The sequence below is a fragment of the Canis lupus genome, chromosome 21, assembly GCF_011100685.1.
Source record: "Canis lupus familiaris isolate Mischka breed German Shepherd chromosome 21, alternate assembly UU_Cfam_GSD_1.0, whole genome shotgun sequence".
In the NCBI taxonomy this organism is placed as follows: domain Eukaryota; kingdom Metazoa; phylum Chordata; class Mammalia; order Carnivora; family Canidae; genus Canis; species Canis lupus.
The window spans coordinates 323556-395644 of record NC_049242.1 but is presented as its reverse complement, the minus strand read 5'-3'; positions in this window follow the sequence as shown (position 1 = coordinate 395644).

The following is a 72089-nucleotide window of genomic DNA, read 5'->3' as shown; positions in this document are numbered from 1 at the left end:
ATAGAACTTGTGACTGCAAGTTTGAAAATAGCAGAAAACATATTTTTGTTTCTCTAATGTCTCTGTGAATATTTGTTTTATGAAACAAAAGGACCTAGCCCTGCTGCAAAAGACCAGATCAAAATATGGACTTCTCAGTGAAGCCTCTTTTCAGTCTTTATTTAATGGAGACCAGCTAAGGTTAAAGAGAGGCATAGGAGCAAAAGAACAAGAAAACAATGCAAGGGCGCCTGGTTGGGTGTCTACCTTTGGCTCAGGTTATGATCCTGGGGTCACGGGAAAGTTCCACATCAGGCTCCTCCTCAGCCTGCTTCTCCCTCTGCCTATGTCTTTTCCTCCGTTTGTATGTGTATCATGAATAAATAAATAAAATCTTTTTTTAAGAAAACAATGCAAACTTACATGTTATAGCTAGAGAAGAACTTATGGGTGGAGATGTTGATACATGGATTTGACAGAAAACAAATATTTCTGGAACTTACTAGATTTTTGTAGAAATTATATTGCCAAAGAAACCATGAACTTAGTCTGAAAAAGTTTGACTGATCAAGTCATAAACTTTGGGCTTCCAAAGTTGCCTCAGAGATGAATATCCATGGCACCTGGGTGGTTCAGTCAGTTTAGTGTTTGCCTTTGGCTCAGGTCATAATCCCAGGGTCCTGGATTGAGATCCATGTCAGGCTTCCAGCTCATCATGGAACCTACTTCTTCCTCTCCCTCTGCCTGCCCCTCCCGCTGCTTGTGCTCTCTCTCTGTCAAATAAATAAACAATCTCAAAAAAAAGATGAATATCCCTCAAGAAAGCATAATCCCTAGTAGCATTTTCAGATGTGACATGGAAGTAATAAACAAGACCCTATCCCTTTCACTGAATCAAACCAATAATTATGGAAATAAATGAATGAGATAGTTCTCCCCAGAAAGCAGAACTAATATTTAATTGAAGAACTTACTCCACAGTCAGGGCAAGGGTCCTTACATGCCTGCCACAGGATGAGTCTATCATTATTTTTAGTACCTACTCTCCCTCCCGTCTTTCCCTTTTATTTTTCATAGGAATTTCCCCCCAGTGAATCTCTGACATGCATTATTTCACCTTGACATCCTCTTCCTGGAGAAATGTATTATACTCACTGTCCCACTGGCAAAGGGGACTCCATCCCATGTAGAATGTGGGGCATGGAAAACCCTTGGCACAAAGTAGAAAAGGTAGTAGGTCAATGGCTAAAACTTACACCAGTGTTGATCTGGTAAAATGCTCTGATATATGGGAATGCCACTGATGGTGAGATTATTCAGGCATTTCAAAAGTATGGCTGGAACAATGTCTAAAGGGACAGGAGAGTTGGCTGGCTTTTCATACGTTGTACTCATGCTTAGCAGAGGGATAACAAAAAATGACAACACTTTAAAAACTGTAAGAGAACTGGAAGGTTTCTTGGCCCTTAGGTCATGCAATAGAAATTTGAGCACAGCTAAGAACAATCTCAGACCTTAATACAATTGTAGAGTGCTAGAGAATTTTAAATTCTCAGTCTAGAAAACTATGTTATACTAAGATCAGGGCTCTTGTTGAAAAAATATGGGACCACTGAAATACAAGTTCACATGTTTATTCAGTTTTGCCTTAGGGCTATGTTTGGCTATAATATACTACCATGTGACCATGTGTCCAGAACTACCGACTATTAGCAGAGTTTTGTTGAAATTAAATCATAAGAATTAATTGGGTCTGGCAACAGTCCATCATAAAAATGAAATGAAATAGTGTTTCCATTTCATGGTGGTCCACAGGAGGACTTTGTATTTCTCGTCTTGACAACTATAGGCTATTCAGTTTTAGTCACCTTGATCTGATAAGGACATGCACTCTTGCCAGGGAGCACAATAAAGATTCTCCTGAAGTACAAGCTATGACTGCACTTTGGTTTCCTTGTGTATAGGGATCACCAGATGAGAAAAATAATCACTATTTTGGTAGAAGTAATTTTCTTTGATCAGCATGAGAAGGTAGGGATGCTTATATATAATGGCGGTACAGAATAATGCAAGTAGGGTCCAGATAATCCAGTTGCACATGTCTTGGTTCTTCCACATCAACTATAACTACTTATGTCAATTGTAACTCTCATACTAATTGCCATTGTAACACATGCAGCAACCCCTGCCTAAGAAGCGTAAGGATCCAGACCACTCAAGAAGAAAGGTTTGGATCATACCATCTGGTAAATTCCTAGGACCTAAGACCCAATCCCCCTTGGTAATTGACATTGTAAAAAAAATTAGGATGAATAATAATGGAGGAGGGGCAAGATGGTACCTGTGTGGCCCTAAGACCAACTGCAGCAATGGGTGCTGTAACTTATCTCACTAACTTCACTCTTTTAAACTTCCCCTCAGGTGAGAAGGAACTTCTGAACACGTGTAGGGGTGTGGATCTTTGAAGTACATGGGGTGGGCTGTAGAAGCCAGTGATCTCTAAGATCTCCAAAAAGGCCTACAGCAAGGACAGTTGTTGGATGGTGGTCTCCATTTGCCATACTTTTGGATCTTCTGCACTGTTAAAATTGAGTCACATGTTCCCCAGGGATTATTCCAGCCAATGATTGAGAATTCCCAGGGATTTTCCCAGCCAATGATTGAGAATGTCAAGGAGACAACAATTAAGCCGTTCCCACCTGATGCAGAACTTCTATGATGGGCAGTCTTTATTCTCAGGCTCCCAAGATCCTAGAACAGCACTGCATCTGAGGCTCCTCCTACCCAATCCTCCATTTTTCATGATCTTCTTTCATAGGTATCTGGAAGGCTTCTTCGCTATTCCTGCTACATCCTCACCTCTTTTTCACACGTATTTCCTTTGATGAATTTTTTGAATGTCTAATTTCATCTTGATGTTTGCTTCCCAGAGAACCAAATCTATGAGAGTTTCTGAGAAAATGAAGGAATATCAATTGAGTTTTCACCTTAAAAGCCAGTCTCCCCCTTGACATCATGAACCTTGATTCTGAGGCTGATTCATTTTGCAATTTTCAGTGCAAATACAATCTCTTGAAACCTTCCATAACTCTCTCAAGTAGAGTTACATGCTTCTTCTGGGCTCTTGGTGTGTGTTCTAGCTTTCTCTGTGACCGTACCTATAGTAGCACTCTAGCAAATGTGGAAAATAGTTGGTATAAAGATAAAATAACTACCGCTAACATTTTTAACATATTCCCCTAGTCTACAGTTTAATGTATTTTTCTAGTTTTTAAACTTTCCATATATGAATTTGCACATAAATTCTAAACAAAAATTTTTCATCTAACATATTTAGTTTTATACCACAGTTTTCACTTAACATTAGATAATGAACATATTGCTATTAAATTTTGTGTTCAAAATTTCTGTGAATTTATTGAAGAATTTGTAATTACTGTCTTCGAGAAGAGGGGAGTAACATTGAAGGGAACAAGAGCAATTATAATGGAGAAGGGAAGTAATTTTAAGACTATTTCACAAGTTGGAAAATAGGTAAGGATTGGAGGGAGGCAAGCAGGTATGTTCTGCCACTTTAGTAGGCAAGACCTGGAAGGAGATGGCCATGCCATGTACCTAGAGCTACTGGACTATATGATTTACCATTCCTGGCCCTGGCAAATATTGGTCTTGGCAACAATTCCTCATTCAAATATATAGTCCTGAACAAAGACCCTCTGGCCTTTTAGTTACTGTGGGCCTTGACAATGAAGATGTGCATGATGGCCATAACAAATGAGAGGCTAGAGGTCCTTTTTCTACCTTGCAAGAACCAGGCACTTGTTAGGATTATATGGTCTTGGGATATTCAATTAAGATGGAAATTGAGTTTTTTGTCAAGTTAATTATTTGACAAGGTCGGATTTAATTTTATTAAAAGAAAGAAAAGGGACCTATCTTGCACACTTATATTTAAAGACGAGGATTTATACCAACTCTAATCTTAATCCCTAAACCAGTCCCTTACTTCCTAGTAAAGTCCCACTTTAGAGACTCCTGCTACAATCAATCTGTTCTTATACTCTGAACGTTTACTCTTATTCCTACAGTTTTGTAAGTTATATTTATCTTATCTGTTCCACAATCCTTCACAACTAAAGTTATATGGTGGGGTTAAGATTTTAATTATTAAACAAAATATAAGATGCCTAAATGGCATATATATTTATATATGAATGTGTGTATATATATATATATATATATATATACGTATTATATAATGTGTGTATATATATGTATTATATACATATATATATACACAATTCTTTTTTGGGCATTTTATACATTTATTTATTTATTTATTTATTTATTTATTTAAATAATTTTTATTGGTGTTCAATTTACCAACATACAGAATAAAACCCAGTGCTCATCCCGTCAAGTGTCCCCCTCAGTGCCTGTCACCCACTCACCCCCACCCCCGCCCTCCTCCCCTTCCACCACCCCTAGGTCGTTTCCCAGAGTTAGGAGTCTTTATGTTCTGTCTCCCTTTCTGATATTTCCCACACATTTCTTCTCCCTTCCCTTATATTCCCTTTCACTATTATTTATAATCCCCAAATGAATGAGAACATACACTGTTTGTCCTTCTCCGATTGACTTATTTCACTCAGCATAATACCCTCCAGTTCCAACCACGTTGAAGCAAATGGTGGGTATTTGTCATTTCTAATGGCTGAGTAATATTCCATTGTATACATAGACCACATCTTCTTTATCCATTCATCTTTCGATGGACACTGAGGCTCCTTCCACAGTTTGGCTATTGTGGACATTGCTGCTATACATTGGGGTGCAGGTGTCCCGGCGTTTCATTGCATCTGATTCCTTGGGGTAAATCCCCAACAATGCAATTGCTGGGTCGAAGGGCAGGTCTATTTTTAACTCTTTGAGGATCGTCCACACAGTTTTTCAGAGTGGCTACACCAGTTCACATTCCCACCAACAGTGTAAGAGGGTTCCCTTTTCTCCACAACCTCTCCAACATTTGTTGTTTCCTGCCTTGTTAATTTTCCCCATTCTCAGTGGTGTGAGGTGGTATCTCATTGTGGTTTTGATTTGTATTCCCCTGATGGCAAGTGATGCAGAGCATTTTCTCATGTGCGTGTTGGCCATGACTATGTCTTCCTCTGTGAGATTTCTGTTCATGTCTTTTGCCCATTTCATGATTGGATTGTTTGTTTCTTTGCTGTTGAGTTTAATAAGTTCTTTCTAGATCTTGGAAACTAGCCCTTTATCTGATATGCCATTTGCAAATATCTTCTCCCATTCTGTAGATTGTCTTTTAGTTTTGTTGACTGTATCCTTTGCTGTGCAAAAGCTTTTTATCTTGATGAAGTCCCAATAGTTCATTTTTGCTTTTGGTTCTTTTGCTTTCGTGGATGTATCTTGCAAGAAGTTACTGTGGCCGAGTTCAAAAAGGGTGTTGCCTGTGTTCTCCTCTAGGATTTTGATGGAATCTTGCCTCACATTTAGATCTTTCATCCATTTTGAGTTTATCTTTGTGTATGGTGAAAGAGAGTGGTCTAGTTTCATTCTTCTGCATGTGGATGTCCAATTTTCCCAGCACCATTTATTGAAGAGGCTGTCTTTCTTCCAATGGATAGTCTTTCCTCCTTTATCGAATATTAGTTGGCCATAAAGTTCAGAGTCCACTTCTGGATTCTCTATTCTGTTCCATTGATCTATGTGTCTGTTTTTGTGCCAGTACCACACTGTCTTGATGACCACAGCTTTGTAGTACAACCTGAAATCTGGCATTGTGATGCCCCCAGATATGGTTTCCTTTTTTAAAATTCCCCTGGCTATTCAGGGTCTTTTCTGATTCCACACAAATCTTAAAATAATTTGTTCTAACTCTCTGAAGAAAGTCCATGGTATTTTGATAGGGATTGCATCAAACGTGTAAATTGCCCTGGGTAACATTGACATTTTCACAGTATTCTGCCAATCCAAGAGCATGGAATATTTTTCCATCTCTTTGTGTCTTCCTCAATTTCTTTCAGAAGTGTTCTATAGTTTTTAGGGTATAGATCCTTTACCTCTCTGGTGAGGTTTATTCCTAGGTATTTTATGCTTTTGGGTGCAATTGTAAATGGGATTGACTCCTCAATTTCTCTTTCTTCAGTCTCATTGTTAGTGTATAGAAATGCCACTTACTTCTGGGCATTGATTTTGTATCCTGCCACGCTACCAAATTGCTGTATGAGTTCTAGCAATCTTGGGGTGGAGGCTTTTAGGTTTTCTATGTAGAGTATCATGTCATCGGCGAAGAGGGAGAGTTTGACTTTTTCTTTGCCAATTTGAATGCCTTTAATGTCTTTTTGTTGTCTGATTGCTGAGGCTAGGACTTCCAGTACTATGTTGAACAGCAGTGGTGAGAGTGGACATCCCTGTCTTGTTCCTGATCTAAGGGGAAAGGCTCCCAGTGCTTCCCCATTGAAAATGATATTTGCTGTGGGCTTTTCATAGATGGTTTTTAAGATGTCGAGGAAAGTTCCCTCTATCCCTACACTCTGAAGAGTTTTGATCAGGAATGGATGTTGTACTTCGTCAAATGCTTTCTCTGCATCTATTGAGAGGATCATATGGTTCTTGGTTTTTCTCTTGCTGATATGATGAATCACATTGATTGTTTTACAAGTGTTGAACGAGCCTTGTGTCCCGGGGATAAATCCTACTTGGTCATGGTGAATAATTTTCTTAATGTGCTGTTGGATCCTATTGGCTAGTATCTTGTTGAGAATTTTTGATCCATGTTCATCAGGGATATTGGTCTGTAATTCTCCTTTTTGGTGGGGTCTTTGTCTGGTTTTGGAATTAAGGTGATGCTGGCCTCATAGAACGAATTTGGAAGTACTCCATCTCTTTCTATCTTTCCAAACAGCTTTAGGAGAATAGGTATGATTTCTTCTTTAAACGTTTGATAGAATTCCCCTGGGAAGCCATCTGGCCCTGGACTCTTGTGTCTTGGGAGGTTTTTGATGACTGCTTCAATTTCCTCCCTGGTTATTGGCCTGTTCAGGTTTTCTATTTCTTCCTGTTCCAGTTTTGGTAGTTTGTGGCTTTCCAGGAATGCGTCCATTTCTTCTAGATTGCCTAATTTATTGGCGTATAGCTGTTCATAATATGCTTTTAAAATCGTTTGTATTTCCTTGGTAGTGATCACTCCTTTGTCATTCATGATTTTATTAATTTGAGTCTCCTCTCTCTTCTTTTTAATAAGGTTGGCTAATGGTTTATCTATCTTATTAATTCCTTCAAAGAACCAACTCCTGGTTCTGTTGATCTGTTCCACAGTTCTTCTGGTCTCGATTTCGTTGAGTTCTGCTCGAATTTTAATTAACTCTCTTCTTCTGCTGGGCGTGGGGTCAATCTGCTGTTTTTTCTCTAGCTCCTTTATGTGTAAGGTTATTTGATTTCTTTCCAGTTTTTGAGTGGATGCTTGTATTGCGATGTATTTCCCCCTTAGGACTGCTTTTGCTGCATCCCAAAGATTTTGAACGGTTGTATCTTCATTCTCATTAGTTTCCATGAATCTTTTTAATTCTTCCTTAATTTCCTGGTTGACCTTTCTTCTTTTAGCAGGATGGTCCTTAACCTCCACGTGTTTGAGGTCCTTCCAAAATTCTTGTTGTGATTTAGTTCTAATTTCAAGGCATTATGGTCTGAGAATATGCAGGGGATGATCCCAATCTTTTGGTATCAGTTCAGACTCGATTTGTGACCCGGTATGTGGTCTATCCTGGAGAAAGTTCCATGTGCACTTGAGAAGAATGTGTATTCAGTTGAGTTTGGATGTAAAGTTCTGTAGATATCTGTGAAATCCATCTGGTCCAGTGTATCATTTAAAGCTCTCGTTTCTTTGGAGATGTTGTGCTTACAAGACCTATCGAGGGTAGAAAGAGCTAGATTGAAGTCACCAATATAAGTGTATTATTATCTAAGTATTTCTTCACTTTGGTTATTAATTAATTGGTATATTTGGCAGCTCCCAGATTCGGGGCTTATATATTGAGCATTGTTAACTCCTCTTATTGGATATATCCTTTAAGTATGAGATAGTGTCCCTCTTCATCTCTCACTACAGTCTTCGGGGTAAATTTTAGTTTATCTGATATAAGGATGGCTACTCCTGCTTTCTTTTGAGGACCATTTGAGTGGTAAATGGTTCTCCAACCTTTTATTTTCAGGTTGTAGTTGTCCTTCTGTCTAAAATGAGTCTCTTGTAGACAGCAAGTAGATGGGTCCTGCTTTTTTATCCAGTCTGAAACCCTGCGCCTTTTGATGGGGTCATTAAGCCCGTTCACTTTCAGAGTTACTATTGACAGATATTAGTGTCATCATGATATCTATTCAGTCCTTGTTTATGTGGATTGTTGCACTGAACTTCTTAAAGGGGAATTTTAAGAGTTCCCCTTAAAATTTCTTGCAGAGCTGGTTTGGAGGTCACATATTCTTTCAATTCCTGCCTGTCTTGGAAGCTCTTTATCTCTCCTTCCATTTTGAATGAGAGCTTTGCTGGATAAAGTATTCTTGGTTGTATGTTCTTCTCATTTAGGACCCTGAATATATCCTGCCAGCCCTTTCTGGCCTGCCAGGTCTCTGTGGAGAGGTCTGCTGTTACCCTAATACTCCTCCCCATAAAAGTCAGGGATTTCTTGTCTCTTGCTGCTTTAAGGATCTTCTCTTTATCTTTGGAATTTGCAAGCTTCACTATTAAATGTTGAAGTGTTGAACGGTTTTTATTGATTTTACGGGGGGTGGGGGAATCTGTCTATTTCCTGGATCTGAATGCCTGTTTCCTTTCCCAGATTAGGAAAGTTTTCAGCTATGATTTGTTCAAATACATATTCTGGCCCTCTGGCTCTTTTCGGCGCTCTTGGGAACCCCAATTAAACGTAGGTTTTTCTTCCTCAGGCCATCGTTATTTCCCTTAATCTGTCTTCATGGTCTTTTAATTGTCTGTCTCTTTTTTCCTCAGTTTCCCTCTTTGCTGTCAACTTGTCTTCTATGTCATGCACTCGTTCTTCCACCGTGTTAACCCTCGTCATTAGGACTTCTAGTTTGGATTGCATCTCATTCAATTGATTTTTAATTTCTGCCGGATTGGATCTAAATTCTGCAGTCATGAAGTCTCTTGAGTCCTGTATGCTTTTTTCTAGAGCCACCAGTAGCTGTATAATAGTGCTTCTGAATTGGCTTTCTGACATTGAATTGTAATCCAGATTTTGTAACTCTGTGGGAGAGAGGACTGTTTCTGATTCTTTCTTTTGAAGTGAGGTTTTCCTTCTAGTCATTCTGCTCAGTGCAGAGTGCCCAAAAACAAGTTGTATTGGGAAAAAGAAAAAAAGAGAGAGAGAGAAGGAAAGAAAAGAGAAAAAGAAAAAAGAAAAAAGGAAGAAAAAAGGAAAAAAAGAATAAAAAGAGAAAGCAAAGAAAGAAAGGCGAAAAAAGTGTGGAGTAAGCAAACAGAAATCTAAAAGAAAAAAAAAAACATGGGGGAGTATCTTCTATTTCTGTATACCTTAAGTCCCTTGACTTCCCCTGGAACTGGTTCGTCTAGCTGGTCTTCTGGGGGAGGGGCCTGCTGTGCTGATTTTCAGGTGTTAGCACTTCGGGGAGCTGCTGTGCCCCTGCCTGGTGCAGGGCTCAGTGGGGGTTGTTTACCCCGTGAGGCCCCAGGAGCAACAGCCCTAGTGGCGGGGCCAACTCTGGAAACCTGGATTCAGCCCCCGCAGGAACTCCGGAGCTCTCGGTCTGCAGGGCCTGGAGGCTCCGGGCGGGGCCGCTGATCTGCTCAGCTGGGGCAGGAGCGTCCTCGCTGTCCTGGGCCCTCCCGGCCTCTGCCTGTCCCGGGGGAGGCCGGATCCTGGGCTGTGTCCCGGCGCCCTGTGCCCCGGGGCCTGTGGGGCTGGATTCGCGCTCCCGCCCCGCAGCCCCCTCCGCGGAGCCGCCCCCGGGGCCCCCCTGAGGTACTCCCGCCCCGCAGCCCCCTCCGCGGAGCATCCTCCAAGTACCCCCCAGCTGCTCCCGCCCCGCAGCCCCCTCCGTGGAGCCGCCCCCGAGCCCCCCGAGCTGCTCCCGCCCCGCAGCCCCCTCCGCGGAGCCGCCCCCGAGCCCCCCGAGCTGCTCCGGGTCCCCCGTGCGCGCTGCAGCCCTTAGGGAGCTCGGGGCGCTCTCCCGGGGCGCAGGTGCCTGTTAGTGTCCCCGGAGCCCGAGGGCATCCCCGCCCTCCTGGGTCCTGCTCCACCTCCCCGCGAGCCCCTTTCCCCCGGGAAGGTCGGTGCAGCTCCTGCTCCTCCGGGACGGGGCTCTCCTGTCCTGGGGACACTCGCCCCGGCCTCAGCCCGGCTCCTCGCGGGCCCCTCCCCCTTGGAGGCCTTTTGTGTCTTTATTTCTTTTCCCCGTCTTCCTACCTTGATGGAAGCGTGAACTTTACTCACTGTAGCATTCCAGCTGGTCTCTCTTTAAATCCAGGCCGAATTCATAGATTTTCAGGATAATTTGAAGGTTTTCTAGGTAATTTGGTGGAGACAGGTGATTTGGGGACCCTACTCTTCCGCCATCTTGCCCCTCCTCCTATACACACATTTCTTTTGAATCCATTAGATTTCCTTGAATTATGTGTGTTGGGTGGAGGTAGTGGTGGGAAGGAGAGATTAAGCTATTTATTCTCCTCTTGGCATTAATCTATTTCCAGAGTGCTTTTCATTTCATCTATGCTAAGAATCACTGTCCAAAGCAGTGGCTTATTGGAGTTACATAAAATGATTGGAGAACCTGAGGTGAACAGTTATCCTAAAAATATACTTGCAGCAGCACATACAGTCCTGATTAATCTGTGCATTGGGAGAGCACAAAGGTGCTCTGATCCCTCTGATCCCCTGGGAAGCCACCTGGCCCTGGACTTTTGTGTATTGGGAGGTTTTTGATGACTGCTTCAATTTCCTCCCTGGTTATTGGCTTGTTCAGGCTTGCTGTGTCTTCCTGTTCTAGTTTTGGTAATTTGTGGTTTTCCAGAAATGCATTCATTGCTCCTAAATTGCCTAATTTGTTGGCATATAGCTACCTAAAATACATTTTATAAGGGAGGCTTGTATTGCAATGTATTTCCCTCTTAGGATGGCTTTGCTGTATCCCAAAGAATTTGAATGGTTGTATCTTCATTTTCATTAGTTCCCACGAATCTTTTTAATTTTTCTCTAATTTCCTGGTTGACCCATTCATCTTTTAGCAGGATGCTCTTTAACCTCCATGTGTTTCAGTTTCTTCCAAATTTCTTCTTGTGATTGAGTTCAAGTTTCAAACCATTTTGTTCTGAAAATATACAGGGGACAATTCCAATCTTTTGGTATTTGTTGGGACCTGATTTGTGACCGAATATATGGTCTATTCTGGAGAAAGTTCCATGTGCACTTAAGAAGAATGTATATTCAGTTGCGTTCAGATGCAAGTTCTGTGTATGTCTGTGAAATCCATCTGGTCCAGTGTATCATTTAAAGCTTTTATTTCTTTGGTTTTGCTGTGCTTAGAATATCTGTCATTTGCAGAAAGTGTCAGGTTTAAGTCTCTTACTAATTGTATATTATTATCTACATATGTCTTTACTTTGTTTATTAATTGATTGCTATCCTTGGCAGCTTAGGAGCATAAATATTCATGATTGTTAGGTCGTCTTGTTGGATAGACCCTTTAAGTATGATATAGTGTCCCTCTTCATCTCTTACTACAGTCCTTGGGATAAACTTTAATTTTTCTAGTATGAGGATTGCTACCCCAGCTTTCTTTTGACGACCATTTGAATGGTAAATGGTTCTCCACCCTTTCATTTTCAGCCTGGAGGTGTCCTTAGGTCTAAAATGAGTGCCTTGTAGACAGAAAATAGATGGGTCTTGCCTTTTTATCCAGTCTGAAACCCTGCATCTTTTGATCTTAGCCCATTCATGTTCAGAGTTACTATTCAAAGATATGGATTTAGTGTCATCGTAATACCTATTCAATCCCTGTTTCTGTGGATTATTTCTTGGGATTCATCTTTCTTTTACAAAGTCCCCCTTAATATTTCTTGCAGAGCTGAATTGGTGGTTACATATTCTTTCAGTTTCTGCCTATCTTGGAAGCTCTTTATCTCTCCTTCTATTCTGAATGAGAGCCTTGCTGGATAGAGTATTCTTGGCTGCATGTTCTTCTCATTTAGTGCCTTGAATATATCCTGCCAGCCCTTTCTGGACTGCCAGGTCTCTGTGGAGAGGTGTGCTGTTAATCTAATATTTCTCCCCATATAAGTTAGGGATCTCTTGTTTCTTGCTGCTTTAACAATTTTCTATTTATCTTTGGAATTTGCAAGTTTCACTATTAAATGTCAAGGTGTTGGATGGTTCTTATTGATTTTTTTTTTGATGGAGGGACTATCTCCTGGATCTAAATGCCTGTTTCCCTCCCCAAATTTGGGAAGCTCTCAGCTATGATTTGTTCAGGTATACTTTCTGGCCCTCTGGCCCTCTCAGCATTTTCTGTAATTCCAGTTATATGTAGATTCTTCCTTCTAAGGCTGTCATTTTTTTCCCTTTCCTCATGGTCTCTTAATTGTTTTTCTCTTTTTCCTCAGCTTCCTTCCTTGATATCAACTTGTCTGCTATGTTGCTCACTCTTTCTTCCACCTCATTTACCCTAGCTGTTAGGACCTCCAGTTTGGATTGCATCTCATTTAACTGATTTTTAATTTCAGCCTCATTAGATCTAAATTCTGCAGTCTTGAAGTCTCTAGAGTTTTTTATGTTTTTTTCCAGGGCCACCAATAGCTTTATAATTGTGTTTCTGAACTGGCTTTCTGACATTGAATTGTAATCCATAGTCTGTTAATCTGTGGCAGAGAGTACTGTGTCTGCTTCTTTCTTTTCTAGTGAACTGTTCCTTCTAGTCATTTTGCTCAATGCAAAATGGCTATGTGAGTGGGCTGAATCAAGAATATCAACCACGATCTAAGTAAATTTTACCTTAAATGATTCAGCCGAGGTAAGAGACCAGAAAATGAAAACAAGATCAGAACAAAATAAAACAAAAGGACCACTAAGGTGAAAAACAAATTTTAAAATAAAGTTATAAAAAATAAAAGGCCAAGAATCCCAAAGAAGGAGAAAAAAAAAAGAAGAAAAAAAAAAGCAAAAGTAAAGAGGAAAAAAAGAAAAAAAGAAGAAAAAAAAAGGATGGGGACTGGGAGATGGTGGTCATGAAGAATTTGAGGTGGAGGGAAAATGTAATCTACCTGAGGGGTCCTAGAGGGTGGTCCTCTTAGTTCTGAATGTATTTAGTTCCGTATGTTAGAAGGTGCTCAGTCCCAAATTTATATAAACCAACTATACTTGTAGAAAGCCCAAACATTGACCACCAAAACATAAACAAGATAAAAGAGGGGGGCAGAGTGGCAAGGAAGAGAGAATATAATCTCACAGAGTGAACCAGCACGGTATTCCACTTGGTTCTGGTTGCATGCTGGTTATGTTTTAGAAGGTAGTAAGTTCCACCATTGTAGAACAAAGCCAGGCAGAGAAAACAAAAAACACAAAACCATATCTAGTATATCTCCCAAAATTAAGTTGAGTATGATGAAGGGATCCTAGATGTGAAAAATATATCTAAGACATGTAATTGTAGAAATATGGAAGTCAAAACGGAAGAAATTTAAAAATGAAGAGGTGGCAAAATATTATAGTTAAGGTGGGAAATGACAAAAAATATTGGAAGTTTTTAGTCTGATATAAAAACGAGTTGTACTGGGAAAGGGAAAAAAGGGGGGGGACCCTCTAGTTCTATGTAGTATTTTCCCTTAGTTCTGGAGCTCTACAGCACTGCTTAGTCAAGAACTTGCTCTTCCCCTGTCCTTCCAGCTAGTCTTCTGGGGGAGGGTCGACTGTACTGATTCTCAGGTGTGTGTACCTGGAAGAGATGCCCAGCCTCCCGCCAGGTACCGGGCTCAGTGGGAGCTTTTGACCCTGTGAGGCTTCTGTCCCCTGACAGCCCCGCCCCTCCCAAGCACAGGGTGACACAAGGAGGAACAACACTGGCGGCGGCCAGGTCTCCAGACCGAGAGTCAGATCCCTGCAGTAACTAACCACGGGCTCCCAGTCTGCACTGGCTTGGATGCTTCCAGGCCATGGCTCCAGAAGGCAGCAGGGCTCAGACCCCTCTGCCCGGAGCCCCTGCCTGACCTATGAGCTTCTCCCCGAGGCCCCGCCAAGTGAGCGCTCCAGCCCTTTACTGAATCAGCTAGAGGTGTGCGATGCAGACTCCCCCGGGTGTACTTCCTTTGTTAGTGACCCGGGAAACTGGAGGCTTCACTGCCCATCCTGCAATTCTGCCCAATTTCCCTGCTAAGCACTTTCTGTCCAGGAAGAATCCGGTGCAGATATTTAAAGTGCCTGCTTCTCTGAGGCTGGCCTTTCCTGTCCCGGAGGCTCCAGCTGCCTGGCCTTAGCCTGGCTCCTCGCAGGGCCCCTCCCCGACTTGATTCTTTTTTATTTTATTTTTCTCCGGCTTCCTACCTTGCTAGAAGTGAAAACCCTTCTCTCTGTAGTGTTCCAGTTGTTCTCTCTTTAAATCTGAGGTCAAATTCAAAGGTGTTCAGGATGTTTTGAAAGTTATGTAGTAAGTTGGTGGGGCCAGGTGAGGTGAGGACCCTACTCTTCCACTATCTTCAGGCACATCTGACTCCTCTGATCTAAGAGAGTACAGTTCTCTGTCCTCTGGGAACACTGAACACACCATCTCTAAGACTTTGTCAAACTAAAGACCATAGGACATTCAGTTTATTTGTCCAGTAAGAGAGGCATTAGAGAGAGATGCAAAGAATAAGGGTTGTAGTTAGGTGAATCTAGGCAGAATACCTACCCAGTGATGAAATCTTGGACTTGTTTCTGATGTACCCTCAGCTTCTGTATCTCTATTTGTAAAATAGGAATCATCATATTTATCTTGCAAGACCAAATACTTGGAGAAGTGAAAGAGACACAAAGATAATATGCTAAGCACAGTGGATAGTATATAGATAATTAATATTACTCAAATTAAGGAGTAAGTAGAGAAAATAATAATAGTAATAATAACATTTTGAAATTTGACTATATTTTAGATAATGTGGTGAGCACTTTAGAGTTCACATAAATTTAATGAAATAAGTGATATCATTGCATTGATTTTACAGATTAGGAATCTGAGGCACAGAGAAGTTAAGTAAATTTCCTGGCATATGATAGCTGATAAGGCTTCAAACCCAGGGTATTCTGCTCTAGAACTTATGTTATTAAATACCATGCCAGATAGTAATAGCTTCTTTCAAAAAAAAAAAGTAGAATGGGGTTAAATTATCTAAATCCCTTGGGGTATGTGACTGGCTCGGATGGTAGAGCATGCGATTCTTAGTCATGAGTTCAAACCCCACATTAGGTATAGAGATTGCTTAAATAAATAAATTTTTTTAAAAATCTAAGGATCTGAGACCCATAGAAACACTTCATTTGTCCTGATCTTAAATTTGCCCTTCAATGAAAGCTCTTCCTTTGAAGCTCAAAGGAAATAATGATATGCACTTTAGCTTTGGAATCATAAGACCTGTGAACATTTTTCCAATTTTGGCACTTACTGTAAGTCATTTAACATGTTTGAGTTTCATTATATACATATATATGAATGGGAATAATTAATATCTTGTTAAGAGGTATTGAGGAAATAGATGTGAAAGCACCTTATAAATGTAAATACCTCATGAGTGTTAGTGGCCATTAATAAAAGAATATAATTATACATTGTTTAAAAAATTAAAAATTGAAATAGGAATTACACTAATTTTTCTATTCTATTCTAAATGCAAATTATTTTAGTATGCATATTATTAAATATTAAATTATTTAGTATGTATATTTCCATGTATAACATACAATAAATTAAAAATATTTTTATATCTAAATTTCTAGAACCATCTTACTATTATAAAATTCACATGGATGAAAACAAAGAATGATGCCACACAGTAATGCATTTTCTTTATTTTTATAGGATGTTTCATATGAGAGGATGAGAAACAACAGGTATCCAATATTCTGAAGGATGTCATTATGGAGTTGCCTAGGTGACTCACTAGGATGTCTTATCACATTATGCCTCGTATGCTTTTGGAGTAAGTAAAAAAAGAAAGATGTGAAACAAGGAGTTTAAGTCTTTTGAAAAGTGATGATTGCATAATCATCATCACTATAATCAAGAATATGGGAAGATATATTCATCATTTGTTCATTCATTCAGTAATGTCAGATATATCCTGCCTGTTGCACTGTACTAAATGTTAAAGGTGTATCTAGAAATATTTAAAAAATAGAAATATTCAATCTGGCCAAAAATATAAGACATATACATATTAGATAAATAACATTATAGAAGGGTATATCATTAGCAAAGTGGTACAGATAGTAAGTACAAAGAGAGTTCACAGAAGGGAGTAATCAATGTGAGAAAGACAGCCTGGGAAATCGTACAGGAGTGACAACAGAGACTGAAGGTTAGAAATGTCTATGGATTTGGAGAACCCATGAAGTTTTCTTCAAAAACATGATGGGTTATCTGTAAGGAACATTAAGCCAAGTGATGAACAAATGGAGTTTTGTTCTGCTATGGAGAGCTTTGAATGTAGACTAAGGAGTTTGAAATATATTCTGTGGGCAGGGGAGTAATTTTGGCAGAAGTATGGGAGAAAAATAGTTTTCTGTCCACTCAGAAAGCAGCTCTTCAGTTGGTGGGAAGAGAACTCTTCAGCTTTCTGGAGGGTCTAGACCCCAAACATAAAACTTACAAAAAGAGTTCACTTTTAAGTATCAGAAAAACAACCAGCATTAGCTTTAAATGCATGAACACATGTCTTTGCTTGTTTGTTTTTCATATTAAAAAGGGGGCTATGAGTAGCAGCAGCAGCAGTAGTAGTTGTCAGGGCTGGTACGTAGGTGAAATGATGCCACCAGGACTCTGTCCCTTCTGTCTTCCTGTTACACGATTCTAACCATGACGATTTTGTCCTTTTGATGACAAAGTAGTAGCCATATCTCTACAGAAGCTGTATGAAGGAGAAAAGCAAATGAAATGGGTAAAAACACGTGTAACAAGAATCTGCCACTTGAAAATTTTCTTCCTGGAAATCTTCCACATTTATTACCTGCTCACATTAACTGGCCAGAATGAGGTCACAAGGTAAGACCTAATTGCAAGGTCAGCTAGAAAGCTACCATTTTAGCTGGACAAAGTGCTGCCACAGCAAAATTTGAAGGTTGTTTACAGGTAAGAAGAATGATTATAAATGTATAAATATTTATATATAATATGTGAGTACCTTTTTCATTGGATATTTGAATCAAAAAGCTGTGGTGGAGATATTAAATATTTTAATATATTTTTTTAAAGTGTGTCTGCCTTATTTGGCAACTCTTGGATAAATAAATGAAAAGAAGTCAGAACAAGTTTTTCCCCAGTTTCATTAGTTAAACTGTTTTGTGAATATTCCTTCTAGATTCTGATATTACCATTATCAGTCTAGCTTTTCTATTTTATCCTGTGTTTTTCTGGGAATTCAAAAGCTATATTATGAGGAAGTTTGGAAAAGTTGCACTAAGAGATGACAGCCAGATGCCATTTTAAATCCATGTTTCATAATTTCTTAGGTTTTAATTCCAAGTCTTTATAAAGTCTTTGATCTAAACAGAATTTATTATTTTAAAATTCATGTATGGGTATTTGTTTTATATATTTACATTTATTTATTTATAAAATTCAATTACCATATGATGTATTATTATTTTAAGAGATAGAGTTCAACGATTCATCAGTTGAATATAACACCCAGTGTTCATTACATCATGTGCCTTCCTTAATGCCCATCACCCAAATTACCCCACCCCCTCACCTATCTCCCTACCAGGAACCCTCAGTTTGTTTCCTGTAGTAAAGAGTCTCTTATGGTTCGTCTCACTCTCTGATACTGTCTTATTTTATTTTTCCCTCCCTTCCCCTATGATGCTGTTTTATTTCTTAAATTCCACATATGAGGAAACTCATAATTGTCTTCCTCTGATTGACTTATTTCACTCAGTATAATATCCTCCAGTTCCATCCATGTCAGTGCAAATACCAAGGTTTCATTTTTTGATGGCTGAGTAGTATTTTACATGTCACATTTTCTTTATCCATACATCTGTTGAGGGACATCTGGGTTCTTTCCATATTTTGGCTACTGTGGACATTGCTACTAAACATTGGGGTGCAGGTGCCCCTTCAAATCACTATGTGTGTAATCCTTTGAATAAATACCTAGTAGTGTAATTCCTGGATCATAGGGTAGATCTACTTTTTGAGGAACCTCCATACTGTTTTCCAGAGTGGCTACACCAGTTGCATTCCCACCAACAGTGTAAGAGGGTTCCCCTGTCTCCTCATCCTAGCCAACATCTTTTGTTTCCTGAGTTGTTTATTTTAGCCATTATGACAGGCTTGAGGCAGTGTCTCATTGTGGTTTTGATTTGTATGTCCCTGATGACAAGTAATATGGGGCATTTTCTCATGTGTCGGTTGACCATTTGCATGTCTTTTTTTGAGAAATGTCTGTTCATGTCTTTTACCCATTTATGATTGCGTTTTTGGTTTTTGGATGTTGAGCTTAATAAATTCTAGAAAGATTTTGGGTACTAGCTTTTATCTGATAAGACATTTACAAATATTTCTCCCATTCTATAGGTTGCCTTTAAGTTTTGTTGACTGTTTCATTTGCTGTGCAGAAGCTTTTTATCTTGATGAAGTCCCAAAAATTCATTTTGGTTTTGTTTCCCTTGCCTTTGGAGACATGTCTAGCAAGAAGTTGCTGTGGCTGAGGTCAAAAAAGTTGCTGTATGTGTTGTCTACTAGGATTTTGGTGGATTCCTGTCACCTTTAGGTCTTTCATCCATTTTAAGTTTATCTTTGTGTATGGTGTAAGACAAGGATCCGGTTTCATTCTTCTGCATGTGGCTGTTCAATTTTCCCACCACTATTTGTTGAGGACACTGTCGTTTTTCATTGGATATTATTTCCTACTTTGTCAAACATGAGTTGACCATCGAGATGAGGGTCATTCTTGGGTTCTCTATCCTGCTCCATTGATCTCTGTCTTGTTCTGCCAGTGCCACACTGTCTTGCTGATCACAGCTGTATAATACAGCTTGAATCCAGATTGTGATGCCACCAGCTTTGATTTTCTTTCAACATTACTTTGGCTATTTGGGGTCTTTTCTGGTTCCATGCAAATTTTAGGATTGTTTGTTATAGCCCTGTGAAAATGTTGATGGCATTTTGATAGAGGTTGCATTAGGGATCCCTAATCCCTAATGCCACTGATGGCTCAGTGGTTTAGCACCTGCCTTTGGCCCAGGGCATGATCCTGGAGTCCCAGGATCGAGTCCCACATCAGGCTCCCTGCATGTAGCCTTCTTCTCCCTCTGCCCCCACCCCCTTTGTGTGTGTGTGTGTCTCGTCAATAAATAAATAATATTTGAAAAAAAAGAGATTGTATTGAATGTTTAAATTGCCCTGGGTAGCATTGACATTTTAACAATATTTGTTCTTCCAATCCATGAGCATGGAGCATTTTCCCATTTCTTTGTTACTTCAATTTCTTTCATGTGTGTTATATAGATTTCAAAGTAGAGATCCTTTACTTTGGTTAGGTTTATTCCTAGGTATCTTATGGTTTTGGGTACACTTGTAAATGGGATTGATTCCTTAATTTGTCTTTCTTCAGGCTCATTGCTATTGTACAGAAATGCAACTGATTTCTGTGCATTGATTTTATATCCTGTCATGGTGCTGAATTTCTGTAGGAGTTCTAGCAATCTTGGGGTGGAGTTTTTTGTTTTTTCCACATAAAGTATTATTTCATCTTCAAAGAGTGAAAATTTGACTTCTTCTTTGCCAATTTGGATGCCTATTTCTTTTTGTTGTCTGATTGCTGAGGTAGAAATTCTAGTACGACGTGGATGGAACTGGAGGGTATTATGCTGAGTGAAATAAGTCAATTGGAGAAGGACAAACATTATATAGTCTCATTCATTTGGGGAATATAAAAAATAGTGAAAGGGAATAAAGGGGAAAGGAGAAAAAATATGTGGGAAATATCAGAAAGGGAGACAGAACATGAAAGACTCCTAACTCTGGGAAACGAACTAGGGGAGGTGGAAAGGGAGGTGGGCGGGGGTGGGGGTAACTGGGCGGTGGGCACTGAGGTGGGCACTTGATGGGCTGAGCGCTGGGTGTTCTGTATGTTGACAAATTAAACACCAATAAAAAATAAATTTATTTAAAAAAAGAAATAGTGAAATTTTGAGAAGAGCCCAAATGTCCATTGACTAATGAAAGAATAAAGAAAATGTGGTCTATAAAAAAAAAGGAAATTCTAGTACTTTGTTGAACAGCAGTGGTGACAGTGGACATCCTTGTTGTGTTCCTGATTTTAGGGGGAAGTTCTCAGCTTTTATCCACTGAAAATGATATTTGCTGTGAGCTTTTCATATATGGCTTTTAAGATACTGAGGTATGTTTCCTCTATCTCTACACTGTGGAGAGTTTTAATCAAGAAAGGATGCTGTATTTGTCAAATGCTTTTTTCTGAATCCATTGAGGAATCATATGGTTCTTCTCCTTTCTTTTATTAATGTAGTATATCACATTGATTTGTGGATGTTGAACCACCCTTGCAGCCCAGGAATAAATCTCCTTCAGCTGTGGTGAATAATCCTTTTAGTGCACTGTTGGATTCTATTGGTTAAAAACTTTCATCTCTCACTAGTCATATTATGCCTCTATTATATCCCTGTGGAAATATTACAGCTTCTGATTAGTCGATAGTTCATCACCACATGAGCACTTGGGCAGCTGGACACTGCTGGGGAAGATCACACAACAGGCCTACCATTGCCACATTACAGGATATAGCTCTCCTGTCCTATCTAGGCCTTCAAGACTGCCAATAGTTTACTAAAGTTACCTCATTCTTTCATTTTTAACTATTTCAAACATTTTTCATTTTTCAGACTTCCAACACTTCTTTTTTTAAATATTTTTAAGGTTTATTTATTTATTTGAAAGAAAGAGAGAGAGAGAGAGAAAACCACCATATGGTGCAGAGAAGCAGAGGGAGAGAGAATCTCAAGCAGACTCCACACGCTCTACAGAGCCTGATGTGGGGCTCGATCTCACAACCCTGAGATCATGACCTGAACTGAAACCAACAAGTGGATATTTAACCAACTGTGCCACCCAAGCACCCCGACCTCCAACACTTCTTACCAATACTTCTCATTTTCCATAAAAGACTCTATCTTCCACCTTGCAAAAAAAAGAGAAACTTTCATTCAGTAAGTCCTTCAGTTGTATACCATCAAGTCTATACTGACTTCACCAATTCCATACTAATGGAAAAGGAGACAATATTAATGTCTCTTATTAAGAGACTAATATCTATCAGTAAGATCCATTTTTAAAAAGATTTTATTTATTCATGAGAGACACAGAGAGAGAGGCAGAGACATAGGAAGAGGGAAGAGAATCAGGCTGCATGCAAAGCGCCCAATGTGGGACTTGATCCTGGGACTCCATGTTCATGTCCTGAACCAAAGGCAGATGTTCAACTACTGAGCCACCCAAGCATCCCAATAAGATCCATTTTTTAATCTTTGTTCTTAATCATGTATTCTTTATCTAGTCAACTTCTCTCTACATACTGGCCTTTTGCATCGACATTTCAATATGGATTAATCACTCATTTCAGTAACAAACTACTTCTCTTAACTCCCCATCCCCCTCCAGCAATTGAAATCTTTCCGTTTTCTACTGTTATTTCTATTTGTGTGTTTCTCTTCTTTCCCACTTCCTCCACAATCAGTCAACTCCAATTTCATCAACTCCCACATCTTCATGGGAACTTCTTTTCTGAGCTTGAAACAACTTCCTTGTATTAATTAATAGAATACTGTTTCTGCTTTTATCTTACTTAACCTCAACTTCATTTGACAGTGTTAATCATATCTTCCTTTTGGAAAAATTTTCCTGATTTCCATGACACTCATTCTCCTAGTATTCCTCTCTCTTGCCAGAACATTCTGTCTCAGTTCGGCTTTTTCTCTCTACTTTCTCTGGTCATCCCTTAAGCACATAGATTCTCCCCAGCAGTTTTCTTTAGGGCCTTCTATTTTCTCACACTTTACTCCTGAGTTATACAGGAAAGCAGCTCAACCTGTTCCAAATTAAACTCTTATTTCATCTACCCTCCTTCTACTCAGTGATTCCTATCTCAATAAATGAAAAAATTCTGACAAATTTTTACTCTAAAATATCTTGTAAATCTATTCATTTATATCCACCCATCCTGTTTTAATCACTGTTTTCTCATTATCTGGACTACTGTGACAACCTCATGTGTGATCTCTCTTTGGTCATTCATGCCCATCTGCATCTATGCTCCACTCAGAAGCCAGAATGATCTCCCTAAGTGTAAATTTGATCATGTAACTTGCCTGCTTAAAAATTCTTCAATGACTTCTCATTTTCCCCTGGAATCATGTTAAAATTTTTCAACATGGTTTATTAGACTCTGTATGTCCTTGTTAATATTTACCTCTTGTCTCTTCTCAAAAAAAGGAAGTTCTCCCCTTAGTCTTGTTGCTCCAGGTAGAATGCACCATGTATCATATTTTGTCCTCAGATCTTCAAATGTACTTATCCATTAGTATGACACAATCTTCACCACTTACCCTCTCCTCCTCGTTTCACTTAGATACTTTTTATCCTCCAACTCTCCATGTATAGGTTATGTGGTTGGGAACATTTTTTCTGACAAGCCCTCCTCACCTCACCTATTTCCACCAGTGTAGATTAGGGCCCTTTTTAATGTATATCTTTTTATCAGCTCTTTCCTTTTATTAAAATTCACTACACACACACAAACACATATAACTGTACATATAGTTTTTATAGTTTTTTTTTAGTTTTTATAGTTTTTATTGGGCATTTGCATATGTACACCACGTTTTAGATCCCAATAAATATATCAGAGCTTCTCAAAGTTTCCTATAGTAATCTAGAGGTCCAGGATTCCTGGCCAGAGCTAGTTTTCCCCGACTGAATTTACAACCTTAGGTAGCTTAGATGTTGCCAGAATATTGCTATCATTTCACTAATACCCTGGGAGGACCTTTCCCCAACTTTGAGCTCAGCTCTGAGTCAAGTCGAATAGCCTCCACTCCCTGGACAGAGATTTTTTCAGAGATCTGAAAGTTTAGATAAAATATTTTTGTTTTAAGATTTTATTTATTTATTTGAGAGAGAGAGAGAAAAAATGACTGGGGGCAGGCAGAGGCAGAAGGCTTAATCCCAGGATGCTGGGATCATAACCTGAGCCAAAGTTGGACACCCAACTGACTGAGCCACCTAGGCTCCCCTTGTTTGGAAAAAATATTAACAGCATTCTAAGGAGGTAATTTTCATGATAAACAGTCAGATATTTTCATCATCTATAATGGTGTTAGCTTTTGTTTACCATGCCACTAAACTGGGGAGAAAGTGTGAATAGGAATAGCCCTAAATTAAAATGTCATAGACACCACTGTCTTAACCAATGTTCAGTAGATTCTCTTAGATAGACAATTTTCATTTCATTCATTCAATATGGTTGTCAGATTTCTTTTTTTACTTATTTTATTTTTTTAATTAGGTAAAATATCTCTAATTACATTTTTTCTGACCTTATTTCTTTTTTTAATAAATTAATTTTTATTGGTGTTCAATTTACCAACATACAGAATAACACCCAGTGCTCATCCCGTCAAGTGTCCCCCTCAGTGCCCGTCACCCACTGACCCCCACCCCCCACCCTCCTCCCCTTCCACCACCCCTAGTTCGTTTCCCAGAATTAGGAGTCTCTCATGTTCTGTCTCCCGTTCTGATATTTCCTACTCATTTTTTCTCCTTTCCCCTTTATTCCCTTTCACTATTTTATATATTCCCCAAATGAATTAGACTATATAATATTTGTCCTTCTCTGGTTGACTTATTTCACTCAGCATAATATCCTCCAGTTCCATCCACATCAAAGCAAATAGTGGGTATTTGTCGTTTCTAATGGCTGAGTAATATTCCATTGTATACATAGACCACATCTTCTTTATCCATTCATCTTTCGATGGACACCGAGGCTCCTTCCACAGTTTGGCTATTATGGACATTGCTGCTATAAACATTGGGGTGCAGCTGTCCTGCAGTTTCACTGCATCTGTATCTTTGGAGTAAATCCCCAGCAGTGCAATTGCTGGGTCTAGAGCAGTTCTATTTTTAACTCTTTGAGGAACCTCAAAGTGTTTTCCAGAGTGGCTGCACAAGTTCACATTCCCACCAACAGTGCAAGAGGGTTCCCAGTTGCCAGATTTCTAAAATGGTTCATTTTAGTTGTTTTGCCCATATTTTCATTGTTTTAGAAGAATTGGGTAGTTTACTGAGGTCCTTGTTCTGACATTATGGAAACTGATTTACTTATGTTCATTTTTAATGTTTGTATATCTGATTAGATTCTAAGTTTCCTTCTTCTCTTCATTACTTCATCCTTCCCTTCTTCTTTGACTGCCTGCCAGAAATATAATGTTTACCACATGGCAGATGCTAATTTAAGTGCTTGAAGAATAATAGGGAAAATACCTAAACAGATCCTTGGCCATTATATTGTTCATTGTTTCATCATCTCTGTGGAACACAGTGCGTTGGCATACAGTAGATACTAAATAAGTAACTGTGAAGACATGAAGGGCTCATTTTCTCAGATATTGTTTACAATCCCTTTCCATTGGCAACCAATCACTTTAGAATGCAATGAGCTGCCATGCATTTCCCTCTAAATATTGAAATGTTATTCAAAAGCTGTGGATCTTGATGAACGTAAGAAAAAGTGCTATTGGGGTTAAAGGATGGTGAGACCACCTCTGGCTGGTTCAGAATATCTTTTTTATGCTGTTATGGTTGTTTGCCTTTTTTCTTACCCAAGCAGCCTTAGATCTATGAAAGAGGCCCGGTGGTCCAGACAATCAGTAGGTAAGATAGTGCCAAAGAATATAGTAAAAGGTAGACACATAAGAACTTATCAATCTCAACATCCAAAAAACAAACAAACAAAAATAGTCAAGAAATGGGCAGAAGACATGAACAGACATTTCCCCAAAAAAGACATACAGATGGTCAACATGCACATGAAAAAATTCTCCACATCTCTTGGCCATCAGGGAAATACAAATCAAAACCATAATATGATATCACCTCATATCTGTCAGAATGGCTAAAAACAACAACAACAACAACTCAGGAAACGACAGATGTATGTAAGGATGCAGAGAAAGAAGAACCCTCTTACAGTGTGGATGGGAATGTAAACTGGTGCAGTCACTCTGGACAACAGTATGTAGATTCCTCAAGAAGTTTAAAAATAGAGCTAACCTATAACCCAGCAGTTGCATTACTAGGTATTTAACCAAAAGATACAAACATAGCTATTCAACAGGGCACATGCATCCCAATGTTAAAGCAGAAATATGCATAATAGCCAAAATATGGAAAGAGCCCAGATGTCATCAACAGATGAGTGGATAGGAGGGGAAAGACGGCGGAAGGGTAGGGTCCCCAAGTCACCTGTCCCCACACCAAATTACCTAGATAACCTTCAAATCACCCTGAATACCTACTAATTCCGCCTGAGATTTAAACAGAGAACAGCTGGAATGCTACAGTGAGGAGAGTTCACGCTTCTATCAGGGTAGAAAACGGGAAAAAAGAAATAAAGAAACAAAAGGCCCCCAAAGGGGGAGGGGCCCCGCGAGGAGCCGGGCTGAGGCCGGGGCGAGTGTCCCCAGGACAGGAGAGCCCCGTCCCGGAGACGCAGGAGCTGCACCGACCTTCCCGGGAGAAAGGGGCTCGCGGGGAGGTGGAGCAGGACCCAGGAGGGCGGGGATGCCCTCGGGCTCCCGGGGACACTGACAGGCACCTGCGCCCCGGGAGAGCGCCCCGAGCTCCCTAAGGGCTGCAGCGTGGGCAGCGGGACCCGGAGCAGCTCGGGGGGTCGGGGGCGGCTCCGCGGAGGGGGCTGCGGGGCGGGAGCAGCTGTTTTTACTTTTTTTCTTTTTCTTTTCTTCTTTCTCTTCTTTTTCTCCTTTTCCCAATACAACTCGCTTTTGGCCACTCTGCACTGAGCAAAATGACTAGAAGGAAAACCTCACCTCAAAAGAAAGAATCAGAAACAGTCCTCTCTCCCACAGAGTTACAAAATCTGGATTACAATTCAATGTCAGAAAGCCAATTCAGAAGCACTATTATACAGCTACTGGTGGCTCTAGAAAAAAGCATAAAGGACTCAAGAGACTTCATGACTGCAGAATTTAGGGCTAATCAGGCAGAAATTAAAAATCAATTGAATGAGATGCAATCCAAACTAGAAGTCCTAACGACGAGGGTTAACGAGGTGGAAGAACGAGTGAGTGACATAGAAGACCAGTTGATAGCAAAGAGGGAAACTGAGGAAAAAAGAGACAAACAATTAAAAGACCATGAAGATAGATTAAGGGAAATAAACGACAGCCTGAGGAAGAAAAACCTACGTTTAATTGGTGTTCCCGAGGGCGCCGAAAGGGCCAGAGGGCCAGAATATGTATTTGAACAAATTCTAGCTGAAAACTTTCCTAATCTGGGAAGGGAAACAGGCATTCAGATCCAGGAAATAGAGAGATCCCCCCCTAAAATCAATAAAAACCGTTCAACACCTCGACATTTAATAGGGAAGCTTACAAATTCCAAAGATAAAGAGAAGATCCTTAAAGCAGCAAGAGACAAGAAATCCCTGACTTTTATGGGGAGTAGTATTAGGGTAACAGCAGACCTCTCCACAGAGACCTGGCAGGCCAGAAAGGGCTGGCAGGATATATTCAGGGTCCTAAATGAGAAGAACATGCAACCAAGAATACTTTATCCAGCAAGGCTCTCATTCAGAATGGAAGGAGAGATAAAGAGCTTCCAAGACAGGCAGGAAATAAAAAAATATGTGACCTCCAAACCAGCTCTGCAAGAAATTTTAAGGGGGACTCTCAAAATTCCCCTTTAAGAAGAAGTCCGGTGGACCAATCCACATAAACAAGGACTGAATAGATATCATGATGACACTAAACTCATATCTTTCAATAGTAACTCTGAACGTGAATGAGTTTAATGACCCCATCAAAAGGTGCAGGGTTTCAGACTGGAAAAAAAACCAGGACCCATCTATTTGCTGTCTTACAAGAGACTCATTTTAGACAGAAGGACAACTACAGCCTGAAAATAAAAGGTTGGAGAACCAATTTACCATTTAAATGGTCCTCAAAAGAAAGCAGGGGTAGCCATCCTTATATCAGATAAACTAAAATTTACCCCGAAGAATGTAGTTAGAGATGAAGAGGGACACTATCTCATACTTAAAGGATCTATCCAACAAGAGGACTTAACAATCCTCAATATATATGCTCCGAATGTGGGAGCTGCCAAACATATCAATCAATTAATAACCAAAGTGAAGAAATACTTAGATAATAATACACTTATACTTGATGACTTCAATCTAGCGCTTTCTACACTCGATAGGTCTTCTAAGCACAACATCTCCAAAGAAACGAGAGCTTTAAATGATACACTGGACCAGATGGATTTCACAGATATCTACAGAACTTTACATCCAAACTCAACTGACTACACATTCTTCTCAAGTGCACATGGAACTTTCTCCAGAATAGACCACATACCGGGTCACAAATCAGGTCTTAACCGATACCAAAAGACTGAGATCATTCCCTGCATATTCTCAGACCATAATGCCTTGAAATTAGAACTAAATCACAAGAAGTTTGGAAGGACCTCAAACACTTGGAGGTTAAGGACCATCCTGCTTAAAGATGAAAGGGTCAACAATGAAATTAAGGAAGAATTAAAAAGATTCATGGAACTAATGAGAATGAAGACACAAACGTTCAAAATCTTTGGGATGCAGCACAGACAGTACTGAGGGGAAAATACATCGCAATACAAGCATCCATTCAAAAACTGGAAAGGACTCAAATACAAAAGCTAATCTTACACCTAAAGGAGCTAGAGAAAAAACAGCAAATAGATCCTACACCAGCAGAAGAAGAGAGTTAGTTAAAATTCGAGCAGAACTCAATGAAATCGAGACCAGAAGAACTGTGGAACAGATCAACAAAAGCAGGAGCTGGTTCTTTGAAAGAATTAATAAGATAGATAAACCATTAGCCAGCCTTATTAAAAAGAAGAGAGAGGAGACTCAAATTAATAAAATCATGAATGACAAAGGAGTGAACACTACCAACACCAAGGAAATACAAACGATTTTAAAAACATATTATGAACAGCTATACGCCAATAAATTAGGCAATCTAGAAGAAATGGACGCATTCCTGGAAAGCCACAAACTACCAAAACTGGAACAGGAAGAAATAAAAAACCTGAACAGGCCAATAACCAGGGAGGAAATTGAAGCAGTCATCAAAAACCTCCCAAGACACAAGAGTCCAGGGCCAGATGGCTTCCCAGGGGAATTCTATCAAACGTTTAAAGAAGAAACCATACCTATTCTCCTAAAGCTGTTTGGAAAGATAGAAAGAGATGGAGTACTTCCAAATTCGTTCTATGAGGCCAGCATCACCTTAATTCCAAAACCAGACAAAGACCCCACCAAAAAGGAGAATTACAGACCAATATCCCTAATGAACATGGATGCAAAAATTCTCAACAAGATACTGGCCAATAGGATACAACAATACATTAAGAAAATTATTCACCATGACCAAGTAAGATTTATTCCCAGGACACAAGGCTGGTTCAACACTCGTAAAACAATCAATGTGATTCATCATATCAGCAAGAGAAAAACCCAGAACCATATGATCCTCTCATTAGATTCAGAGAAAGCATTTGACAAAATAGAGCATCCATTCCTGATCAAAACTCTTCAGAGTGTAGGGATAGAGGGAACATTCCTCAACATCTTAAACACCATCTATGAAAAGTTCACAGCAAATATAATTCTCACTGGGGAAGCACTGGGAGCCTTTCCCTTAAGATCAGGAACAAGACAGGGATGTCCACTCTCACCACTGTTATTCAACATAGTACTGGAAGTCCTAGCCTCAGCAATCAGACAACAAAAAGACATTAAAAGCATTCAAATTGGCAAAGAAGAAGTCAAACTCTCCCTCTTCGCCGATGACATGATACTCTACATAGAAAACCCAAAAGTCTCCACCCCAAGATTGCTAGAACTCATACAGCAATTTGGTAGCGTGGCAGGATACAAAATCAATGCCCAGAAGTCAGTGGCATTTCTATACACTAACAATGAGACTGAAGAATGAGAAATTAAGGAGTCAATCCCATTGACAATTGTACCCAAAAGCATATGATACCTAGGAAGAAACCTAACCAAAGAGGTAAAGGATCTATACCCTAAATACTATAGAACACTTCTGAAAGAAATTGAGGAAGACACAAAGAGATGGAAAAATATTCCATGCTCATGGATTGGCAGAATTAATACTGTGAAAATGTCAGTGTTACCCAGAGCAATTTACACGTTTAATGCAATCCCTATCAAAATACCATGGACTTTCTTCAGAGAGTGAGAACAAATTATTTTAAGATTTGTGTGGAATCAGAAAAGACCCCGAATAGCCAGGGGAATTTTAAAAAAGAAAACCATAGCTGGGGGTATTACAATGCCAGACTTCAGGTTGTACTACAAAGCTGTGGTCGTCAAGACAGTGTGGTACTGGCACAAAAACAGACACATAGACCAATGGAACAGAATAGAGAATCCAGAAGTGGACCCTCAACTTTATGGTCAACTCATCTTCGATAAAGGAGGAAAGACTATCCACTGGAAGAAAGACAGCCTCTTCAATAAATGGTGCTGGGAAAATTGGACATCCACATGCAGAAGAATGAAACTAGACCACTCTCTTGCACCATACACAAAGACAAACTCAAAATGGATGAAAGATCTAAATGTGAGGCAAGATTCCATCAAAATCCTAGAGGAGAACACAGGCAACACCCTTTTTGAACTCGGCCACAGTAACTTCTTGCAAGATACATCCACGAAGGCAAGAGAAACAAAAGCAAAAGTGAACTATTGGGACTTCATCAAGATAAGAAGCTTTTGTATAGCAAAGGATACAGTCAACAAAACTAAAAGGCAACCTACAGAATGGGAGAAGATGTTTGCAAATGATGTATCGGATAAAGGGCTAGTTTCCAAGATCTAGAAAGAACTTATTAAACTCAACACCAAAGAAACAAACAATCCAATCATGAAATGGGCAAAAGTCATGAACAGAAATCTCACAGAGGAAGACATAGACATGGCCAACATGCACATGAGAAAATTCTCTGCATCACCTGCCATCAGGGAAATACAAATCTATACCACAATGAGATCCCACCTCACACCAGTGAGAATGGGGAACATTAACAAGGCAGGAAACCACAAATGTTGGAGCAGATGCGGAGAAAAGGGAACCCTCCTGCACTGTTGGTGGGAATGTGAACTGGTGCAGCCACTCTGGAAAACTGTGTGCAGGTTCCTCAAAGAGTTAAAAATAGACCTGTCCTACGACTCAGCAATTGCACTGTTGGGGATTTACCCCATAGATACAGATGCAATGAACGCTGCGACACTTGCACCCCAATGTTTCTAGCCGCAATGTCCACAATAGCCAAACTGTGGAAGGAGCCTCGGTGTCCATCGAAAGATGTATGGATAAAGAAGATGTGGTTTATGTATAGAATGGACTATTACTCAGCCATTAGAAATGACAAATACCCACCATTTGCTTCAACGTGGATGGAACTGGAGGTTATTATGCTGAGTGAAATGAGTCAATCAGAGAAGGACAAACATTATATGTTCTCATTCATTTGGGGAATATAAATAATAGTGAAAGGGAATAGAATGGAAGGGAAAAGAAATGGGTAGGAAATATCAGAAAGGGCGATAGAATATAAAGATTCCTATCTCTGGGAAATGAACTAGGGGTGGTGAAAGGGGAGGAGGTCTGGGGGTGGGGGTGAGTGGGTGACGGGCACTGAGGGGGGCACTTGACGGGATGAGCACTGGGTGTTATTCTGTATGTTTGCAAATTGAACACCAATAAAAAATAAATTTATTATAAAAAAACAGATGAGTGGATCAAGAAGATCTGATAATAGATATAGATATATAGATAAATAATGGAATATTACTCAGTCATCAAAAGAATGAATATTGCCATTTTCAATGACATAGATAGAGCTAGAGGGTATTATGCTAAGTAAAATAAACAAAATAAGTCAGTCAGAAAAATAAAGATACCATATAATTTCACTTATATGTGGAAGTTAAGAAACAAAACAGATCAACATAGGGGAAGGGAAAGAAAAATAAAATAAGATGAAAATATCATGCTGCTCTCTGAGGGAACCTTCCAGCCGTTTGGAGTCAGGTAGAATATAACCCACGATGGAGAAGGGTAAATGATGGGTGTTTTTGGAATAGGCACTTACCGATATGTAAATTTGCCTTTTTGGTCCACACTGTTTCTGTCAGTACCAATACTCATGAGATACTTGCTGTCATGTATTTATATTACTTCTGACCACAAAGCTCATTTTACAATAAGATACATATAACTGACTTATATCTATTACCATGTGCCCTATTGTTGACCTTACAGTGTAGTATATAGGAGACTCAGTAGATACAGTTGGAGAGGTGAAGTTTAGTTGCTTGGGATCAGCAATCAATGTACAGTATTATTTTACTCACAGTCAGAATAATTGAGTCTGTGAATCAAGAAGTTTAAATAGGAGTCACTTCTTTTACTATCACATTAAATATCTTACAATATTTGTTTGTAAACATCACAAAAATCTCACAAACTGTGCCCTGCTGGCTTAAAAGTCTGCTATCTAAGAGGAAAAATCTTCTGTTAGGGATACGATAATGCCATCTTACCAGTAGAGGCTCCTTATTGCACAACCCAGCATGTCAGGAAGATCTATATATATGGAATCCAGGAGATTTTCTGGAGTACCTTAGTAGTTTTATATGTAAGTCAATAAATGCAAGAACTCTGATCAGCTGAGGGCAAGGGAACTATGGAATATATAACAAAAAAATGAAGTTGGAAATAAAAACTGTCTTCATAACAGTTACAGGAATGAGGCCTGTGACTGAAATGCATATTTTCTTCCTTGCTTATGACATATCCATATCTGTTATTAACCTATTGTGTTTTTTCTCTTTTTTAATTTTTATATAGAATGATGTTGTAATCAGTTTTGCAGTCAAGTCTATATATTTTAGACTATCCAGGACAGATTGTGATCAAAATAGAAAAGGAATTAGCATTACTTGGAGATTGATAGACAATGGTACTTTTTTCATTGGGGAGGTGGTGATGGGAGAAAATATAAAAGCATCTTCTTTGATATAAGAGTTAAATCATGATAATGTTGTTATAATTGTCATTTGGAGGCTTAAGTATGACTAGGAGGGTGTATACAGATACTGAATAATCAAAAGGATGAACAGTACTGGATATTGTGTATTTGTTCTCAAGCCCACATCTGCCACTTTACCCTCTATCCTATTCATCTAGGGCTGGAGGCCTACCAGTTGGGTTCCACTTAGATTAGAAGAAGCACGGAAAGAGATCCATTTTTTTTTGTTTCTGATTTTGGCAGTAGTGTCTTCAGTATTATGGATGCCTAGATTTCTGCTCGGTGTTAGAAGCATAGTTCTTCTCTCAGTTTGTTCACCACCTTACGTCGTTTCTATATGTCACATTAGCCACCAACTTTCATTATTCACTTGACTGTTTCATCCACAAGTAGAGGCTCAATATAAAGTATATTATTCTGACCACCACCTCCTACTTTTTTTCTGCCTGGTACACTCTACTACTAACATTTTAGCTTTTACTGTATTCTATTTTATCACTAATACACTCACCCTTCTTGCTGCTGTTTCTCCTAGTCAACATATCATGTCTTCATTTCTCATTGGCCAATCTTAGATTTCATGATCTACCATTAAAATCATTTCCTCTCAAAAGCCCAAAACACCTGTGATTTTTTTTCTCCCATTAGTTGTCTGGCAAGTTACCCCCGGTTAAATCCAACTGTCTACCTAGTTCGTTCTTAAATGTAACTGAATATATAACTGAAGAAATATACCTTACTGATTTGTCTCCTTTAAATTCATATGGCCAAATTGATAATTAATGCAGCCCCATAATTTTACTAAATTTTTTATGTCAGACTAGAATTTATTTATTTATTTACATACAGATATTTTTTATTGAAATTAAATTTGCCAACATATAACACTCAATGCTCATCCTGTCAAGTGACTACGTCTGTGCCCTTCACCCAGTTACCCCAACCCCTTGCCCACCTCCCCCTCCACTACTCTTTGCTCGTCTCCCAAAATTAAGAGTCTCTCATGTTTTGTCACCATCTCTAATATTCCCCACTCATTTTCTCTCCTTTCCCCCATAATCCCTTTCAATGTCTTATATTCCCCACATGAGTGAAAACATATACTGATTTTCCTTCTCCAATTGACTCAATTCACTCAGCATAATACCCTCCAGTTCCATCCACATCGAAGCAAAAGGTGGGTATTTGTCCTTTCTGATGGCTGAGTAATATCCCATTGTATCTATAGACCATATCTTCTTTATCCTTTCATCTGTCAGTGGACACCGAGGCTCCTTCCACAGTTTGGCTATTGTGGGCAATACTGCTATAAACATTGGGGTGCAGTTGTCCTGGCCTTTCATTACATCAGTATCTTTGAGGTAAATCCCAAGTAGTGTAATTGCGGGGTCATAGGGTACTCTATTTTTAACTCTTTGAGGAATCTCCACACAGTTTTCCAGAGTGTCTGTACCAGTTCACATTCCCACCTAGAGTGCAAGAGGGTTCTTTCTTCTCCACAACTGCTACAACATTTGTTGTTTCCTGCCTTGTTAATTTTCTCCATTCTCACTGGTGTGAGGTGGTATCTCATTGTGGGGATACTTCCCACTTGGTCTTGGTGAATAATCTGCCTAATTGATCATATTGGCTAGTATCTTGTTGAGAATTTTTCTGTGTTCATCAGGGATATTGGTCTATAATTCTCCTTTTTGGTTGGGGTTTTGTCTGGTTTTGCAATTAAGGTAATGTTGGCCTCATAAAATGAGTTTGGAAGTACTCCATCCCTTTCTATCCTTCAGTACAGCTTTAGTAGAATAGATATTATTTCTTCTTTGAATGTTTGAAAGACTCTCCCTGGGAAGTCATTTGGCCCTGGGCTTTTGTGTCTTGGGAGTTTTTTGATGACTGCTTCAATTTCCTCCCTGGTTATTGGCTTCTTCAGGTTTTCTATTTCTTCCTGTTCCAGTTTTAGTAATTTATGGTATTCCAGAAATGCGCCCATTTCTTCTAGATTGCCTAATTTATTGGCACATCTGCTCATAATACATTTTTAAAATCATTTGTAATTCTTGGTATTGGTTGTGATCTCTCCTCTTTCATTCATGATTTTATTAATTTGAGTCTTTTCTTTTTTCTTTTTAATAAGGCTAGCTATGGGTTTATCTATGTTATTAATTCTTTCAAAGAACCAGCTCCTGGTTTTATTGATCTGTTCTACAGGTCTTCTGGTCTCTATTTCATTGAGTTTTGCTCAAGTCTTTATTATCTCACTTCTTCTGCTTGGTGTATGTTTTACTTGCTGTTCTTTCTCTAATTTCTTTAGGTGCAAGGTTCACTTGGATATTTGAGTTTTTTTCCAGTTTTGTAAGGGAGGCTTGTATTGCAATGTATTTCCCTCTTAGGACCAATTTTGCTGTATCTCAAAGATTTTGAACAGTTGTATCTTCATTTTCATTAGTTTCCATGAATCTTATTAATTCTCTACTTTCTTGGTTGATCCATTCATCTTAGTAGGATGTTCTTTAAGTTCAAAGTATTTGAATTTCTTCCAAATTTCTTCTTGTGATTGAATTCTAGTTTCAAAGTATATGGTCTGAAAATATATAAGGCACAATCCCAATCTTTTGATATCAGTTGAGACCTGATTTGTGACCCAGTATGTGGTCTATTCTGGAGAATAGCACTTGAGAAGAATGTGTATTCAGTTGTGTTCAGATGGAAAGTTCTGTGTATATCTGTGAAATCCATCTGATTCAGTGTATCATTTAAAGCCCTTGATTCTTTGGTGATGTTGTGCTTAGAATATCTGTCATTTGCAGAAAGTTCTATGTTGAAGTCTTCTACTATTAGTGTATTATTATCTAAGTATGTCTTTACTTTGGTTATTAATTGATTGATATACTTGGAAGCTCCCACATTAGGGGATATAAATATTCATGATTGTTAAGTCTTCTTGTTGGGTAGACCCTTTAAGTATGATACAGTTCCCCCTTCATCTCTTACTACAGTCTTTGGGTTAAACTTTATCTGATCTAAGGATTGCTGCCTCAGCTTTCTTTTGAGGACCATTAAAATGGTATAATGGTTCTGCATCCTTTCATGTTCAAGCTGGAGGTGTCCTTATGTCTAAAATGGGTCTACTGTAGATAGCAAATACATGGGTGTGTATTTTTTATCCAGTCTGAAACCCTGCAGCTTTTGATGGGATCATTTATCCCATTCATGTTCAGAGTAACTATTCAAAGATATAAATTTAGTGTCATCATGATATCTATTCAGTCCTTGTATTTGTGGATTAATGTTTTAGGCTCCCTGTTTCTTTTACAGGGTCCCTTGTAATATTTCTAGCAGATCTGGTTTGGTGGTCACATATTCTTTCAGTTTCTATCTTGGAAACTCTTTATCTCTCCTTCTATTCTGAATGAGAGCCTTGCTGGATAGAGTATTCTTGGCTGCATGTTCTTCTCATTTAGTGTCCTGAATATATCCTCCCAGCCCTCTCTGGCCTGCCAGATCTCTGTGGAGAGGTCTGATGGCAATCCAATATTTCTCCCCATATAAGTTAAGAATCTCTTGTCTCTTGCTGCTTTAAAGATTTTCTCTTTATTTTTGGACTTTGCAAGTTTCACTATTAAATGTCGAGGTGTTGAACAGTTTTTTATTGATTTTGAAGGGTCCTGTCTATCTCCTGGATCTGAATTCCTGTTTCCCTCCCCAAATTAGGGATGTTCTCAGCTATGATTTGTTCAAATATGCTTTCTGACCCTCTGGCCCTCTGGCCGTTTTCTAGAACCCCAATTATTCATAGATTATTCCTTCTCATGCTATCATTTATTTTCTCTTAGTCTTTCCTCATGGTCTCTTAATTGTTTTTATCTTTTTTTTTCTTCAGCTTCCTTCCTTGCCATCAACTTGTCATCTATGTAACTCACTCTTTCTTCCACCACCTAGTTGTTAGGACATCCAGTTTGGATTGCATCTAATTTTATTGATTTTTAATTTTGGCCTCATTAGATCTAAATTCTGCAGTCATGAAGTCTGTAGAGTCCTTTATACTTTTTTCCAGAGCCACCAGTAACTTTATAATTGTGTTTCTTAATTGGCTTTCTGACATTGAATTGTAATCCATATTCTGTAACTCTTTGGCATAAAGTACTGTTTCTGATTTTTCTTTGTTGTGAGTTCTTCCTTCTAGTCATCTTGTCCAGTGCAGAGTGGCTGTAAGAGCAGGCTGAGTGAAGAATATCAACCATGACCTAAGTAAATTCACCCTAGACGATCCTAATGATGTCAGAATCCAGAAAATGAAAACGAAGACCAGAACAAAATAAAACAATAGGACCACTAAAGTGAAAAACAAAATTTAAAAGAAAGTAGTAAAAAAAAGAGGCCAAAAATCCCAAAGAAGAGGAAAAAAAGATAAGAAAAAAACAGGGAAAAGAAAAGAGGAAAAAGTGAAAAAAGGAAAAAAAAAAGGGCAGGGACTGGAAGATGGTGGTGGTGAAGAAGTTGTAGTGGAGGGAGAATTTAGTCTACCTGAGGGGTCCTAGAGGGAGGTCATCTTGATTTGGAGTGTATTAAATTCTGTATGTTAAAGGATTATCAATCCCAAATTTATATAAGCCACCAATACTTGTATAAAGCCCCACCATTGACTACCAAAAGATAAACAAGATAAAAGAGGGGGGAAGAATGGTAATGAAGAGTGAATATATCTCACAGAGTGAAGCAGCACGGTATACCACTTGGTTCTGGGTGAATGCTAGTCATGTTTTAGAAGGTATTAATTTCCACCATTGTGGAACAAAATGAGGCAGAGAAAACAAAAAACACAAAACAAAACCCCATATCTTGTATATCTTCCAAAATTAAATTGAGTATGTTGAATGGAATCCAGAAGTGGAAAATATATCTAAGACATTTAAATGTATGAATATGAAAGTCAAAAGGAGAAACTTAAAAATGAAGAGCTGGTAAAATATTGTAGTTTAGGTGGGGAACGACAAAAAATATTGGAAATTTTTAGTCTGATATAAAAACAAGTTGTAATGGAAAAAGGGGAAAAAAATTTAAAAGGGGGGGGTCCTTTTAGCTTTATATACTATTTTCCCTTGATCCTAGAGCTTTCCAGTGCTGCTTGGTCAAAAACTTCCTCTTTCTCTGTTCTTCCAGCTGGTCTTCTGGGGGAGGGGCCTGCTGTGTTGATTCTCTGGTGTGTGTCCCTGTCAGGTGCTGGGCTCAGTGGGAGCTGTTTACCCCGTGAGGCCTCTGTTCCCTGGCGGCCCCACCCCTCCCAGGCACACGGTGACACAAGGAGGAACAACAACAGTGGCAGTGGCCAGGTCCCCAGCTCTGGAGTCAGCTCCCACAGTAACTAACACAGTCTCCCAGTCTGCACTGGCCTAGATGCTCCCAGGGTGGGGGGCGCTGATCTGCACAGCTTGGGGGTCCTGGGTGGCAGAAGCGTCCTCACTGTCCTGTGCTCTCCCTGCCTCTGTCTGTCCCAGGGGGGACCACAGGATCGTGAGATGTGTCCCCCGGTGTCCTGGGATCTGGGCCCTGTGCTGCTGGAATCCAGCTCCCGGGGCAGCGGCTCCTGAAGACAGCAGGGTGCAGACCCGTCGCCTGGAGCCTCTTCCTGACTGCCTGACTTCTCCCTGATGCCCGCTGGGTGGGAGCTCCAGCCCTTTATTGAGATTGGACAGCAGTTTGTGTTGAGCTTTCCCCTGGAGCCCCTCCTCTTATAGTGACTCCAGGAATCTGGAGGCTTTCCTGCCTGTCCTATGCTTCTGCCTGATTTCTCTGCTGAGCACTCTTCTGTCCAGAAAGAATCTGGAGTGGATTTTTAAAATTCCTGCTTCCCTGGGGCTGGGTTTTCTTGTCCTTGAGGCTCCCACCACTGGCCTTAGCTGGGTGCTTTGTGGGGTCCCTCCCCCCCACTTGATTATTTTTATTTATTTATTTTTTCCTGCCTTCCTACCTTGCTAGAAGCGAAAACCCTTCTTTCTGTAGCATTCCAGCTGTTCTCTCTTTAAATCTCAGGTCAAATTTGTAGGTGTTCAGGGTCTTTTGAAAGTTATTTAGGTAAGTTGGTGGGGCCAGGTGAATTGAGGACCCCTACTCCTCTGCCATCTTGCCCTCTCAATTTTACTAGATTTTTCTAATGTGTTTGCTTTCCATGTTTCTAAAATGGTTATTTCAGTTTTTTTCCTCACTTTTGACTTCCTACAGCTCCTGTTTCCCATCACCCTCAGCTGATGATTTTTCATTATATTTCACTGAAAAACAGAAGCAAGCCAACGAAGCCTCATATTCCCACTATCAATCTCCCTGCATCTATACCTATACAGTTTATCTCCACCCCTCTTTTGAGAGAGAGAAAGAAAGATGAGGGTTAGGGAAGGGACAGAGGAAGGAGAGAGGGAATCTTAAGCAGGATCCATGCCCAGCACAGACCACAACACAGGGCTCAATCTTATGACCCTGAGATCATGATTTGAGCTGAAATTAAGAGTTGGATGCTTATCAGCCTGAGCCACCAGGTGCCCCCGTATTCCCCTTTCTTATGGTATATGGAGTGTCACTGCTCTCAAAGACAAGTTTTTCATTTATACTCTAGATTCCAGCTTATCTAATTTTTTGAGGACTCTATTACAGCCACTACCCTCTCTTATCTCTCTCTCTACTGAATCCCATAAGGACACAGAAATGATCTAATATCTCCTCCTTTAATCTTACATCTATCTCTAGGTCAAGTCACACTCTTTTGTCCTTATTTTCCCCTCCTCCACTCTCTCCTCCTCCTCCTCTTCCTCCTCCTTCTCCTTCTTCTCCTTTTGGCAGAACTTTTTGAAAGAGTGTCTGTGCCATTGCTTTACATTTTCTATGTCCCCTTCACAATCTATTCTGATTGGGATTTTTACCCCCTCTAACTCACTTAAACTACTTTTGTCAAAGTCATGGATTAGTATTTGAAGGAACTGGAAAATTCTATGTTTGGCAAAACTCCTACTTCCCCATTCTCATATTTTTTAACCTCAGGAACCTCAAAACTTCCTTTAAAATTCTCTCTTTGACCTCCTTGGCAATCTGCAACACTGATGTGTTTTATCTTTTTTTTCTCTTTACTTCATTGATTGTTCTAAATTCTACTTGACTTGAATTGCAAGCAAGCAAGATGTTAGAGTACTCTATGTCTTAGTCATATTGTTCTTTATCTACATTCTACCTAGGCTATCTCTTGTGGCTTTTATCGACTTTCATGTTTATACACTTATATTTATTCTCTAGCCCAGACTTCCTCCCTGAATTCAGACTTATATTTCCAGCACATTACTTGATGAAGTCCAATGCTAATAGGTGTTTCAAACTTATCAGAGCTAATATAAAACTCTGATTGCAACCACACTTCAAACCTATTGTGGTTGAAATCCTTATCATTTAAGTAAACAACACTGCCATTTATCCAGCTGCTCAAGCCCAAAATCTATGTTCCTTTTGTCATCTTGTTATCATCATCAATTCATCTCTTATTCTCAATCCAAAATATGCAACCTGTCATCAGTCATTATTATACTACTTCTAGAATGTATCTTGAATAGATCAGTTTCTCTCATCTCTACTACATCCTATTTCAGAACATTATTGTATCTCATTTAGTTTATTTTGTCAGTCTCATAACAGATCTTCCTGCTTTAAGTCCTATCTCCCTACAATACATTCAACTAACAGAGGGCAAGGAAAGATCTTTTTAAAAATGTAAATCAGAGTAGGCCATTTAAAACTCTCCAATGGATTTTCCATTGCATTAGATTAAAATCCACAGTCAAAATGTCACAACATGTTCTGGCCCCTGATTGGATTTCTGGTCTCTTCTTTTCTGAGTCTCCTTACTTACTACCTCCAGTTGTGTTAGCTTTATTTTTGCTTGTTTATTCATTTTTAAAACCACTTTATTGAGATAATATGTTAAGCGCTTTTATCAAAAGCAAATGACAATAATAGCCAAACTGTGGAAGGAGCCTCGGTGTCCATCGAAAGATGAATGGATAAAGAAGATGTGGTTTATGTATATAATGGAATATTACTCAGCCATTAGAAATGACAAATACCCACCATTTGCTTCAATGTGGATGGACCTGGAGGGTATTATGCCGAGTGAAGTAAGTCAATCGGAGAAGGACAAAAAGTGTACGTTCTCATTCATTTGGGGAACATAAATAATAGTGAAAGGGAATAGAAGGGAAGGGAGAAGAAATGTGTGGGAAATATCAGAAAGGGAGACAGAACATAAAGACTCCTAACTCTGGGAAAAGAACTAGGGGTGGTGGAAGGGGAAGAGGGCGGGGGGTGGGGTGAATGGGTGACGGGCACTGAGGGGGACACTTGACGGGATGAGCACTGGGTGTTATTCTGTACGTTGGTAAATTGAACACCAATAAAAAAATAATTTATTAAAAAAAGCAAATGACAACAACAATAAATAGGGCAAGAGGGAACTTTAGGAGATGATGGATATGTTTTTGGCATATATTGGGGTGATGGTTTCATGTAAACCTATCTGCAGACTCATCAAGTTTTATTCATTAAATATGCTGGTCTTTCTAATCCTTGAACAGACCAAACTGATTCCTCACTTATATTTTATGCACTCATTGTCCTCCCTTCTTCTAACTCTCTTCCTTCAGATCTATTCTGTGCTATTGCCCTCTTGTTATTCATATCTAATTTAAATTCCCCTCCAAAAAGAGGGCTTCTTGAATAACCAACCTAAAGTAGTCTGAGACCCAGTTGCTATTTCTCCATTCTTTTTATTGTCATCAAAACAATTATTGCCATTTCATGTTTTTTGTGGATTAATTTGTTATTTATTGGTTGATTAATTGCTTGGCTGATACACAGATTGTAGATGCTCTGAAAGTAGAGATTTTTTTCTGTCTGGTTCATTACCATAGCTCTAGAGAATGCAGCAAATCCACGGATATTTAGGTCCTAGGTAAGTCACCTGAGTGAATGAATGAATGAATTAATTAATTAATTAATCATTGGTAAAGAGAAGAGCAAACAATGTGCCCCATATTGAGCTTGGGAGATGCCAATGGAAGGGAACAAGAAAAGAGATAGAATTTGTTTATTTATTTATTAATAAATATATTAATTTAATTATTATTTATTTATTAATATTGTTCCTCCTTAAGATTTGTTTTTAGTCTCTCTTCTTTATTTTTCTCTATTTCTTTCTTGGTGGTCTCATTTGCTCCTATGAATTTAATCACTATTTATATATTTGGAAGCTATCACATTATACTTTTAGCCCTGAATTCTGTGTGGGCCAAATGTTTCAGCACAAATTCAACAATCCAAAGCAGAGCTCATTTACCTACTACTTTTTAAATTTTTTTAAATTTTTTTATTGGAGTTCAATTTGCCAACATATAGCATAACACCAAGTGTTTATACCGCCAGGTGCCCCCCTCAGTGCCCATCACCCAGCCACCCCAAACAACTGCTCACCTCCCTTTCCACCACCCATTGTTCATTTCCCAGAGTTAGGTATCTCTCATGTTCTGTCACCCTCACTTATATTTCCTACTCATTTTCTCTCCTTTCTCCTTTATTCCCTTTCACTATTTTTTATATTCCCCAAATGAATGAGACCATATAATGTTTGTCCTTCTCCAATTGACTTATTTCACTCAGCATAATACCCTCCAGTTCCATCCACATTGAAGCAAATGGTGGGTATTTGTCGTTTCTAATGGCTGAGTAATATTCCATTGTATACATAGACCACATCTTCTTCATCCATTCATCTTTCGATGGACACCGAGGCTCCTTCCACAGTTTGGCTATTGTGGACATTGATGCTAGAAACATCGGGGTGCAGGTGTCCCAGCATTTCATTGCATCTGAATCTTTGGGGTAAGTTCCCAGCCATGCAATTGCTGGGTCCTAGAGCAGATCTATTTTTAACTCTTTGAGAAACCTCCACACAGTTTTCCAGAGGGGCTGTACCAGTTCACATTCCCACCAACAAGAGGTGCAAGAGGGTTCACCTTTCTCCACATCCTCTCCAACATTTGTTGTTTCTGTCTTGTTAAATTTCCCCATTCTCCCTGGTGTGAGGTGGTATCTCATTGTGGCTTTGATTTGTATTTCCCTGATGGCAAGTGATGCAGAGCATTTTCTCATGTGCTTGTTGGCCATGTCTATGTCTTCCTCTGTGAAATTTCTTTTCTTGTTTTTTGCCCATTACATGATTGGATTGTTTGTTTCTTTGCTGTTGAATTTAACAAGTTCTTTATAGATCTTGGATACTAGCTGTTTATCTGATATGTCATTTGCAAATATATTCTCCCATTCTGTAGGTTCTCTTTTAGTTCTGTTGGCTCTTTCTTTTGCTGTGCAGAAGCTTTTTATCCTGATTAAGTCCCAATAGTTCATTTTTGCTTTTGTTTCCCTTGCCTTCATAGATATATCTTGCAAGAAGTTGCTGTTGCCAAGTTCAAAAGGGTGTTGCCTGTGTCCTTCTCTAGGATTTTGATGGATACTTTTTTTTTTTTAAGTTTGAGACAGGTTGGTATTGTTGTTGTTTTTTTTTAAGATTTTATTTATTCATGAGAGACACAGAGAAAGAGAGAAAGAGAAAGGGGCAGAGACACAGGCAGACTGAGAAGCAGGCTCCATACAAGGAGCCCAATGTGGGACTCGATCCTGGGTTTCCAGGATCACGCCCTGGGCTGAAGGCAGGCGCTAAACTGCTGAGCTGAGCTGCTGCCGGATTTTGATGGATTCTTGACTCACATTTAGATTTTTCATCCATTTTGAGTTTATCTTTGTGTATGGTGTAAAAGAATGGTCCAGGTTCATTCTTATGCACATGGTTGTCCAATTTTCACAGCACCATTTATTGAAGAGACTGTCCTTTTTCCAGTGGATAGTCTTTCCTGCTTTGTTGAATATTAGTTGACCATAGAGTTGAGGGCCAATTTCTGGATTCCCTATTCTATTCCATTGATCTATGTGTCTGTTTTTGTGCCAGTATCACACTGTCTTGATGATCACAACTTTGCAGTAAAACATAAAACCTGGCATTGTGATGCCCCTGGCTCTGGTTTACTTTTTAAATATTCCCCTGGCTATTCAGGGACATTTTGATTCCACAGAAATCTTTTTTTTATAAATTTATTTTTATGAGTGTTAATTCCACACAAATCTTAAGATGATTTGTTCGAACTCTCTGAAGAAAGTCCGTGGTATTTTGATAGGGATTGCACTGAATGTGTAAATGGGTACCCTGGGTACCATACATATTTTTACAATATTAATTCTTCCAATCCATGAGCATGGAATATTTTTACACCTCTTTGTGTCTTCCTCAACTTCTTTCAAAAGTGTTCTGTAGTTTTTCGGGTATCAATCCTTTACCTCATTGATTATTAGGTTTCCTCCTTGGTATCTTGTGATTTTCAGTGCTATTGTAAATGATATTGACTCCTTAATTTGTCTTTCTTCAGTCTCATTGTTAGTGTACAGAAATGCCACTGATTTCTGGGCATTGATTTTGTATCCTGCCACACTGCCTAATTGCTGTATGAGTTCTAGCAATGTTGGAGTGGAGGCTTTTGGGTTTTCTACGTATAGTATCATGTCATCTGCAAAGAGGGAGAGTTTGAACTCCTGTTTTGCCAATTTTTATGCCTTTTGTTTCTTTTTGTTGCCTGTATGCTGAGGCTAGGACTTCTAGTACTATGTTGAATAGCAGTGGTGAGAGTGGACATCCCTGTCGTGTTTGGTTTCCCAATTCAGAATATTTGCTGTGGGCTTTTCATAGATGAGCTTTAAGATGCTGGGGAATGTTCCATATATCCCTACACTCTGAAGAGTTTTAATCAGGAATGGATGCTGTATCTTGTCAAATGCTTTTTCTGCATCTATTGAGAAGATCATGTGATTCTTGTTTTTTCTCTTGTTGATATGATCTATCACGTTGATTGTTTTATGAGTCTTGAACCAGCCTTTCATCCCGGGGATAAATCCCACTTGGTTATGGTGAATATTCTTCCTAATGTACTGTTGGATCCTCTTCACTAGTATCTTGGTAAGAATTCTCCTTTTTGATGGAGTCATTGTCTGGTTTTGGAATTAAGGTGATTCAGGTCTCATAGAACTAGTTTGGAAGTATTCCATCCCTTTCTATCTTTCAGAACAGCTTTAGTAGAATAGATAATATTTCTTCTTTAAACATTTGATAGAAATCCCCTGAGAAACCATTTGGCCCTGGACTTTTCTGACTTGGGAGGTTTTTGATGACTGCTTCAATTTCCTCCCTGGTTATCAGCCTGTTCAGGTCTTCTATTTATTATTGTTTCATTTTTGGTAGTTGTGGTTTTCCTGAAATGCATCCATTTCTTCTAGGTTGCCTAATTTATTGGCGTATGGCTGCTCACAATATGTTTTTTAAATCATTTGTAATTCTTGGTATTGGTTGTGATCTCTCCTTTTTCATTCGTGATTTTATTAATTTGAGTCTTTTATCTTTTGTTTTTAATAAGGCTAGCTAATGGTTTATCTATCTTATTAATTCTTTCAAAGAACCAACTCCTGGTTTTGTTGATTGTTATACAGTTCTGGTCTCTATTTCATGGAGTTATGCTCAAGTCTTTATTAATTCTCTTCTCCTGCTGGCTGTAGGTTTTATTTGCTGTTCTTTCTCCAGTTCCTTTAGGTGCAAGGTTAGCTTGTATATTTGAGTTTCTTCCAGGATTTTGAGGGATGCTTTTTTTTACGATGTATTTCCCTCTCAGGACTGCTTTTGCAGTATCCAAAGATTTTGAACAGTTGTATCTTCATTCTCATTAGTTTCCATGAATCTTTTTAATTCTTCTCTAATATTCTGGTTGACCCTTTCATCTTTTAGCAGGATGGTCTTTCACCTCCACGTGTTTGAATTTCTTCCAAATTTCTTCTAAATTTCTTCTTGTGACTGAGTTCTAGTTTCAAAGCACATGGTTTGAAAATATGCAGAGGACAATCCCAATCTTTTGCTATCAGTTAAGGCCTGCTTTGTGACCCAGTATGTGGTCTATTCTGAAGAAAGCACCATGTGTCCTTGAGAAGAATGTGTATTCAGTTGTGTGTTTGGATATAAAGTTCTGTAAATATCTGTGAAATCTATCTGGTCCAGTGTATCATTTAAAGCTCTCAATTCTTTGGAGATGTTGTGCTTACAAAATCTGTCATTTGTAGAAAGCGCCGTGTTAAAGTCTCCAAGTATTAGTGTATTATTATCTAAGCATGTCTTAACTTTGGTTATTTATTGATTGATATCCTTGGCAGCTCCCACATTAGGGGCATAAATATTCATGATTGTTAGCTCTTCTTGTTGGAAAGACCCTTTAAGGATGATATAGTGTCCGTCTTCATCTCTTACTACAGTCTTTGGGATAAACTTTAATTTATCTGATATAAGGATGGATACCCCTACTTTCTTTTGACGACCATTTGAAAGGTAAATGGTTCTCTAACCCTTTCATTTTCAGCCTGGAGATGTCCTTACATCTAAAATGAGTCTCTTGTAGACAACAAATAGATGGGTCAGCTTGTTTATCCAGTCTGAAACCCTGCATCTTTTGATGGGGTCATTAAGCCCATTCTCATTCAGAGTTACTATTTAAAGATATGAGTTTAGTGTCATCATAATACCTATTCAGTCCCTGTTTTTGTGGGTTATTTCTTTGGGCATCCTCTTTCTTTAACAGAGACACTCAATATTTCTTGCAGAGCTGAATTGGTGGTCACATATTCTTCAGTTTTTGCCTATCTTAGAAGCTCTTTATCTCCCCTTCTATTCTGAATGAGAGCCTCGCTGGATACAGTACTCTTGGCTGCATGTTCTTCTCATTTAGGACCCTGTATATATCCTTCCAGCCCTTTCTGGACCGCCAGGTCTCTGTGGAAAGATCTGCTGTTAGGCATCTCTTGTCTCTTGCTGCTTTAACTATTTTCTATTTATCTTTGGAATTTGCAAGTTTCACTATTAGATGTCGAGGTGTTGAACGGTTTTTATTGATTTTCGGTGGGGATCTCTCTATCTTCTGGATTTGAATGCATGTTTCCCTCCCCAAATTAGGGAAGTTATCACCTATGATTTGTCCAAATATGCTTTCTGGCCCTCTGGCCCTCTCGGTATTTTCTGGAACCCCAGTTATCCATAAGTTCTTCCTTCTGAGGCTGTCATTTATTTCCCTTAATCTTTCCTCATGGTCTCTTAATTTGTTTTTCTCTTTTTTCCTCAGGTTCCTCCCTTGCCATCAACTTTCTGCTATGTCAGTCAGTCTTTCTTCTACCTCATTAATCCTTGTCATTAGGACCTCCCGTTTGGATTGCATCTCATTTATTGATTTTTAATTTCAGCCTGATTAGATCTAAATTATGCAGTCATGAAGTCTCTTGACACCTTTATGCTTTTTTCCAGAGCCACCTGTAGCTTTATAATTGTGCTTCTGAATTCGCTTTCTGATATTGAATTGTAATCCATATTCTGCAATTCTGTGGCAGAGAGTACTCTTTCTGATTTTTTCTTTTGTGGTGTATTATTCCTTCTAGTTATTTTGTTCAGAGCAAATTGTCTGTATGACAAGGCTCAGTCAATTATATTAACCATAACCTAAGTAAATTTCACTCTAGATGATTCTGACAAGGTCAGAGATCAGAAATTGAAAACAAAGATCGGGATGAAATGCAACAAAAGGACCTCTAAAGTGAAAAACAAATTTTAAAACAAAGTAGTAAAAAATAAAAGGCCAAGAATCCCAAAGAAGAAGAGAAACAGAAGAAAAAAGGAAAAAAAGGAGTTGAAAAAAAGAGTGGCACTGAGAGATGGTGGTGGTGAAGAATTTGTAGTGGAGGGAGAACGTACTCTACCTGAGGGGTTCTGGAAGGTGATCTTCTTGTTTCTGACTGTATTAAGTCTGTATGTTAGATGATCCTTAGTCCCAAATTTATATAAACCAGAAATACTTGTAGAAGGCCCCAACATTGACTACCAAAACATAAATAAGATAAAAGAGGGGGGCACAATGGGAATGATGAATCTCACAGAATGAACCAGCATGGTATACCACTTGGTTCTGGTTATGCTGGTCATAACATGCTGGTTATGTTATGTTTTGTTTTATTTTTTGTTTTTGTTTTTGTTTTTGTTTTGTTTTGTTTTGTTTTATTCCTGAGAGGCACGCAGAGAGAGAGAGAGGGAGAGAGGGAAGCAGGCTTTATGCAGGGAGCCTGATGCATGACTTGATCCGGGGTCTCCAGGATCATGACCTGGGCCGAAAGCAGGTGCTAAACTGCTGAGCCAGCCAAGCTGCCATGGTTGGTTTAGAAGGTACTAATTTCAGCCATTGTAGAACAAAATGAGGCAGAAAAAACAAAAAACACAAAACAAACAAAAAACATATCTTGTGTATCTCCCAAAATTAAGTTGAGTATGACGAAGGGAATGTAGAAGTGGAAAATATATCTAGGACCTGTAATTGTAGAAATATGAAAGTCAAAAAGGAAGAATCTTAAAGATTAAGAGGTGGTAAAATATCATAGTTAAGGTAGGAAAAGAGAAAAAAATGGAAATTTACAATCTGGTATAAAAACGAGTTGTACTGGAAAAAGGAAGAAAAAATAGGAGGGGTACCCTCTATTTCTATACACTGTAAATACCTCAACTTCCCCTGGAGCTTTCCAGCATTGCTTGGTCAATAACTTGCTCTTGGAGGAGGGGCAAGACGGCGGAAGAGCAGGGTCTCCAAATCACCTGCCTCCACCAAATTACCTAGAAAACCTTCAAATTATCCTGAAAATCTATTAACTCAGCCTGAGAATTAAAGAGAGAACAGCTGGAAGGCTACCGTGAGAAGAGTTCGCGCTTCTATCAAGGTAGGAAGACGGGGAAAAGAAATAAAGACACAAAAGGCCTCCAAGGGGGAGGGGCCCGCGAGGAGCCGGGCTGAGGCCGGGGCGAGTGTCCCCAGGACAGGAGAGCCCCGTCCCGGAGGAGCAGGAGCTGCACCGACCTTCCCGGGGGAAAGGGGCTCGCGGGGAGGTGGAGCAGGACCCAGGAGGGCGGGGATGCCCTCGGGCTCCCGGGGACACTGACAGACACCTGCGCCCCGGGAGAGCGCCCCGAGCTCCCTAAGGGCTGCAGCGCGCACGGGGGACCCGGAGCAGCTCGGGGGGCTCGGGGGCGGCTCCGCGGAGGGGGCTGCGGGGCGGGAGCGCGAATCCAACAGCGCAGGCTCCAGAGCACAGGGCGCCCGACACAGCCCAGGATTCCGCCTCCCGGGACAGGCAGAGGCCGGGAGGGCCCAGGACAGCGAGGACGCTCCTGCCCCGAGCTGAGCAGATCAGCGGCCCCGCCCGGAGCCTCCAGGCCCTGCAGACGGAGAGCTCCGGAGCTACTGCGGGGGCTGACTCCAGGGCTGCAGAGCTGGCCCCGCCACTGCGGTTGTTCCTCCTGGGGCCTCACGGGGTAAACAACCCCCACTGAGCCCTGCACCAGGCAGGGGGCGGAGCAGCTCCCCCAAGTGCTAACACCTGAAAATAAGCATAACAAGCCCCTCCCCCAGACCAGCTAGACGGACAATTTCCAGGGGAAGCCAAGGGACTTAAAGTATACAGAATCAGAAGATACTCCCCCGTGGTACTTTCTTTCTTTCTTTTTTTTTTTTTTGTTGTTGTTTTGTTTTGTTTTGTTTTGTTTTTGATTTGTTTCCTTCCCCCACCCCCTTTTTTTCCTTCCTTTCTTTTTCTTTCTCTTTTTCTTCTTTTTTTTTTCGTTTTTTTCTTCCTTTTTTTTCCCTCTTTGTGTTTCCTTTCCTTCTTTCTCTCCTCTCTTTTTCTCCTTTTCCCAATACAACTCGCTTTTGGCCACTCTGCACTGAGCAAAATGACTAGAAGGAAAACCCCACCTCAAAACAAAGAATCAGAAACAGTCCTCTCTCCCACAGAGTTACAAAATTTGGATTACAATTCCATGTCAGAAAGCCAATTCAGAAGCACTATTATACAGCTACTGGTGGCTCTAGAAAAAAGCATACAGGACTCAAGAGACTTCATGACTGCAGAATTTAGAGCTAATCAGGCAGAAATTAAAAATCAATTGAATGAGATGCAATCGAAACTAGAAGTCCTAACAACGAGGGTTAACACGGTGGAAGAACGAGTGAGTGACATAAAAGACAAGTTGATAGCAAAGAGGGAAACTGAGGAAAAAAGAGACAAACAATAAAAGACCATGAAGATAGATTAAGGGAAATAAACGACAGCCTGAGGAAGAAAAACTTACATTTAATTGGTGTTCCTGAGGGCACCGAAAGGGACAGAGGGCCAGAATATGTATTTGAACAAATTCTAGCTGAAAACTTTCCTAATCTGGGAAGGGAAACAGGCATTCAGATCCAGGAAATAGAGAGATTCCCCCCTAAAATCAATAAAAACCGTTCAACACCTCGACATTTAATAGTGAAGCTTGCAAATTCCAAAGATAAAGAGAAGATCCTTAAAGCAGCAAGAGACAAGAAATCCCTGACTTTTATGGGGAGTAGTATTAGGGTAACAGCAGACCTCTCCACAGAGACCTGGCAGGCCAGAAAGGGCTGGCAGGATATATTCAGGGTCCTAAATGAGAAGAACATGCAACCAAGAATACTTTATCCAGCAAGGCTCTCATTCAAAATGGGAGGAGAGATAAAGAGCTTCAAAGACAGGCAGCAACTGAAAGAATATGTGACCTCCAAACCAGCTCTGCAAGAAATTTTAAGGGGGACTCTTAAAATTCCCCTTTAAAAAGAAGTTCAGTGGACCAATCCACATAAACAAGGACTGAATAGATATCATGATGACACTAAACTCATATCTCTCAATAGTAACTCTGAATGTGAACGGGCTTAATGACCCCATCAAAAGGAGCAGGGTGTCAGACTGGATAAAAAAGCAGGACCTATCTATTTGCTGTCTACAAGAGACTCATTTTAGAAAGAAGGACACCTACAGCCTGAAAATAAAAGGTTGGAGAACCATTTACCATTCGAATGGTCCTCAAAAGAAAGCAGGGGTAGCCATCCTTATATCAGATAAACTAAAATTTACCCTGAAGACTGTAGTGAGAGATGAAGAGGGACACTGTATCATACTTAAAGGATCTATCCAACAAGAGGACTTAACAATCCTCAATATATATGCCTCGAATGTGGGAGCTGCCAAATATATCAATCAATTATTAACCAAAGTGAAGAAATACTTAGATAATAATACACTTATACTTGGTGACTTCAATCTAGCTCTTTCTATACTCGATAGGTCTTCTAAGCACAACATCTCCAAAGAAACGAGAGCTTTAACTGATACACTGGACCAGATGGATTTCACAGATATCTACAGAACTTTACATCCAAACTCAACTGAGTACACATTCTTCTCAAGTGCACATGGAACTTTCTCCAGAATAGACCACATACTGGGTCACAAATCGGGTCTGAACCGATACCAAAAAATTGGGATCGTCCACTGCATATTCTCAGACCATAATGCCTTGAAATTAGAACTAAATCACAGCAAGAAGTTTGGAAGGGCCTCAAATATGTGGAGGTTAAGGACCATCCTGCTAAAAGATGAAAGGGTCAACCAGGAAATTAAGGAAGAATTAAAAAGATTCATGGAAACTAATGAGAATGTAGATACAACCATTCAATCTTTGGGATGCAGCAAAAGCAGTCCTAAGGGGGAAATACATCGCAATACAAGCATCCATTCAAAAACTGGAAAGAACTCAAATACAAAAGCTAATCTTACACATAAAGGAGCTAGAGAAAAAACAGCAGATTGACCCCACGCCCAGCAGAAGAAGAGAGTTAATTAAAATTCGAACAGAACTCAACGAAATCGAGACCAGACGAACTGTGGAACAGATCAGCAGAACCAGGAGTTGGTTTTTTGAAAGAATTAATAAGATAGATAAACCATTAGCCAGCCTTATTAAAAAGAAGAGAGAGAAGACTCAAATTAATAAAATCATGAATGAGAAAGGAGAGATCACTACCAACACCAAGGAAATACAAACGATTTTAAAAACATATTATGAACAGCTATACGCCAATAAATTAGGCAATCTAGAAGAAATGGACGCATTCCTGGAAAGCCACAAACTACCAAAACTGGAACAGGAAGAAATTGAAAACCTGAACAGGCCAATAACCAGGGAGGAAATTGAAGCAGTCATCAAAAACCTCCCAAGACACAAGAGTCCAGGGCCAGATGGCTTCCCAGGGGAATTTTATCAAACATTTGAAGAAGAACCCATACCTATTCTCCTAAGCTGTTTGGAAAGATAGAAAGAGATGGAGTACTTCCAAATTCGTTCTATGAGGCCAGCATCACCTTAATTCCAAAACCAGACAAAGACCCCACCAAAAAGGAGAATTACAGACCAATATCCCTGATGAACATGGATGCAAAAATTCTCAACAAGATACCGGCCAATAGGAACCAACAGTACATTAAGAAAATTATTCAACATGACCAAGTGGGATTTATCCCCGGGACACAAGTCTGGTTCAAGACCCGTAAAACAATCAATGTGATTCATCATATCAGCAAGAGAAAAACCAAGAACCACATGATCCTCTCATTAGATGCAGAGAAAGCATTTGACAAAATACAGCATCCATTTCTGATCAAAACTCTTCAGAGTGTAGGGATAGAGGGAACATTCCTCGACATCTTAAAAGCCATGTACGAAAAGCCCACAGCAAATATCATTCTCACTGGGGAAGCACTGGGAGCCTTTCCCCTAAGATCAGGAACAAGACAGGGATGTCCACTCTTACCACTGCTATTCAACATAGTACTGGAAGTCCTAGCCTCAGCAATCAGACAACAAAAAGACATTAAAGGCATTCAAATTGGCAAAGAAGAAGTCAAACTCTCCCTCTTCGCCAATGACATGATACTCTACATAGAATACCCAAAAGTCTCCACCCCAAGATTGCTAGAACTCATACAGCAATTCAGTAGCGTGGCAGGATACAAAATCAATGCCCAGAAGTCAGTGGCATTTCTATACACTAACAATGAGACTAAAGAAAGAGAAATTAAGGAGTCAATCCCATTGACAATTGCACCCAAAAGCATAAGATACCTAGGAATAAACCTCACCAAAGAGGTAAAGGATCTATACCCTCAAAACTATAGAACACTTCTGAAAGAAATTGAGGAAGACACAAAGAGATGGAAAAATATTCCATGCTCATGGATCGGCAGAAATAATATTGTGAAAATGTCAATGTTACCCAGGGCAATATACACATTTAATGCAATCCCTATCAAAATACCATGGACTTTCTTCAAAGAGTTAGAACAAATTATTTTAAGATTTGTGTGGAGGGATCCCTGGGTGGTGCAGCGGTTTGGCACCTGCTTTTGGCCCAGGGCCCGATCCTGGAGACCCGGGATCAAATCCCACATCGGGCTCCTGGTGCATGGAGCCTGCTTCTCCCTCTGCCTATGTCTCTCCCTCTCTCTCTCTCTCTCTCTCTCTCTCTGTGACTATCATAAATAAATTAAAAAACATATATCTTAAAAAACAAAAAGATTTGTGTGGAATCAGAAAAGACCCCGAATAGCCCCGGGGAATTTTAAAAAAGAAAACCATATCTGGGGGCATCACAATGCCAGATTTCAGGTTGTACTACAAAGCTGTGGTCATCAAGACAGTGTGGTACTGGCACAAAAACAGACACATAGATCAATGGAACAGAATAGAGAACCCAGAAGTGGACCCTGAACTTTATGGTCAACTAATATTCGATTAATCAGAAAAGACTATCCATTGGAAGAAAGACAGTCTCTTCAATAAATGGTGCTGGGAAAATTGGACATCCACACGCAGAAGAATGAAACTAGACCACTCTCTTGCACCATACACAAAGACAAACTCAAAATGGATGAAATATCTAAATGTGAGACAAGAGTCCATCAAAATCCTAGAGGAGAACACAGGCAACACCCTTTTTGAACTCGGCCACAGCAACTTCTTGCAAGATACATCCATGAAGGCAAAAGAAACAAAAGCAAAAATGAACTATTGGGACTTCATCAAGATAAGAAGCTTTTGCACAGCAAAGGATACAGTCAACAAAACTAAAAGACAACCTACAGAATGGGAGAAGATATTTGCAAATGACGTATCAGATAAAGGGCTAGTTTCCAAGCTCTATAAAGAACTTATTAAACTCAACACCAAAGAAACAAACAATCCAATCATGAAATGGGCAAAAGACATGAACAGAAATCTCACAGAGGAAGACATATACATGGCCAACACGCACATGAGAAAATGCTCTGCATCACTTGCCATCAGGGAAATACAAATCAAAACCACAATGAGATCCCACCTCACACCAGTGAGAATGGGGCAAAGAAACAAAGCAGGAAACCACAAATCTTGGAGAGGATGCGGAGAAAAGGGAACCCTCCTGCACTGTTGGTGGGAATGTGAACTGGTGCAGCCACTCTGGAAAACTGTGTGGAGGTTCCTCAAAGAGTTAAAAATAGACTTGCCCTATGACCCAGCAATTGCACTTTTGGGGATTTACCCCAAAGATACAGATGCAATGAAATGCCGGGACACCTGCACCCCGATGTTTCTAGCAGCAATGTCCACTATAGCCAAACTTTGGAAGGAGCCTCGGTGTCCATCGAAAGATGAATGGATAAAGATGTGGTTTATGTATACAATGGAATATTCCTCAGCCATTAGAAACGACAAATACCCACCATTTGCTTCAACGTGGATGGAACTGTAGGGTATTATGCTGAGTGAAGTAAGTCAGTATGAGAAGGACAAACATTATATGTTCTCATATTGTGGGGAATATAAATAATAGTGAAAGGGAATATAAGGGAAGGGAGAAGAAATGTGTGGGAAATATCAGAAAGGGAGACATAATGTAAAGACTGCTAACTCTGGGAAACGAACTAGGGGTGGTAGAAGGGGAGGAGGGCGGGGGGTGGGAGTGATTGGATGATGGGCACTGGGGGTTATTCTGTATGTTGGTAAATTGAACACCAACATTTATTGAATTGAATAAAAAAATAAAAAAATAAAGAAATGAGGACATGCCAAAAAAAATAATAATAAAAAAATAAAAAATAAATAAAAAAGACGTGTAAAATGTCAAAAAAAAAATAAAGAGCAGGATGAAATATTAAACCTCTCTAACGCCCTACCACAATGGCATTTTAAGAGATTGATTCATACTATAAACATGGGCCATCTAAACACTAGATATCTAATTTCGGATGTCTCAAGTTTGATAGTGGATGTTTTTAAAGCTGAAATGTTCAGTTTGTTACATAATGTTCTGTTGCTGATTGTCCTGTTTGCTACTTAATGCCTGTGTACATTTTAATTTTTTGTTAAGTCATGTTTCAAGGAAAAGGTTCAAGCTATACAGTGCAGGCAATATTCCAAGTAAGTGTTTTAATTACATTAGTACCTCTGCATTACTACACTGAAAATCAGAAAGCTTAGTGTCTCTGGCAGGATCTGTATGTTTGTATCACATCTCTGGCCTAAAACAACTGTTATCCTAGAGTATTAAACCAGAAATCATAAGATGAAGGACCTTAGACCATGTTCTAATTACCGTTGTGTTTATAAGTTACTTGACGTAAGTTTCAATTCTCTTTTCTAAAAATGACATTAGCAGACACTGACCTACCTTGGGTTAAATAGAACTACTTGTGAGGGGCGCCAGGGTGGCTCAGTGGTTAAGCGTCTAACTTAGGCTCAGGACATGATCCGAGTCCCAGGTTTGACCCGCACTGGGATCCTCGCATTGAGCCTGCTTCTCCTCCCTCTGCCTATGTCTCTGCCTCTTTCTCTATGTCTCTCATGAATAAATAAATAAAATCTTAAAGAAAAAAAAATAACTTGCTCTTCCTCTGTTCTTCCAGCTGGTCTTCTGGGGGAGGGGCCTGCTGTGTTGATTCTCAGGTGTATGTACCTGGGGGAGCTGCCCTGCCCCCCGCCCGGTGCCAGGCTCCGTGGGAGTTGTTTACCCTGTAAGGCCTCTGTCCCCTGGAGCCCTGCCTCTCCCAGGCTTAGGGTGACACAAGGAGGAACTACAACACTGGCTGACACCAGGTCCCTAGCTCTGGAGTCAGCTTCCCCAGTAATCATCTGCAGTCTCCGTCCGCACTCGCCTAGGTGCTCCTGGGGTGGAGGCCCTGACCTGCACCGCCGGTGGCTCCTGGTGGCAGGAGCGTCCTCACTGTCCTGTGCCCTCCCCGCCTCTGCCTGTCCCAGGGGTACCACAGGTTCGTGGGCTATGTCCCCCAGCTCCCTGGGATCTGGGGCTTGCTCTGCTTGGAATTGCACTCCTGGGTGTAGCTCCCTAAGGCAGCAGGGCGCAGACCCCTCCAGCCAGAGCCCCCACCTGACCTACCAGCTTCTCCCCAAGGCCCTGCCTGATGCGTGCTCTAGCCCTTTTCGGAGATCAGAGATCGCGATCACAGATCGGCCCGTGAAGTGCAGCGCTTTACCCCACGGCGCACTTTCTCTATTAATGATCCTGAGTGATTGGAGACTTCACGCCCCTCCTGTGGTTCTGCCCGAATTCCCTATTAAGCACCTTTCCGTCCGGGAAGAATCCAGTGCGGAGTTTTTAAAGTTCCCACTTCTCTGGGGTTGGGCTTTCCTGTCCTGGAGGCTTTCGCTGCCAGGCTTTAGCCGGGCTCCTTGTGGAGCCCCTCCACAACTTGATTCTTTTTTATTTTTATTTTTTTCTGCCTTCCTACCTTGTCAGAGTGAAAAAAAAAAAAAAAAACTTCTCTTTAGGGTACTGGCTGTTCTCTTAGGTCGAATTTGCAGGTTTTCAGGATGGTTGGAAAGTTATCTAGGTAAGTTGGTGGGGCCAGGTGCGTTGAGGACCATACACCTCTGCCATCTTGCCCGCCCTCCCTCTGAGAGGTAGAATTTAATAATTACATCATAATGTAATGCTCCTTTTATTGTACTTAAACTGCATTCAGGATTATGCAGGCAAGACAACTTCTCAGATCTACCTGGTACACAGACTTCTAGGACAGTCTCTTATAAGGAGAGGGGTTGGAATGAGCCAGGTGTCATTTTATAGCTGAAGTAGGTATTTTGGGTGCTGCATGACCTTGAAGCAAAAGGTCAGACTACTCAATTTGAAAAAAGTTTCAGGGTAATGTCATTATGATCCAGTTAGCACCTGAAGCAGGTAAATGCAATAATATTGTGTAAAAGACTAACATAGCTGAAACTGCAATGGCCAAACTTACTTAAAATTTACTTAAGGATATTCTAACTTCTCCTCCTGGTATCTGTTTTTTACCTGGTGATGTGTTTCTGTCAAAACTAAGAGTTTTAGTGCTATTATATTCTTTCTCTACTCCTCTCACTATTAAAATCTTTTACAGACAATTGTCTCTTTGGAAAGAATCAGAGAAGTAAAGTCACACTGATGTATGAGACTTAACTAATATATTAACTAGTTCTAATATGATAATTTTACTAGCACAAGTTATTATATTAAATAAGAACCTGTATCAAGACTTTTATTGTCTGTTTCCCTCAAGTAGAGTGTAAAATTCATGAAAACAAATACCTTGTTCATTTAATTCATTCCTGAATCTCCAAATAAGCCTAAGACTTAAGAATATGTAACTCACTCATCAAAGGTACACAGACATTTTTCCTGATGCTGGTAGAGATAAAGCCATCAATACACAGAAAAGAGGTAGTTAACCTCCAGGAAAATGATCATCCATCCTTCTCTGCATACTCATCATCCTATGATTTCTTGTCTCCTACTGTTCATATCTTTTCTCTCCAGGTTTTTATTAGCTGAAGAGTATCATCTCTTATTGTCTGAACCAATAAAATAGAGGCAAAGTCTTTCCTGCTTTTGATCTCACCTATTTAATTATATATATAAAACTGAATTAATTAAATTATTCCATCTGTGAGCAGAGTTCCGTTATTTTATGAAACATATCAGTACAGTACATAAGGACGTCCCAAAATTTTAAAATTGCCAAGGAGTGGACTCATAAAATAGATGTGGAATTTACTGAGAAGTGTTGGTAGTTTTTGTTATATTATTTTTCAGTAACTTAATACTTATTGTCCACAATTAGAACCTTTGGAGCACTGGATCTACAATTTAACATTAAGGAATATATATGATCTCTTGCCAAAATCTTGAAATGTTAGCTTAATTGAAATTCTAAGGGTTATTTTGAGAATATGTCCCTAGCGATTTTAAAAAGTCTATAGTTTACTTCCCTTTCATTTTGAATGCACTCTATTTTCTAAACACATTTCAAAAGAATTCCACCAGCTGTGTATCTTTCAGCAACACCATTGAAGTCAACTTGTTGTCTTGAGTCAGTTTTTAAACCCTAACTAAGGAAAGACAATCAAATCAGACTCCTTGTTTTCTTCCTTTTGGGATTTGCTAATCCCCTCTAATACTTCAATTTGCTACTTACTTCCAGTTGCTACATGCATCTTCATATTCACAAAACCTATCCCCTCCCTTAGTTAGCAATTGGATCCTCAATAAAGCCTCCCTAGATGAATCCTTTGATTTGCTGCTGGTTCAGTAACTCCTGTAACATTTCATTCCCATACATATTACCCTCTACTTTTATTGTTGATTGTACACCTGTAATTGTTTTTGTTGATCACATAACAGTGGACAAGAGACTGTGGAACCAGACAAATGGGTTTGAATCCTTGCTCCTACTCTTTTTTTTTTTCTTGCTCCTACTCTTAAGCAAGACCTTAATCATGCTATTTGAGCTCTTTAGGCTTTTATTTCCTCATACATTATGAAGAAAGTGTTTATTATCCTATCAATTGTTGTGATTATCAGTATTACATATATAAAACAACTAATACAGGACAACTTAAAGGTATATGCTGCCTCCCATTTAAAGTAGAAGATAGAGAGGGCGGAGCAAGATGGCAGAAGAGTAGGGTCCCCAAGTCACCTGTCCCCACCAACTTACGTAGATAACATAACTTTTAAATCATCCTGAAAACCTACAAATTCGGCCTGAGATTTAAGGAGAGAACAGCTGGGACGCTACAGAGAGAAGAGTTTGAGCTTCTAACAAGGTAGGAAGATGGATAAATAAATAAATAAATAAAGATAGAATCAGGTAGGAGAGAGGCTCCAGTGAGGAGCCAGGCTAAGGCCCGGCTGCGAAAGCCTCCATGGCAAGAAAGCACAGCCCCGGAGAAGCAGCAAGTTTTAAAAATCCGCACCGGATTCTTCCCGGATGGAAAGGTGCTCACAGGGAACTTGGGCATGATCCCAGGAGGGGCAATGGAGCCCCCAGGTTCCCGGGGTCACTAACAGAGGAAGGAGAGGGGGAGAGTGCACAGGCAGAGCGCAGTAAGGGCTGGAGCAAATGCCCCGTGGAGCCTCAGGAGAAGCTCAGGCGGCAGTTTCAGGCAGAGGGAGCACTGCAGACCTGGGAGCACGATTCCAGCAGTGCAGGCCCCGGATCTCAGGGTGCCAGGGGACACAGCCCAGGATCCTGTGCTCCCATCGGGACAGGGGGGAGGCCGGGAGTGCACAGGACAGCGAGAACGCCCTGCTGCCAGGTGCCCCCAAGCTGTGCAAGTCAGCACCCCCAACCCCAGGAGCATCCAGGCCAGTGTGGACAGGGAGCTGCGGTAGTTACTGTGGAAGCTGACTCTAGGGATGGAGAGCTGGCCGCTGCCAGTGTGGTTGTTCCTCCTGGTGTTACCCTGTGCCTGGGATGGAGCGGGGCCACCAGGGAACAGAGGCCTCACAGGCAAAACAGCTGCCCTTGAGCCCTGCACCGGACAGGGGATGGAGCAGCTACCCCAGGTGCACACAACTGATAATCAGCACAGCAGGCCCTTCCCCCAGAAGACCAGCTGGAAGGACAGGGGAAGAGCAAGTTCTTGACCCAGCAGCACTGGAAAGCTCTAGGGGAAGTTGAGGGATTTACAGTATATAGAACCAGAGGATACCCCTCCTTGTTTTTTGCTTTGTTTTTGTTTTGTTTGTTATTTTTTTCTCTCTTTTTTCTTCCCTTTTCCAGTACAACTCGTTTTTAGCCACTCTGCACTGAGCAAAATGACTAGAGAGAACTCACCACAAAAGAAAGATCAGAGACAGTATTCTCTCCCACAGAGTTACAGAATTTGGATTACAATTCAATGTCAGAAAGCCAATTCAGAAGCACAATTATAAAGCTACTGGTGGCTCTGGAAAAAAGTATAAAGGAATCAAGAGACTTCATGACTGCAGAACTTAGATCTAATCAGGCCGAAATTAAAAATCAATTAAATGAGATGCAATCCAAACTGGAGGTCCTAATGACGAAGGTTAATGAGGTAGAAGAAAGACTGAGTGACATAGCAGAAAGTTGATGGCAAGGGAGGAACCTGAGGAAAAAAGAGAAAAACAATTAGAATACTGAGGAAAGATTAAGGGAAATAAATGAAAGCTTCAGAGGAAGGACCTACATTTAATTGGGGTTCAGGAGAGCACTGAAAGGACCAGAGGGCCAGAAAGTGTATTTGTACAAATCATAGGTGAGAACTTCCCTAACTTAGAGAAGGGAACAGGCATTCAGATCCAGGAGATAGAGAGATCCCCGCCCCCCCGCCCCGAAATCAGTAAAAACCATTCAACACCTCCACATCTAAAAGTGAAACTCGCAAATTCTGAAGATAAATAGAAAATCATTAAAGCAGCAAGATACAAGAGATGCCTAAATTATATGGGGAGAAATATTAGAATAAAAGCACACCTCTCCACAGACACCTGGTAGACTGGAAAGAGCTGGCAGGATATATTCAGGACACTAAATGAGAAGAACATGCACCCAAGAATACATTATCCAGTAAGGCTCTCATTCAGAATAGAAGGAGAGATAAAGAGATTCCAAGATATGCAGAAACTGAAGAATATGTGACCACCAAACCAGCTCTGCAAGAAATATTAAAGGGGACTCTGTTAAAGAAAGAGGATGCCCAAAGAAATAGCCCACAAAAACAGGGACTGAATAGGTATTATGATGACACTAAATTCATATCTTTAAATAGTAACTCTGACCATGAATGGGCTAAATGATCCCATCAAAAGACGTGGGGTTTCAGACTGGATAAACAAGCCAGACCCATATATTTGCTGTCTACAAGAGACTCATTTTAGATGTAAGGACACCTCCAGGCTGAAAATGAAAGGGTGGAGAACCATTTACCATTCAAATGGTCGTCAAAAGAAAGCAGGGGTAGCCATCCTTATATCAGACATATTAAAGTTTATCCCAAAGACTGTAGTAAGAGATAAAGAAGGACACTATATCATCTGTAAAGGGTCTTTACAATAAGAAGACCTAACAATCATGAATATTTATGCCCCTAATGTGGGAGCTGCCAAGGATATCAATCAATTAATAACCAAAGTAAAAACATACTTAGTTAATTATACACTATTAGTAAGAGGCTTCAACATGGCACTTTCTGCAAATGACAGATTTTCTAAGCACAGCATCTCCAAGGAAACAAGAGCTTTAAATGATGCACTGGATCAGATAGATTTCACAGATATACACAGAACTCTGCATCTGAATGCAACTGAATACACATTCTTCTCAAGTGCACATGGAATTTTCTCCAGAATAGACCTCATACTGGGTCAAAAATCAGGTCTCAACCAATACCAGAAGATTGGGATTGTGCCCTGTATATTTTCAGACCATATGCTTTGAAACTTGAACTCAATCACAAGAATAAATTTGGAAGAAACTCAACACATGGAGGTGAAAGACCAGCCTGCTAAAAGATGAAAGGGTCAACCAGGAAATTAGAGAAGAATTAAAAAAGATTCATGGAAACTAATGAGAATGAAGATACAACCATTCAAACTCTTTGGGATACAGCAAAAACAGTCCTCAGGGAAAATACATCACAACAGAAGCATCCCTTGAAAAATTATAAAAAACTGAAATACACAAGCTAACCTCACACCTAAAGGAACTGGAGAAAGAACAGCAAGTAAAAGCTACACACAGCGGAAGAGAGTTAATAAAGACCTGAGCATAACTCAATGAAATAGAGACCAGAAGAACTGTAGAATAGATCAACAAAACAAGGAGTTGGTTCTTTGAAAGAATTAATAAAATGGATATACCATTAGCCAGCCTTATTAAAACAAAAAAGACTCAAGTTAATAAAATCACAAATGAAAAAGGAGAGATTACAACCAATACCAAGGAAATACAAATGATTTTAAAAGCATATTATGAGCTGCTATATGCCAATAAATTAGGCAATCTAGAAGAAATGGATGCACTTCTGGAAAACTACAAATTACCAAAACTGGAAGAGGAAGAAATAGAAGAGCTGAACAGGCCAATAAGTAGGGAGGACATTGAAGCATTTATCTAAAACCTAGCAAGTCACAAAATCCAGGCCAGATCTCTTCCCAGGGGAATTCTATCAAACGTTTAAAGAAGAAACATTACCTATTTTACTAAAGCTGAATAGCTGTTCTGAAAGATAGAAAGCTGTTCTGAATGATAGAAAGGGACCCAATACTTCCAAATACATTTTATGAGACCAACATCACCTTAATTCCAAAAGCAGACAAAGACCCCTCTCCCAAAAGGAGAATTATAGACCAATATCCATGTTGAACACAGATGCAAAAATTCTCCCCACGATTCTAGCCAATAGGATTCAACAGTACTTTAAGATTATTCAACTTGACCAAGTGCAATTTATCCCCAGGACGCAAGGTTGGTTCAACACTCATAAAACAAGCAACATGATAGATCATATCAACAAGAGAAAAAACAAGAACTATATGATCCTCTCAATAGATGCAGAGAAAGCATTTGACAAGATACAGCATCCATTCCTGATCAAATCTCTTCAGAGTGTAGGGATAGAGGGAACATCCCTCAGCATCTTAAAAGCCATCTATGAAAAGCCCACAGCAAATATAATTCCGAATTGGGAAAACCTGATAGCCTTTCCCCTAAGATCAGGAACACGAAAAGGATGTCCACTCTCAGCACTGCTACTTAACATAGTACTAGAAGTCCTAGCCTCAGCAATCAGACAACAAAAAGACATTAAAGGCATTCAAATTGGCAAAGAAGAATTCAAACTCTCCATCTTTGCAGATGACATGATACTGTCCTAGAAAACTCAAAAGACTCCCCAGGATTTCTAGAACTCATACAGCATTTCGGCAATATGGCAAGATATGAAATCAGTGCCCAGAAACCAGTGGCATTTCTATATACTAACAATGAGACTCAAGTAAGAGAAATTAAGGAATCAGTCCCATTTATAATTTCACCCAAAAGCATAAGATACGTAGGAATAAACCTAAACAAAGAGGTAAAGAATCTATACTCCAAAAACTACAAAGCACTTCTGAAAGGAATTGAGGAAGACAGAGAGATGGAAATACATTCCATGGTCATGGATTGGAAGAATTAATATTGTGAAAATATCAATGCTACCCAGGGCAATTTACATATTCAATGCAATCCCTGTCAAAATACCATGGACTTTCTTCAGAGAGTTGGAAAAAATCATCTTAAGATTTGTGTGGAATCAGAAAAGCCCCCGAATAGTCAGGGGAATATTGAAAAAGAAAACCAGAGTTGGGGGGCATCACAATGCCAGATTTCAGGTTGTACTACAAAGCTGTGACCATCAAGACAGTGTGGTACTGGCACAAAAACAGACACATAGATCAATGGAACAGAATAGAGGACCCAGAAATGGCCCCTCAACTCTATGGTCAACTAACTAATATTTGACAAAGCAGGAAAGATTATCCACTGGAAAGAGGATACTGTCTTCAATAAGTGGTGCTGGGAAAATTAGACAGTCACGTGCAGAAGAATGAAACTAGACCATTCTCTTACACTGTACGTAAAAATCAACTCATAATTGATGAAAGTTCTAAATGTGAGTCAAGAATCCATCCAAACTTAGAGGAAAAAAAACTTGGAGGAGAACACAGGCAACACTCTTTTAGAACCTGGCTACAGCAACTTCTTGCAAGATGTATCTATGAAGGCAAGGAGAACAAAAGCAAAAATGAACTATTGGGATTAATCAGGATAAAAAGCTTCTTGCACAGCAAAAGAAACAGTCAACAAAGCTAAAAGACCACCTACAGAATTGGAGAAGATATTTTTTAATGACATATTAAATAAAGGGCTAGTATCCGAGATCTATAAAGTACTTATTAAACTCTACAGCAAAGAAACAATCCAATTATGAAATGGGCTAAAGACATGAACAGAAATTATACGAAAGAAGATATATACATGGCCAACAACACATGAGAATATGCTCCGCATCACTTGTCATCAGGGAAATACAAATCAAAAGCACAATGAGATACTACCTCACACTAGTGAGAATGGAGAAAATTAACACGACATGAGACTACAAATGTTGGAGAGGATGTGAAGACAAGGGAACTCTCTTGTACTTTTGGTGGGAATGTGAACCAGTACAGCAACTCCAGAAAACTGTGTGGAGGTTCCTCAAAGAGTTAAAAATAATAGAGCTACCCTACCTCCCAGCAATTGTAGCCCTGGGGATTTAACCCAAAGATACAGATGCAATGAAACGTCGGGACACCTGCACTCCGATGTTTCTAGCAGCAATGTCCACAATAGCCAAACTGTGGAAGGAGCCTCGGTGTCCATCGAAAGATGAATGGATAAAGAAGATGTGGTCTATGTATACAATGGAATATTACTCAGCTATTAGAAATGACAAATACCCACCATTTGCTTCAACGTGGATGAAACTGGAGGGTATTATGCTGAGTGAAGTAAGTCAGTCGGAGAAGGACAAACATTATGTCGTTTCATTCATTTGGGGAATATAAAAAATAGTGAAAGGTTTAAAGAGGAAAGGAGAGAAAATGAGTGGATATATCAGACAGGGTGACAGAACATGAGAAATTCCCAACTCTGGGAAACGACAAGGGGTAGTGGAATGGGAGGTGGGCGGGGCGATGGGGTGACTGGGTGACGGGCACTGAGTGGGGTACTTGATGATACGAGCACTGGGTGGTATACTGTATGTTGGCTAATCGAACTCCAATCAAAAATATATAAAAAATATAAATAAAAATACATATAAACATACAAATAAAATTCTACCTCCTAACCAGTAATTCACCATATGTTTATTAAATTGAACTTAAATAAATTTTTAAAATATATTCATTTTAGAATTTTTCAAATTATTTATTTATTTTTTAGACACGTGTATAGAATATAGGTATACACATGTGTCTAAAAAAATGCCTAGTAAAGGTTTTCTACTTAAATTCACTCTCATATTTGATTTAGAGCTTAATAGGCTGTCAAGACCCACTTTTGTTACCACACATCAGGTCAAGATGTATAAATGGGAGTGAGTAAAAATCTAATATGATCTGAGAAGTATCTATTCAATTTCCTTGAACAATACAGACATCAAAAGCTTACTCTGCCAAGAGTACATTTACTAGTTTTGAAGGAAGGAGTGATACTTTGTCTATTTTTACTTATCCATTTCAAACACATAAACTATTTGACAAAGTTAAATTTTTGACATTTAACTCCAAGCTTGGGGAAACAAAGTTCTGCAGTTTCTGTATGGACTTAGAATTTTCATTAAATATTTATTATGTCTGATAAAAAGCATACCTTTAGGTTATAACATTACAGAAATATTATGTTTAAAATTATTGAAAACAATTATTTTTAAAACTTTATGATATTTATTTAAAAATTGGGGAGTCAGATAACTTAAAATGCTCAAATAACGATTTTTGTGTATTATAGTTATAATTTTTTTAATTAGTTATATAATTTTGTATATATATGTAATTTTTGTCCATATATAATGTCTATATATAATTTTTGTATATATAATTTGTGTATGCATACATTTTCTAGTATATATATAAATCTAAATGGGATTATATTACATATATTGTTCTAAATGCTTAGTTATGATGTCATTTATAACCTTCAGCTATCTTAGCTTAATATTTGTATATATATACATATATATAAAGAACCCTGAATTCTAAATTATGTCTTTTTCTAATGCTGAGGGTTAATCACTATTTTGGATTTTGTGATTTATACATATATTTTGCTATAATTTTAGTACATATGTGTCTATATACCTCTTATTTTTAAATAAAATTTTAAATAATAAGTGTCATATTGTTTGCATTTTTCTTCAACTTGCTTTTTTCACTCAACATTATGGTTTGGGATTCAGTAGCTAGTCTTTATACCCTAATCTCACACACTCACCAGACAGATGCTGGCTGCATGGGAAGATTGTGACCTTGGGCAAAAGGGCTTTGTGTGGTTGAGGCTGACCCTAAGGGAGCTGACAGCCAGTCTTTATTTAAAATTTGATTTTTTTATTGTGGAAATTTTCATTAATTTTTATTTTTCAACTATTTCATTAAACTATAATTTATTTTACTCACTGAGTTTTTTGGCTCCCCTTTAAATTTTGCACCTGAGGCCTTGTTTGGTGATTCCACTCCCTGAAGTTATGCAGAAAGTACTTCTTCCAACGGGTTCTGGGCAGTACCTCTTGGTTTCTACCACAAGAAGTGACAGTCCCAGTGGAGGATTCTTTCTTAGGCTGTGTCACTAAATGGGTATAATGTGGAATAGAGCCTCTCGGCAAACTGTAGAATGAGAAATTATTTTTAATTGTTTTAAGACCCTTACATTTTGGGGGTTTTAATCACTTAGGCCATCTTGACCTGTATAGAAACTAGTACTCCAAGTATGTTGCCTAAGAGCAACCTAAAATATATTTTAAAATTGGCCTTGGCTGTTTAATGATTAGGGTGTGGGTAGCAAGAAAACTGGTTGTTAGAGGTTGGAAGGATGACAATACATTTTCTGTAGTGGCAAAAACATTGAGTGAAATCAGCACCTTTGGCTTATTGGGATTAAGATCTTGTATTTAATAAACTTTTTGATGTAGAAGAGAAGATTCAAAAAAAGGTTTTGTGTCATATGTATTGGTTACGATGTCTGCCCTTAGTAAGTTCTTAAAAGAAAGACATGTACTCTTGCACTGTTAGTGGGAATGTGAACTGGTGCAGCCCCTCTGGAAAACTGTGTGGAGGTTCCTCGAAGAGTTAAAAATAGACCTGCCCTAAGACTCAGCAATTGCACTGCTGGGGATTTACCCCAAAGATACAGATGCAATGAAACGCCAGGACACCTGCACCCCGATGTTTCTAGCAGCAATGTCCACAATAGCCAAACTGTGGTAGGAGCCTCGGTGTCCATTGAAAGATGAATGGATAAAGAAGATGTGGTTTATGAATACAGGGGGGATATTACTCAGCCATCAGAAAGGACGAATACCTACCATTTGCTTTGATGTGGATAGAACTGGAGGGTATTTTGCTGAGTGAAGTAAGTCAATTGGAGAGGACAATCATTATATGGTTTCACTCATAAATTCTCCAGTGTCTATTTCTCAAGAACAAGGACCTTCTTCAATATTACCATCATGCACTGTCCAAAAGGAAAATAACAATTGATGCAGGAAAGTCATGTAATGTACAAACCCCACTGAAATTCCCTTGCCTGTATCAAGTCTTTTTTCTTTGTAGTTCAGGATCCATTCTGTGATAAAACAACGCATTCTCCTTCATTATATTTCAATCTGGACCAATCTTTAGCCTTTCCCTTTTATGAGTTTGATAGTTTTTTTATTTTAATTTTTACCTACTTACATGTTTTGACATCTCTTCCTCATGAAATAATTAAAATCTTTATGTACTGGTATAAATATCTTCCCCCTCCTTATGTCTCCTCTTTGCCATGGTAAATATTCTTAATTGTTTTAATTGGATTGAATATATCATGTTTTCTGGTTTGGTTCTCCATCTTTAAAAATACATACTTGGGATCCCTGGGTGGCTCAGTAGTTTAGCGCCTGCCTTCAGTCTGGGGCATGATCCTGGAGTCCCGGGATCGTGTCCCACATCCCTCCATGGAGCCTGCTTCTCCCTCTGCCTGTGTCTCTGCCCCTCTCTCTCTCTCTCTGTGTCTCTCATGAATAAATAAATAAAATCTTTTAAAAAAAGAAAATACATACTCAAGTTGTCCAAAATACTCTGGACTCAGCCAGTTTCTGATTAGAAAAGCAAAGATATTTTTGCAGATTAGACAAAGATCTACAAATATACTCTAGAAAATTTCTGGCAATGAAAAAATAAACATGATTATGGAGTATTGCAGTCATAAAAGTATTGCCTCTTCATTGTAATAGGTTATTTTTGTCTTTCTCAGTCTCATCTCAGACCATGAAAAAATGTTGAGGTTAGTTGAGATAAGGGTAGGGGATATCAAAGACTTCTTCCAATATTCATTTTAGTGCATATGCTTACATACTTTACATATTCTGATTATGCTGCATATTATAATTTAATCAGTTATTTTCAATATCCTTATTTCATAAATCTTGTTTTTTTCATTTATTTTTATTGAAGTTCAATTTGCTAATATATGGTATAACTCAGTGTTCATACCATCAAGTACCCACCTCAGTCCCCATCACTCAGTCACCCCCGCCCACCTCCCCTTCCACAACCCTTTACTCATTTCCCAGAATTAGGACTCTCTCATGGTTTCTCTCCCTCTAACTTTTCCCACTCAGTTCCCCTCTTTTACTTTTTATTTCCTTTCACTATTTCTTATATTGCACATACAAGTGAGACCATATGATGATTGTCCTTCTCCAATTGATTTACTTCCCTCAGCATAATACCCTCCAGTTCCAACCGTGTCGAAGCAAGTGGTAGGTATTCATCCTTTCTGATGGCTGAGTTATATTCCATTGTATATATAGGCCACATCTTCTTTATCCATTCATCTGTCAATGGACACCGAGCCTCCTTCCACAGTTTGGCTATTGTGGACATTGCTGCTATAAACATTGGGGTTCAGGTGTCTCAGCATTTCACTGCATCTGTATCTTTGGGGTAAATCCCTAGTAGTGCAATTTGGGGTGATAGGGTAGCTCTATTTTTTAACACTTTGAGGAACATCCACACAGTTTTCCAGAGTGGCAGTACCAGTTCACATTCCCACCAAAAGTATAAGAGGGTTCCCTTTTTTCCACATCCTCTCCAACATTTATTGTTTCCTGTCCTGTTAATTTTCTCCATTCTCACTGGTGTGAGGTGGCATCTCATTGTGGTTTGGATTTGTATTTACCTGATGGCCAGTGATGCTGAGCATTTTCTCACGTGCATGTTGGTTATGTGTATGTCTTCTTTGGAGAAATATCTGTTCATGTCTTCTTCCCATTTCATAATCAGATTGTTTCTTTCTTTGCTGTTGAGTTTAATAAGTTCTTTACAGATCTTGGATACTAGCCCTTTATCTGATATGTCATTTGCAAATATCTTCCATTCTGAAGGTTGTCTTTTAGTTTTGTGGACTGTTTATTTTCCTGTGCGGAAGCTTTCTATCTTGTTTAAGTCCCAATAGTTCATTTTTGCTTCTGTTTCCCTTGCCTTCATAGATGTATCTTGCAAGAAGTTTCTGTGGCCAGGTTCAAAAAGATTCTTGTCTGTATTGTCCTCTAGGATTTTGCTGGATTCCTGATGCACATTTAGATCTTTCATCCATTTTGAGTTTATCTTTGTGTCTGGTTTTAGAGAATGGACTAGTTTCATTCTTCTTCAGGTTTCCTTTTTCTTCCTGTTCCAGTTTTGGTAATTTGTAGTTTTCCAGAAATGCATCCATTTCTTGTAGATTGCCTAATTTATTGGCATAGCTGCTCATAATATGCTTTTAAGATCATTTGTATTTCCTTGGTGTTGGTTGTGATCTCTCCTTTTTCATTCGTGATTTTATTAATTAGAGTCTTTTCTCTTTTGTCTTTGATAAGACTGGCTAATGGTTTATCCATCTTAATAATTCTTTCAAAGAACCAAATCCTGGTTTTGTCTACAGTTCTTCTGGTCTCTATTTCATTGAGTTATGCTCAAGTCTTTATTAGCTTTCTTCTGCTGGGTGTAGGTTTTATTTGCTGTTCTTTCTCCAGTTCCTTTAGATGCGAGGTTAGCTTGTGTATTTCAGTTTTTCCCATTTTTTCTAGGGATGCTTCTATTGTGATGTATTTCCCTGAGGAGTGTTTTTGTTGTATCCCAAGGGTTTTGAACAATTGTATCTTCATTTTCATTAGTTTCCATGAATCTTGTTAATTCTCTTATTTCCTGATTGATCCATTAATCTTAGTAGGATGCTCTTTAAGCTCCAAGTGTTTGAATTTCTTCCAAATTTCTTCTTGTGATTGAGTTCAAGTTTCAAAGCACATGGTATGAAAATATACAGGGCACAATCCCAACTCTTTTGGTATCGGTTGAGACCTGATTTGTGACCCAGTATATGGTCTATTCTGGAGAAAGTTCCATGTGCACTTGAGAAGAATGTGTATTCAGTTGTGCTCAGATGCAAAGTTCTGTGTATATCTGTGAAATCCATCTGGTCCAGTGTATCATTTAAAGCCCTTGTTTCTTTGGTGATGTTGTGCTTAGAAGATCTCTCATTTGCAGAAAGCACCATGTTGAAGTCTCCTAGTATTAGTATATTATTATCTAAGTATGTTTTTACTTTGGTTATCAATTGATTAATATCCTTGGCATCTCCCACATTAGAGGCATAAATATTCATGATTGTTAGGTCCTCTTGTTGGATAGATCCTTTAAGTATGATATAATGTCCCTCTTCATCTCTTACTACAGTCTTTGGGAGATACCTTAATTTATCTGATATGATGATTGCTACCCCATCTTTCGTTTGAAGACCATTTGAATGGTAAATGGTTCTCCAACCTTTCATTTTCAGGCTGGAGGTGTTCTTAGGTCTAACATAAGTCTTTTGTAGACAGCTTATGGATGGGTCTTGTTTTTTTTTTTTTTAATCCAGTCTGATACCCTGCACCGTTTGATGGGATCTTTTAGCCCATTCATGTTCAGAGTAATGATTGAAAGTTATGAATTTAATGTCATCATATTACCTATTCATTTCCTGTCTTTGTGGATTGTTTTTTGGGATCCCTATTTCTTTTACAGGATCCCCTGTAATATTTCTTGCAGAGCCATTTTGGTATTCATGTATTCTTTCAGTTTTTTGTGTATCCTGGAAGCTATTTATCTCTCCTTCTATTCTGAATGACATCCTTGCTGGATAAACTATTCTTGGCTGCATGTTTTTCTCATTTAGTGCCCTGAATATATCCTGCCAGCCCTTTCTGGCCTGCCACATCTCTGTGAATATTCCTGGTGTGTTAATCTGATGTTTCTTCCCATATAAATTAGTAATCTCTTATCTTAATCTGCTTTTAGGATTTCCCCTTTATCTTTGAAATTTTCCAGTTTCATTATTAAATGTTGAGGTGTTGAGCAATTTTTATTGATATTTTGGGGGTCATCTCTATCTCTTGGTTATGAATGCCTGTTTTCTTACCAGATTAGGGAAGCTCTCAGCTGTGATTCATTCAAATATACTTTGTGGTCCTCTCTCTATCTTTCAGTCTCTTCTGGAATCCCAATTGTATATAAATTCTTCCTTCTCAAGTTACCCTTTATTTCCCTTCACCTTTCTTTATGGGCTCTTAATTGTTTTTCTCTTTTCTCCTCAGCTTCCTTCCTTACCATCAAGTTGTTTTCTATGTCACTCACTAAATCTTCCACCACATGAACCCTAGCAGTTAGGACATCCAGGTTTGATTGCATTTCATTTCACCTATTTTTAATTCCAGCCTCATTAGATCTCAAATCTGTAGTAACAAAGTCTCTAGGTTACATTTTGCTTCTTTCCAGAGCCACCACTATCTTTATAATTGTACTTCTGAATTGAATTTCTGACATCATATTTAAATCTAAAATCTGTAACTCTGTGGTAAAGAGTATTGTTTCCGGTTCTTTTTTTTTTTTTTTTTTTTTTTGTGAATTCTTCCTTGTAGTCATTTTTTTTTTTTTTTGGTATACCTTTATTTTTTTAATAAATTTATTTTTTATTGGTGTTCAATTTACCAACATACAGAATAACACCCAGTGCTCATCCTGTCAAGTGCCTCCCTCAGTGCCCGTCACCCATTCACCCAGACCCCACGCCCTCCTCCCCTTCCATCACCCCTAGTTCATTTCCCAGAGTTAGGAGTCTTTTTGTTCTGTCTCCCTTTCTGTTATTTCCCACACATTTCTTCTCTCTTCCCCTATATTCCCTTTCACTATTATTTATATTCCCCAAATGAATGAGAACATACAATGTTTGTCCCTCTCTGATTGACTTACTTCACTCAGCATAAT